The sequence below is a fragment of the Vicia villosa genome, linkage group LG7 (genome assembly GCF_029867415.1).
Source record: "Vicia villosa cultivar HV-30 ecotype Madison, WI linkage group LG7, Vvil1.0, whole genome shotgun sequence".
In the NCBI taxonomy this organism is placed as follows: domain Eukaryota; kingdom Viridiplantae; phylum Streptophyta; class Magnoliopsida; order Fabales; family Fabaceae; genus Vicia; species Vicia villosa.
The window spans coordinates 127818278-127890366 of record NC_081186.1 but is presented as its reverse complement, the minus strand read 5'-3'; the positions used below and the strand labels follow the sequence as shown (position 1 = coordinate 127890366).

Here is a 72089-nt window from a genome sequence, read left to right as displayed (position 1 = left end):
GAAATCTACTCAAAGCAGCAACTGACATAGACACTTGACACCATTAAAGCCAGGTAAGTTTTCAACTTATTTTATAATCAATTATTTTAAAAAAAAAGGACTTAAATAAGCTGACAAAAACAAAAGGTTGAGATTCCTAAACCATGGAAAGACAGCTTAGAATACAATCTCTTATTGGTAGCATGGCTGCACCACTTTGACAAGTGTTGTTCATTTCTCTAACCATTTTAATTTTCCTATATGGTTAATTTTCAAACCATGGTTAAATTTTAAACCATTTCACTTCTCTTACATTATATTCATATTTTTTTTAAACATTTCCTTTCCAATTTTCTTTCTTTCTTTCTCTCTTTTTTCTTCTCTATGTTTTGGTAAACAACTTTAGGTAAACAAGATTAGTACTATTTTTACTAGTATTTTTACAAACACTACAAATACAAACATGTTATGTTATGGTATCATAGAAAATCACCAAAAGAGGAAAGAAAGACACAAACTTTGATAACAAATTTTGAACAACATTTTTGTCTAGTTTTATCTTCAAAGTACACACATTGTGTTCTTTCTTGTGTTTTTTTAGCATTCAAATGAAGAGGTCTCCACCATCTTCAAGCTCTTCATCATCTTCAAGTTCTATTGGATTTGAGAATCCAATTCAATCAGAGAAAAAGAGGGGTGCTAGTAAGAGTACAAAGAAGAATCTGAATGTGAAGCCACAGAACTTGAAGCAAAAGAGGAACCAAACAACAAATGGTGGAAGTAGAAGAAGCTCCATTTATAGAGGAGTTACAAGGTTTGAAATTTAATCACTTTTTTTTTTTCAGAAACAAAATTTAATCACTTATTTGATGACCCTTTTGAATTTTGTTGATGGGTTTTTATTTTGCATGTGACTTATTTTGGTTTGATGAAATTAGACATAGGTGGACTGGTAGATTTGAAGCTCATCTTTGGGATAAGAGTTCTTGGAACAACATTCAGAACAAGAAGGGAAAACAAGGTTATTTTCCTATGTTTTTTTTCTTAGTATTTGGTTTTTTTTTGGATAATAATAATTTTTTTTTTAAATGTGAGTAATTTAAAAATATTATTAAATAAATAAAAAGATATTATTAAAAAATAAGGAAGATAAGTGAGAGAAAATCAATGAGATCTACTATTATGTTTTGTTTAATTATTTTAATTGTGATTTTCTGACTTTTGTTTTATTGTTTGCAATCTCTGTCATTGTAACGTTCATAATCACTTGCGGATGGTTTAGTTTATTTGGGTAAGTCATTTTTCTGAGCACTTTTGATCTTTCACAAGCACAATCCTAGTCAACATTTTCAATTTTATAAACTCTTAATAGTAATTAATTATTATTGATTATGATGTATGATTCACTTTACTTGGACCCAATTATGTTATTTTAATTTTAATTTTAATTAATATATATTTTTTAATTTTAATGTGTAGGTGCTTATGATACTGAAGAAGCAGCAGCTCGTACCTATGATCTTGCAGCACTTAAGTATTGGGGAAAGGATGCAACCTTGAATTTCCCGGTAAATTTATTTATTAGTATTTTTTTAATTGGTCAATGAAAAAATAAATAGAGTCCTAGAATTTTGTTTTGGAAAAGTAAAAGTCAAGGTCTAAAAAATTTCAAATTTTTAGATAATTTTCAAGGGCTAATTTGACTGATATTTAATTTTAATTTTGATATGATGAATTTGAATGTTACTAATTTGAGGAAGATTTTTGCAGATAGAAAGTTATGGCAAAGAGTTTGAGGAAATGGACAAAGCATCCAAAGAAGAGTATTTGGCTTCATTGCGGCGCCAAAGCAGTGGTTTTTCAAGAGGCATTTCTAAATACCGTGGGGTTGCTAGGTTAGATACTTTCATTCTAATTTACAAAAGTCTAAAAAAATTATAAATGAAACATAATTTATCAGATGAAACGTATCGATTATTGTGATGCTGATTACGATCGTTGCAGTGAAAATTAATCAGAATTTCTTTTTTTGCTATAAAAATGATGAATAATAGTGGCAGTATCGAAATTTCATGATGCTAATTTGTCACGATCGTGGTCGTTTTTGCGGCAACTCATAGATTTTTCAAACGTTTATATATTTGAGTAGGCATCACCACAATGGCCGGTGGGAAGCTCGCATTGGAAGAGTTTGTGGTAACAAGTATCTCTACTTGGGCACATACAGTAAGTTTCATTTTTATTTTTATTTTTAAATCAATTTAAATCCATTTCTATTTTATTTTTATGCAAACAACACTTAATAAACATGTCACGTGGCATGTGACAATCCATAAGTATGAAAAGTACAATTTATCCTCTGCAAAGTACTTATTTCCCATCTGTGTCCCATGATGAATACAGATAGAATTTGTTCTCAATTCTCATTGTTTTTCAAATCCATAAAATTGCCCCCACCTAATATAATTATATACACAACACAACAATAGGTTCACCCCTACATATTTTATTAGTAATAATAAATAATAAATTACAGCTTGTAAAACTGTGTTCTTGTAATTAATTAATGTTAATTAATGAATTGTGTTAAAGCTGAAATTTTAGGGTCCATGTGTGAGTTGTGTGGGTTGCATGAACTGTATTTGCAGTACTATTGTCTTCTAGTTGCAGCAATATACATCAATTTCTGCTCTCACTATTTACAGCTACCTATTAACGTTGTTTTCTTTGTTGTTTTTCCTTAAAAAAAAATCTAAAATTACTAATGTACTTTCTCATTTTTTTTCTAACAAATTTAATTATTTTTTATTCAAACACCCTTTATAAAAAAATAATTTACCCCCTCATAGATCTTGTCATAAATTGTCACATGTTATAGATGTATTTGAATTTGCTTGAAGATTAGATAGATATATATAAGATAAATGTATGTGTCAATGCCATAACTTTAAATTTAAATTTATTAGGGGGAGTTAAAGTTTTAAGTCTGTATCCTGTAATATATATGTCTCGTCCCGTCCTATTTTTTTTTGTCTTTAGCGAATATTAATATAAGTTTTTGTAATTTTAAATTTAAAAAATACTGTATTCATTCTCTTCCACTCTCATTTTGTGTGAGACAGAGCAAAATTTTAAGTCTGTGTTTTCATATTTTTTCTGACTTTTGTTGGACGGACTTAAAGGGATCCACTTATCGCCCTTAATTATATTTGAATATAAAAAAAACTAAAACAATATTGTGATTGTATTATTTAGTTATGTGTGTCATTCACAATTTGTTGGCCAAGTTCAATCTAACAATTGACTATAGATAAACATGTTGGAGAGGGTACAGCAGATCCTTGACTCATGCAGCATCCACAATCTCCTGCCAACATGTCTCTCAAAAGTTTGTTTTTTATATTTATTTACAAAATTTAGGCATCTAGTCTTAGTGTAGACAAATGCATATAACTAATTTTAACGTTTATTAGTGGAGTTTCAATTTAAGTGAGAGGGACTTTATATAAATTGACTAATCTAAAAAATTGTTGGCGTTTAGGAATTTGAAATCTTATAAAAAAATTATAGTTAAATATATTAATCATGTGAAAGGATAATAAAAAATGAAATTTTGTTTAATTATTATTATTATAGGTTTAAAAAGTTAACTAGATCCACAAGATACTAACAACTTTCCCAACCAAAAAATCCAGCAGGCACGTGAATACCAATCCAAATCCTGATTCTTCAAATATTGTTTTTAAACATTGTGAGATTTTATTATGTCATAAAGTTAACTTTATGCAAACTTTTTTTCTTTTATCAATTGATTAATGAAGAAGCAAGTTATGAGTTTTGCACATTACCCTGTCATAAGCCATTTATCCAAACATGGCTTAATATTCACAAAGCTGACATGTTGGTGACAGTATAATCAAGATCAGACTAAGATTTGTATTTTTTATATGCTCTGTTACACTGACACCTCTAAAAAATTGTGTCTGTGTTTGTGTTCGATGTTCAATTTATTCATTTTTTTAAATTATTAGTGATGTTAATGTATCAGTGTCAAAGTCATGTTTGTTATCTGTTTTTGTGTCTATGCTTTATAGATTACGCGTAATTTTTTATTTTTTTGCCATTTCAGTGTTTACTCTTTAATTTTTTTCAATTAAGAGTAACATTTTTGATAATGACTAATTTTATGAGACAAATTTGTGTTTGTTTTTGTAGAAACTCAAGAGGAAGCAGCAGTGGCATATGATATGGCAGCAATAGAGTATAGAGGAACAAATGCAGTGACAAATTTTGACATAAGCAACTACATTGACAAATTGAACAACAAGAAGAACAAAACTGCTGAAAAGACAGAACACACACAGCCACAAACAACAACCACAACAACAACAGAAATTGTTCCGAATAATTCCTCCGATTCCGAAGAAACATCACAAGAACAAACACCAATAGCCACACCGCCGCCACCACCACCAGAAGAAAATCCACAACAAACTGAATCTCTTCAACAAGTTCAACATCCGCAACAACAACAGCAGAATGTTGCTCCAATTGTTCAAGAACACACATTAGTCAATGTGATGGACATTTATCTCGACCAAGATCTACCATGGAGCTACATGTACAACGGTTTATTAGAGTTTCAAGACACAAACATGTCATTCAGCAACGACGAAGATTTAACCGATATATTCGACGGAACAGGCTTTGTGGAAGACATTGGTCTAATGTTCAACACAGAAGAGCCTTGTGTTGGTGAAAGTGACATCAACATCAGTAAAGTTTTGGAGGGAATTGATTTATTAAATGGAAATGCTGAAAACATGGTTGTGGATAATAATAATGACAATAACAACATTAACAAGGAGTCCTTAGAATCATCTTCTTCACCATCATCTTCAACAACTACAGTTTCTTTGTAACTAATCTATTTGAATTTGATGGCAACAATGTTGGTTGTTTAGAAATTGTTGAGATTGGTGGTGGATGGATGTGAAGATTGGGTGAATTGTGAAGTGGTTTTAGGTTTTTACTACTTGTCTTTCATTTTAGGCTTGGATTTTAGTGGACACCATAAAGGATTATAGACCAAAATTAAGTTTTTTTCTTCTTCTTTTGGTAAACTAGTTTGTTCTTTTGTTTTTCTCCATTGGATAAGGAGATGGAGTAATGGAACAATTAAACATATAGTATCTTGTTTTTGAGAAATAATGGGCTAAGAATAAATACATTTTGACATCTTTAATTGTATTTGTTTTTGAAGTCTTACTCTTGATGTATTTGTTTTTTTAGTCTTACAGATTCAAATCTTAAGGAGGTTTGTTTCAAGAATTTTAAAATGAGTTTTATGTATAAGTTACTCAAAAATAAAAATATAAAGATTTAATTTTTGGTTATTTTTTGATAAATGTTTAGCATATAATTTTAAAATTTTAAAATTATTGATGGTTAAACACCTTGCCTTTAAAAGTCAAAACCTATTTAGGTAAACATCAATAGATTCTATGAACTTTTGCTTTACGCTAGCTAGCCAATTCCTTCAAGATAATTCTGAATTGCCCCGTATAAAATTGCTCATGGAATAATCTTTCGAAACCAGTCCAATCACTAATAGAATGTGTAGGGAGACTAGTGAACCATGTAAAATCATTTTTTATGAGAGAACTGGGAAAATATCTCTTCCTCAAATTTTCGTTATTGTCAATATCTCCTACCTCAGTCAAATATCGAGTGATATGTTCGACTGCGGACTCACTAGTATCACCAACAAACTTAGTGAATTTAGGAACTTTTCAACTCCTTGGGAGTTCCATCTGTAACACGTACTCCGATAGTGGGGATATATAATTTGGCCTTTTGTTGGCCCACATTCACACCACTTCGCACCATTATCCTTTTGACCAAGGCTGCAAGATTATTTTTCCCTAATAGATCGTCTTGTCGTATCCGGTGGACCACTTGGTCGACATCATGATTTTGATTAACCACAATAACTGGTGGTCGTTCGACTTCCCTGGGCCTTGGTTATTCAACAGCGTGGGGCACAAATTGTTGGTCCTGATTAAATACGTTTTCCTAAAGGATTAATCCTTCATTTTAAGTCGGCCTAACCATTGGGATTTACAAGGTCAGTCGAACTTGCGCCCGAGGGGCGCCAAAAAAATAGCAATTCGAGTCATCTGAGTCGCCAACTGTTGATAACTTTAACCCGTGTTCTTAATCAAAGGATTAAGTATGGTACTCATTTGTCGGGTGAGTAAATTAACCATATTGTGGTTACTCTCATCCATTTGTTGTCTCAGCCCAATCATAGAATTGGTGGTAAGCGGTGACATTGCTTGGGAAGAGAACCACATGCCTTAGGGTTGGGTGTTTCGACCAAGATTATTTAAGGCTGATCCCGACCCATGTAATGGAGAATAAGTAGTCGTCGTATTGTCAATAAATATCGAAGCATTTGTATGCAAACCTACCATTACCGACATTGGCATACCATAAGGTTGCTCACGACCATTCAAGGACCTAAAATCATTAGCCACTATTGGCCTAGGAGTCAAAGGATGACTCTATGTTGTTGACGGGGAGAATATTTCCCACTTTATTCTGTAGCAACCTGCCTAAAAATTATAACTTAGAGAGTCGCCACCTATTCTGAAGGGCGAATAGGAAACCCTACGCAGTTGAGAGATCGGGGTAAGATACTATATTCAGGTCGAGGGAAGGTGTTAGGCACCCTCAACCCTTTCCTAAAGGCTAACATTGCAAAGATAAGGGTTATGGCAAGGTTTATAGCTAAGGAAGTGAATAGGGGAAAAATTGAGATTTTAGGGAGGGGGACTCGCCTTGGTTATCCAAGTGCCTACGTATCTCCTTATGGAGAATCAGAGTCAACGTAGTTCGGGGACAGGATTGTACGCCTTAGAATTGAATTGAATGTGGTTTGAAGTTGTTTTGAAATTGTTTTTGAAATGCGAATGTTCGAAGGTATTTTGAATTACCTTATCGTAGTTGTGAACATCGCAGTGTTGAAACACCGTAGTATCGTGGTTTAGTGTGTTTTGAGTGTTTTAGGATTTGGGCGTACAACCCTGGTTTTAATTTGTTACCATTAGTCGCGATAATCAATAGGTTTGATTACCATGGCTAACGGATTAAAGGGAGGATTGCTAACCACTATAATCGATAGATTCAATTATCGCGAATAGCAAATGCGCGTGTTTTAATTATCGTTACCCCTCATAATCGATAGATTCGATTACAAATAATAACGAATTTGGATGAAGAGAAAATGCTAATCATCGTAACCAATAAGATGGTTAAAACCATTTAGCAAAATAAATATTAGTATTTTAATTTATAGGATTTGATTAATTAAATTAATCGATTATTAATCATCGCGACCAATAAATTTAGTCGGAACGAATAATAATTTGAATCCTAATGTTTTGATACTTTAGCCCAAATGGGAGGGAGCAAACCCTAATATATTAATATATTTCTCTAGGGTTGTTGTGATTTATATAATTGTTTAAACCGATTAAATAAATTAAATCGGATTAGTCGGATGATCAAGAAAATAATCCTAAGCCTAAATCTAATTTAATTATATCAATCCTAATTTTATAAGTTAATTAAATTAAATATTAATATTAATCTAAATAAACAATAAAACAAATAAATAAATAGATGCATAGGAACCTGGCACCAATCTTATGTGGTTAGCCCTTGAATGCCCATGATAGAGGTGCGGATGCTGTACGTTAGATCAGGACTATGGGAAATCCTGTGGCTGACACTGAGGGTGCGTGATAGTCTTGTGCTGGCTGTGTGCACTGAATTTTGGATTGTGAACCTGCAAAATAAATCCACAAAATAATGTCTGGGCTATGAGTAGAACCCATGCCCTTTGAGTCAAACACGCCTTTGCTTACCACTAGGCCAAATCACGGATTTGTTAGTCATATGGAAACAATGATTCAAATAAGAAACAAACGCCATGATGGCTTAGTCAAAGAATAGTCTTCGTGGGCCCTTCGTTAATGGTGTTGCAGCCAATAAGAGCAGAGAGAGAAGTCTGAAACTTTGACCAGCCATTCACACTGTCCCACGCGTGGTTGGACGGAGAGAGAGAAAAAAGGACCTTGACTGGCCAATCAAAGTCCATGAAAATGCCACGCCTGCAGTCCATCTTCCCCGGCCAACCCATGCGACGGATTCCACCGTCTTCTCCGGCGGGATATCTTTCAGCCACCTGCAAAACGATCGAAATAGGGAGGAGAACCGCCCAGACTAGCTAATTCGGGGGCTGCGAGTTCAGCGGTGCCCTCCTTTTGCCCTGAAAATGCCTGCAAAACACTACACGAAGAAACAGAGAGGAATTTGCCCTAACAATGGCAGTCTGAGTTTCATGCGTTCAAGCTTACATGTAACTCGTTAGATCCACTCTAAATAACACCCTGAACACAATTATACGCTTGAAACAAGTTAATAAGACATGAATCAGTAGATACGAATTCAATAAAGTTCACCTCTCGTGGAGTCGGGTACCACGGTCTTCGGCGGCGCCAAGCCTCAGGGATGGTCGGGATAAGCTCCTGGGGGTCTCCGCAAGGGATTATGACCATTGGTTGTATTGGAGATTTCATGCAACTTCAAAAAACTCGTATGCCCTAGTTTGGTGTAATTTTGGAATGCAAACCCTAGTCTTCCCTCTCCAATTTTCGTCCCCCCTGTCTTGCAGCCTCCTCTTAGTATATATATGAGTCAAATTAGGGTTGGAAGCTTTAAAAAAAATCCATCATCCATTAACATGAAAATTGAAAAAGATCTTTTTTATCAAATCTTTCTAAGTTTAAACCCCATGCTATTTTATGCATATTTTCCACATTTGGATGCCCTTGGATTGATCTTGAAATTGATTATGGTTTGTAAAAATCAAATATATTATCTTTTAATATTTAATCATGATTTAATTTGATTTATTTTAAATTTAAATGAATAAATTTAAAGATAAATTAAATAAACCATAAAATAAATAAGAATTGATAAATGGGCCTCCCATGACCTTGTATTCATGTGAGAAGTTCAATCTTATAGGCCCAAAAACTCAAAGTTCAAAATCCAACAATTAGGGTTTCATTTATTTCTCCAAAAATCGACCAACTTGTACCAAGCATATATCTCTCAATTTTTTAGATATGAAAGTGTTTTGGTACATATGTGACACATTGAGATCCATTTGAGGCCTTGGAGATCCAAATTATTTTGCTGAAGAACAAACCCTAATTTATGATAATGCAGAGTGACTTGAGAAAGCCCTTGAACCTTGGATTATTGAAAATGAAAAGAGGAGGGCAAATTTTGGGGTATGACAGCTGCCCCTGTTCAATCTTCTTGAACCTGAAGAGGTAGAAGATGATTGGACACTGAAATGCCCTGAAATTTGCTTGCGTGTGGAAAGAGTTATGTGGGAGATGGGCTTATAGATGCCATCTATTTGCCTGGAAGGGTACTTGTCTAAAGCGTATGATTTTCAGACTTGGATTATTTGATCGCATCTAAGGAGAGAGGAAGTAATGTCTTACATAAGACTACCTGAAGAGGTTCCTGAATAGGGTATATCAAAAGTTGATGCGAAGAAGCTTAGGCTTTGAACAATGCTTAGGAAGGATGTCTTGGAGAAGACTAACTGAGGAGGTTTTTTTTTAAAGAACTAAGTGTGTCTTAGAAAAGATTGGAGAAACATTTTAAGAAGGCTACCTAGAAAGGCATGATATGCCTTAAATAAGACTCACCTAGAAAGGCTCCTAAAAAGATATGAAACGTCTTAAACAGGACTACTTAGACAGGTTATGGTACGTCTTAAACAAGACTAACCTAGAAAGGTTCTTGGGAATGATACGACACGCCTTAAATAAGACTATAAGGTTAACTTGGATATGTCTCAAACAAGACTGACCTATAGAGGCTCCTGGAGAGGATAAGGAGGGATTGGACATATGTTTGAAGAAGATTACCTAGAAAGGTATGATATGTCCTAAACAAGACTAACCTAGAAAAGTTGCTTTTGGAAATGGTGTAATACGTCTTACACAAGACTCACCTGGAAAGGCTCTTAGATAGGATACGGGATATCTTAAACAGGACTTACCTAGAGAGGTTCCTATAAAGGGGAGTGATACGTTTTAAACAAAACTATCTAGAAAGATTCCTATAAAGGGAACGATATGTTTTAAACAAAATTAATCTAGAAAGATTCCTATAAAGGGAACGATATGTTTTAAACAAAACTACCTATAAAGGTTCCTATAAAGGATATGGCATGTTTTAAACAAAACCACCTAGAAAGGTTCCTATAGAGGACGTAAGACGTTTTAAACAAAACTACCTAGAAAGATTCCTATAAAGGACATGAAACGTTTTAAACAAAACTACCTAGAAAGGTTCCTATAAAGGACATAAGATGTTTTAAACAAAACTACCTAGAAGAGGTTCCTATAAAGGACATGAAATGTTTTAAACAAAACTACCTAGAAAGGTTCCTATAAAGGACATGAAACGTTTTAAACAAAACTACCTAGAAAGGTTCCTATAAAGGACATGAGACGTTTTAAACAAAACTACCTAGAAAGGTTCCTATAAAGGACATGAAACGTTTTAAACAAAACTACCTAGAAAGGTTCCTATAAAGGACATGAAATGTTTTAAACAAAACTACCTAGAAAGGTTCCTATAAAGGACATAAGACGTTTTAAACAAAACTACCTAGAAAGGTTCCTATAAAGGACATGGAGCGTCTTAGACAAGACTACCTAGAAAGGATAGGATACATCTTAAACAAGATTGCCTAGAAAGGTTAGGATACGTCTTAAACAAGACTGCTTGGGAAGGTTGAGATAATTGTCTTGGACAAGACTACCTGGAGAGGTAAGAAATTCTTTGATTGCTTCTGGATTGTCTTTGAAGAAAGACTTGGAATGAGGTATTGGAATTGTATCTGTTAAGATCGAATCGTTGATACGATCGTATTTGCACTGTAATTGGATGATAACATCCTTTTGAATATGAAGTGACCTGAAAAGGCAGCGTTAGTTTTATGCAATGTCATAATGCATGTGTCATGTAATGAGATTCTCAAAATAAATGAGAATTATGCATGTATGCTTATCCCACACTGCGGGATGTAAATAGTACAGGCGTGGGAAGATCAATTATGTAACAATGCTCCTTGTATGATACTAGTGTGACTCCCCGATTATCAGAAATTTTGAGAGACGTGCCCCCCTTAATCTGAAGGAGGGACCTTTAGAGGGAACTCGAGTTTCACCATGTCTTGCCTGATATACATTGCCCCAGTGTTTGAATTCTTGAAGGAGGTGCCCTAGTTAATAGGATCCTTGCTTGTATGCCCCTGTTTTAGGAAAATCCTCTGAACGTGGTTTCCTCATTCAAGGGTCTTTATCAGGAATGATTGTCTTTGATTAGACCAATTTCAAGGTCTCCTTGATGCTAAGTGTTGATTTGAATGTGAAGCAGATGCTTTTCAAAATGAGTCATGCATTTCGGTCGCATCCTGACGGACAGTGATTTGCTGAGTACTCAGAATGAGATGATGTCTTCTATAAGACTACCTGAAGAGGTCCTTGGAAAGAATGGGAAATTGTCTTAAACAAGATTGCGCTTCAAACAAAGCTCAAAGGGATGTGTTTGTGCAGAGGGTCAAAAATATTCCTATAGAGGATAAAGACTGTTTTAAGGAATGTGGGGTTTTACACAAAACTTAGGAAAAAACATCTTGAAGAAGATCACCCTAGAAAGGATGGTGAACTGCCTTAGATAAGGCTCCGTACTTTAAAAAGTTTGACAAGGTTCTTGAAAGCATAAGAGAAGTTTGAATATGTCTTAAAAGACTAACTGAAAAAAAGTTAAGAGATGTCTTACAGAAGACCACCTAGAAAAGGTTCTTGGAAAGGAATATGTCTTAGAGAAGACTGTCTGAAAGGGTTTGAAAATAGAAAGGATAAGAAGGTGGGTCTTTAAAAGACTGTCTGAAAAAGGCTCCTAGAAAGGGTAAAAAGTATTTGAACATGTCTTAAAGAAGACTATATGGACAGATTGAGAAATATCCTATAAAGGTTCCTGAAAAGGATGTGAGAGTGGCATTGACACCATCTGTCACTGAGTGACCTTTGCAACGTGCCCCCAGGTAATGGGCTTGCCCCATGGGCTATTCAGCGTCTTTGAGCGATTTCATGGATCTTGATTAGATTTGCCCCATGTAAATGGGATAATGACGAGCTATGCCATGTGTACACATTAGCCATCCCAGTCATGAGTAAGGGATGTTTCTTCTTTTGACGAGTTTTTAAAGCTACTTCGTCAGTCAGTAGGATTTTTAGCCATTAGCCATGCCCCATGCAACTTCTCCCTGATGTTTAAACATCTGAAACTACATAGACAAGTGTACTTTGTAATGAAATTCATAAGATGCGAATGCATATGTTTGTCTTGAAAGTTTAGAAACATTTTTTTTGAATAAAACGAAGTTTTTTTTGTAAGAAAGTGATATCAACTCAAAAGTTATAGTAGACCTTAAGGAGTCGGGATCCCTTTGGTAACAGTATGCTTTCGAACTAACCATGCTTCAGTTAGGACTTTTAAGGGTTGTAACGTGGCCTGGTTCACGGTTTAAAGAAACAAAGGATAGAGGCTCAAAGTTTATTTGTACCCATCCCCATCTTCGTGATGTTCTCCAGTCCTATGCTCAGTTGACTATGCGTTTAGTCTCCAAAAGAATTTGGGAATTATGACGTTGACATTTATGATGGTTCAAAAACCAGAAGTTTATTTTGCAAAGGCAGTCATCCTCCTTTCTTGTAATATTTTCTTTTGTGAGGGTATGTAATGACCTCTTTTCGACTTTGTTATCCCTAACTTTGCCTGAACTGTTCGTTTTAAAACTACAGTCAGCGGGATGCCCCAATTTTGCCTAAGTCTCCTTAATAGGTTTTGACTTAGCAGGCCCTTGTATTGCTTTCTTTTTCTTTGCGGACATTGACTGCCGGACTTAATGATGACGGGGAACCATCGGTGATTTATGTTCAAAGGAACAACTTGGAATAATTAAGTTAACTGAGCAACTACCCCACCCCAGGTTATGTATTAAGGGTTTTATTTTATATGAAGGAAAACTCCTACTTCTTTTAGGCTCAAAGGGGTTGACGAGGGATTAACATCCTTATATCTCCGTTATTTAGGAATTGAAACAATGCCTATACATCGTCAACACGGTCTGTTCGAAAGCGTAGTGTATGAAATTGTGGTATCGTTTTCGTCATTCTCCCTCAAAAAGTGTACGACTTTAATCGAGAGTTGAATATCACAAAGAAGAAAACCGAGTAAAAACACAGTTTTAAATATAGTGAGAACACTAGGAATAAATCAAGACAAACGTAAGCAATGCATTAATGATTATTGTAAAGTACACAACATATGTTGTAAGACTAATGTTTAAACAAACGGAAAGAAATTGCGAGTGAAGACAAAACTAATGATCTAAGAAATCCTCCTTCTAGCCACCTATGGTATTAGACTTGCGAGGATCTTCGAACTCAATGAGCCCTTCTTCAATCAAATCTTGGATCTTGTGCTTCAATGGCCCACAATCTTCTGTATCATGACCAGGACTATCTGAATGATAAGCGCACCTAGCCTGATGCTTGTACCCAGGCACGGGGTTAGCTGGAGCTGAGTATGGAGGTAGCAGAGTTACCAGGTTCTGACTGAGCAGGCGTTGCAAGGCTCGAGACAATGGCATGTACAACGGAGTGAATGATCGTTTTGGCTTGGACCTCCAGGTGCGTTGGCCACCCTGTTGCTTTTGCTGATCCATTGATCTCTTCTGCTGAAATCTTGTTGGATAATATGGTCGGGATGTTAGGTTATCCTTCCCAATGGTCCCTTGTTCTGGAGATAGAAGAGGAATCTTCTCTTAATGTCATGAAAATGATGTGTATGCCATGCATGATATGTATGATATCCTTTTTTCTTTCTTTTTTTTTTTGAATAAAATATGATGCAAGAATGCCCCTGATGTATGATGAATGGAAAAAGAAATAATAAATAAAAAAAATAATGATCAACACATATATATACATATATCACATAATCACATAAGTTCATAGGTTCGACGTAGCGGCTCTTGGGAGCCAACCTTTTTATAGGGGGTTCTAGAAGGTCTCATGGGGTCGTTCGTAGCCTCCGAGACTTTTTGTCTCTTTGGGTTTTAGAACAACTCATTTTATCCATGAGGTTCGAATTTTTGGGGTAGGTTCTCGGAGAGATCAGCCAAGTATCCAGTCCTGCCCTCAACAAAGTCAAGCCTCGTTTTGGACATTTCCGAATACTCAACCCACTCCGAGTGGAGTTATCAATGAGACTCGTAGGCGATTCATGCTCCCCTATTGATCTCAAAGTTAACTCCCACACTTAGGGTTTTAACATTACATAATATGTCAGCAGTGCATATAAAAATATGACAATTAGGCAATTAAATATAAGTATATTAACATAAACAATTAAATATAAACATATTATAAACAATTAAATATTTTTAGATAAAAAACAAATAAAATTTTTTTTTTTTAAAAAATAAAATAATTACAAACCCTAAAAAGTTGTCAAACCTAAACCCTGCCAAAACCTAAAACCTATAGGAGCATAGTATTCACCATTTAAGTTATCCCCAGTAGAGTCGCCAGCTGTAGCAACCTGCCTAAAAATTATAACTTAGAGAGTCGCCACCCATTCTGAAGGGCGAATAGGAAACCCTACGCAGTTGAGAGATCGGGGTAAGATACTATATTCAGGTCGAGGGAAGGTGTTAGGCACCCTCAACCCTTTCCTAAAGGCTATCATTGCAAAGATAAGGGTTATGGCAAGGTTTATAGCTAAGGAAGTGAATAGGGGAAAAATTGAGATTTTAGGGAGGGGGACTCGCCTTGGTTATCCAAGTGCCTACGTATCTCCTTATGGAGAATCAGAGTCAACGTAGTTCGGGGACAGGATTGTACGCCTTAGAATTGAATTGAATGTGGTTTGAAGTTGTTTTGAAATTGTTTTTGAAATGCGAATGTTCGAAGGTATTTTGAATTACCTTATCGTAGTTGTGAACATCGCAGTGTTGAAACACCGTAGTATCGTGGTTTAGTGTGTTTTGAGTGTTTTAGGATTTGGGCGTACAACCCTGGTTTTAATTTGTTACCATTAGTCGCGATAATCAATAGGTTTGATTACCATGGCTAACGGATTAAAGGGAGGATTGCTAACCACTATAATCGATAGATTCAATTATCGCGAATAGCAAATGCGCGTGTTTTAATTATCGTTACCCCTCATAATCGATAGATTCGATTACAAATAATAACGAATTTGGATGAAGAGAAAATGCTAATCATCGTAACCAATAAGATGGTTAAAACCATTTAGCAAAATAAATATTAGTATTTTAATTTATAGGATTTGATTAATTAAATTAATCGATTATTAATCATCGCGACCAATAAATTTAGTCGGAACGAATAATAATTTGAATCCTAATGTTTTGATACTTTAGCCCAAATGGGAGGGAGCAAACCCTAATATATTAATATATTTCTCTAGGGTTGTTGTGATTTATATAATTGTTTAAACCGATTAAATAAATTAAATCGGATTAGTCGGATGATCAAGAAAATAATCCTAAGCCTAAATCTAATTTAATTATATCAATCCTAATTTTATAAGTTAATTAAATTAAATATTAATATTAATCTAAATAAACAATAAAACAAATAAATAAATAGATGCATAGGAACCTGGCACCAATCTTATGTGGTTAGCCCTTGAATGCCCATTATAGAGGTGCGGATGCTGTACGTTAGATCAGGAATATGGGAAATCCTGTGGCTGACACTGAGGGTGCGTGATAGTCTTGTGCTGGCTGTGTGCACTGAATTTTGGATTGTGAACCTGCAAAATAAATCCACAAAATAATGTCTGGGCTATGAGTAGAACCCATGCCCTTTGAGTCAAACACGCCTTTGCTTACCACTAGGCCAAATCACGGATTTGTTAGTCATATGGAAACAATGATTCAAATAAGAAACAAACGCCATGATGGCTTAGTCAAAGAATAGTCTTCGTGGGCCCTTCGTTAATGGTGTTGCAGCCAATAAGAGCAGAGAGAGAAGTCTGAAACTTTGACCAGCCATTCACACTGTCCCACGCGTGGTTGGACGGAGAGAGAGAAAAAAGGACCTTGACTGGCCAATCAGAGTCCATGAAAATGCCACGCCTGCAGTCCATCTTCCCCGGCCAACCCATGCGACGGATTCCACCGTCTTCTCCGGCGGGATATCTTTCAGCCACCTGCAAAACGATCGAAATAGGGAGGAGAACCGCCCAGACTAGCTAATTCGGGGGCTGCGAGTTCAGCGGTGCCCTCCTTTTGCCCTGAAAATGCCTGCAAAACGCTACACAAAGAAACAGAGAGGAATTTGCCCTAACAATGGCAGTCTGAGTTTCATGCGTTCAAGCTTACATGTAACTCGTTAGATCCACTCTAAATAACACCCTGAACACAATTATACGCTTGAAACAAGTTAATAAGACATGAATCAGTAGATACGAATTCAATAAAGTTCACCTCTCGTGGAGTCGGGTACCACGGTCTCCGGCGGCGCCAAGCCTCAGGGATGGTCGGGATAAGCTCCTGGGGGTCTCCGCAAGGGATTATGACCATTGGTTGTATTGGAGATTTCATGCAACTTCAAAAAACTCGTATGCCCTAGTTTGGTGTAATTTTGGAATGCAAACCCTAGTCTTCCCTCTCCAATTTTCGTCCCCCCTCTCTTGCAGCCTCCTCTTAGTATATATATGAGTCAAATTAGGGTTGGAAGCTTTAAAAAAAATCCATCATCCATTAACATGAAAATTGAAAAAGATCTTTTTTTATCAAATCTTTCTAAGTTTAAACCCCATGCTATTTTATGCATATTTTCCACATTTGGATGCCCTTGGATTGATCTTGAAATTGATTATGGTTTGTAAAAATCAAATATATTATCTTTTAATATTTAATCATGATTTAATTTGATTTATTTTAAATTTAAATGAATAAATTTAAAGATAAATTAAATAAACCATAAAATAAATAAGAATTGATAAATGGGCCTCCCATGACCTTGTATTCATGTGAGAAGTTCAATCTTATAGGCCCAAAAACTCAAAGTTCAAAATCCAACAATTAGGGTTTCATTTATTTCTCCAAAAATCGACCAACTTGTACCAAGCATATATCTCTCAATTTTTTAGATATGAAAGTGTTTTGGTACATATGTGACACATTGAGATCCATTTGAGGCCTTGGAGATCCAAATTATTTTGCTGAAGAACAAACCCTAATTTATGATAATGCAGAGTGACTTGAGAAAGCCCTTGAACCTTGGATTATTGAAAATGAAAAGAGGAGGGCAAATTTTGGGGTATGACATATTCATTCGACGGTGTGGCCGTCGTGCTTGCCGTGGAGGCAATTGCTTCACTCGAACTTGCAACGACCGTGCCTTCCCCGATTGTATTAGGTGGTTGTTCTCCATTGTTGTTTCTTGGATTCACTATTCTAATATATTTTCTCTTTTCCCTCCTAGGGTAATCTTTGGAAATCCCACGACTCCTTAATCTCATGCACTCTAAGACTCAGAAGTTTCACAAACAAAGAACTTATATGCAAATTTTAAAAGAAAACTGAAACTTTGACACAGTGGATCCCACTGGGCGTGCCAATTTGTTTACCATGAAATTTCGTAAACAAGTGCTAATCTTCCAAAAGGTTACTTGCAAGATTGACTAGATGATCCTAGGACATATGTGCACAAAGTTTCTAATGTTTGTATGGTTTTTGTGTGAAAAAGGTAAAAATTTCGACGTAGGCAAAATCTTTAATATAAAATGAAAAGATAAAAATGCAAATGCAGAAAATGTAAAGGTTTCGACGGAAAGGAAAATGCAGAAAATAACTTCATGTAAAAGACTTTGTATTAATAAAAGTTGGTGTTTGCATATATTGCACTCGATTAGACTCTTTTCTCACTTCGATCGGATACTTTGAGTATTTGCATTAATTTCAACACACGAAATCTAATAGTAAAATTTCCTATTTATGCTGAAATATAAATAACTGTAATGAACGTTCCTTTCTCCAGCAGTTGACACGTCTTCGCTTGCATGTGTTTCGCCTTTAACTTGCTTCCATGTGTCCTTCGAATACGGATAAGGCCAATAAAGCAGTTATTTAGCCTCGTTTCATATTTCAACTTCCTCAATTGAAATGTTCTTCAAATCAATCTAAAAATCACTAAGTTCACCAACACTACTGTGCGTTTAGAAATTTCGACATGTCCCCTTGAACATGTATGTCGAAATACCCTTCTAACATATTTGTCGAAGAAATACCAACACAATCAGCTACATTTCTCCAGGTGTTTTAAAATTCTTCTTGTCATGCTGAAGTTTGAGATATGTCGAAAAATCCAACTAACAGAAGGACATGTATATTTATTTTCTTTTGCAATACATATGTTTTTAACTAATTAAATCGATACTAATGATGATTTTTTACAAGAGGGTTCATGTTTGAAATCGATAAACCACTGCAGAAAGATATTGGAGTTGGAATAATCTAATGCTGATTGATTCGTTGATGTTATTTGTTATTTCGGTCTTGCCGATTTTTGGTATGTTGTGTACATGACCATAAACCACAACATGCATGCCGCATTTGCAAAGAAGTGGCATTCAGAGACGTCATCTTCCCAACTTCCTATACGAGATGACCATCACCTTGGGTGACGCCTCATGCCTACTGTATCTTTCCATAAGGGAAATTGCTGGGACATAGAAGGCTCGGTCGAGAGGAAGCCATGGAGATGATGGTCACCCATTTGGGGGTTGACCCAACTAAGACAACAAATGAGGTACCTGACCGCATAGGTGCTCATGCTAGATTTAGTTTTTTGCAAAAACTTTTATAAAAACCATCTGTAACTGGCTGAGGATACTGAAGGTGATGATCTTTAGGTTAACTACCATTGAACTGAGTTACTAATATTTTCATAATTGATTTGTTACACTTGTTATTAATATTGTATATGAATCAGTTTCAAGGATGGATCATCTCCCACTTCCCTCGTATCACTGGGTGGAAAGTTGTGCCTACTTATACTAAGGATTGACAATGTGCTGCCGCATTTACCCCATACAAGGGGAATCGTGCGACCGAGCCATTTAGAGTGCATATTGATTGTCATGTACTAGATTAAATTTCCTTCTGCCTATATAGGGTCACCGCAAGACGCGTCTAGACGTCATTTCTTGATACTCTGGATGGCTAGCACGTGAGTCATTTCTTAAATATCCTTATCTGTCTGAGCAAGTGATGCACCAGTTTGACTATTTACAAATTATTCCAAGACACCCCTCAGAGTTTGATCCTCCCATCTCCATCCGCATAGATCTTGATGCGATACTAAAGGATTTTGAGAGTCACTTGATATAATAGGAGTATCACATAGTGTAAGCTCCTTTATAGCGGGCTTATGTTGACTACAACATGACATGCTTTTATAGGGTGTCACACTCTATCATGACACCGGATGCTCCTGGAAGGCCACCTAGGTATGCTAATCAGGAGGTACTTAAGGCGAGGGATGACCATACCGAGGACGTGTCGACGCTCTATCAGCAGATTGTGGATATGGGTGGATTAGGAAGAGAGGCATAACTCTTTGAGGATGACAGTCCCTAGTTGGCCCTCGTGGAATGCATGATTGCCAAGGCACGAAATGCCTTGCAATACAGACAGAGGAGAAGGGGGGGGGGGATTACACATATGCAGTAGAATTTTGTTTGGTTGTATTATTTTGTATTTTTGAAACAACTTATTGTATGAGTTTTTTTCATAATTGAGCACTATGTTTGAATCAATTAATATATGTATTTTTCTTCTAATTCATGGTCTAAAATGACCTAAAATATGTGTCTAAAAAATATTAAATTTAGTGAATAAAAACAAAACAATTCAGTATACATCCAAATAACGTACATAGATGAAACTCCTAACCATATTTTATTCAAAAGGAAGTGGATATCAAAAAGACAAAAATTTGTGATTTTGAGTGCGCCCAAAGATGCATCTCCGATTGCATGAAGAACAATTTCAAATTTCAAAGGTGTGAGACGCACTTATAAGGATGGAAAGAGCATCCCCTAAACTAATATATTTAAGTGAAATAAAAAAAGTATAAAGTCTGTTTCGATTTATTAATGGTTGATTTGGTTTGAGAGAGACTGAACACTCTAATCTTAATTTTAATGGTTGTAATTAATTATTTGTGTATTTTGTAACGGCTAGTGCTGCGGTATCCTTAGTTTAGCTACAATAAAGTATCATTATTCATGTGTTTTGCTCTCCCATTATCTTACGTACTATTTACAATCTATTAGTGTTCATGCCTTTGAAGTGCATAACTGCATTGATATATACACCATTTTATGGTGACTGTTATGTGTAAATAACGATAACTCATTAATCACCTAGTGTACTGCATTAACTAGATACTTAAACACTATAAACCACATAGTCAAAAACAAGCCACACCTTGCAGAAATTCAATTTTTTAGTAGTGTATATTCTTTTTTGTTCATACATAGTAAAAAGGTTTATGATCCAATTTTTAAGAAATTTAACTGTGAAAACTGAATTCCCGCTATATGAAAAAATTGTTGGAACATACAAATCAAATTAAGGTATCTTTAATGGGAAAATGATGAATTGAAGAAGATGAAGATTAGAGAATGAAGAGAAATAATAGAGAGAGAGAGTAATTGAGGGTGAGATAGTGAATTGGCATTAACCACAAAATAGGAGTAGTGAGCTCCTTATATAGTACAAGTTACAAAACAATTGGAATGACTTAAAGCACCCAAAAACAAACAGAAAAACAGTTGGGCTTCAGTGTAACCGGTTACGGCAAACAGCGTAACCGGTTACGCAAACGCAACATCTACAGTGAATCTGTTTCACGGGTTCGTAACCGGTTACGGTAACAGGCGTAACCGGTTACGCCAACTGAAGTGCTAAAAACAGTAGTTTCAACACACCACCTCACTTCAGTTGGTCCAAGTCCACCATGCTCAGCTTCCTTCTCAGCCTCTTGAACACCTCATTTGTCACACCCTTGGTCAATAAGTCAGCTACTTGATCTTCGCTTCGACAATATCCCAATCGTAACTTTCCATCGCTCACTAACTCCCTCAAATAATGAAACCGCATCTCTATGTGCTTGCTTCTTCCATGTGCAATCGGATTCTTCGCAAGGTTGATCGCAGAGACATTATCAACAAGGAGAGTAATAGCCTCACCCTCACTACTATTAAGCTCCTTCAATAGATTCATAAGCCACATGGCTTGGCAAGCACACAACGATGCCGCAATATACTCGGCCTCACAAGATGAGAGTGCTACCACCGGTTCCTTTTTCGAACACCAAGAGATTGGGGTTCTACCTAGCATAAAGATGTATCCAGCCGTTGACTTTCTATCATCCTTATCACCACACCAATTGGAATCGGTGAAACCAAGTAAATCACACTTTCGGCTCGTATCCGATGCCGGAAAGAGAATTCCACAACCAAGAGTCCCTTTAATGTATCTAAGGATCCTCTTGACAGCTGCCATATGAGATACCTTTGGTCTCTCCATGAATCTACTCGCAATACCGACACTAAATGCCAAGTCCGGTCGCGTATTGCACAAGTACCGCAATGATCCAATCAATCTTCGATATTGAGTTGGATCAACATCTTGTTCATCCTCACTCTTGGACAGATGTAGCCTTGCTTCACGTGGTGTAATGGCAACATTACAATGTTCCATTTCACACCTCTTCAAGATCTCGAGTGCATACCTCCTTTGGTGCATGAGCAGTCCCGTTTTTGACCTTTGGAACTCTATGCCAAGGAAGTATTTCATGATTCCAAGGTCCGTCATCTCAAACTCACTCATGAGTTCCTTCTTGAACCTTGAAATACTCTCCTCACAGCTGCCGGTAATCAAGAGATCGTCCACATATAAGCAAAGAATTATCACTCTATCCTTAGCATTCGATCTCACATATACACCATGTTCGGACACACACCGCTTGAAATCAATGTCAACAAGGAAGCCATCTATGCGTTTGTTCCAAGCTCTTGGAGCTTGTTTCAAACCATACAAGGCTTTATGCAACTTGTAGTATCTCATCTCTTGATTCTTTACTTCAAAACCAGGGGGCTGTCCAACATAAACTTCCTCATCAAGTGGACCGTTCAAAAACGCAGATTTGACGTCCATTTGATAAACGCTCCAATTGTTGTTGTTTGCAATACCAACAACCAATCGGATGGTCTCAAGCCTAGCCACAGGAGCAAACACCTCCTCAAAGTCTATTCCTTCACGTTGCAAAAACCCTTTCGCTACTAATCGAGCCTTATACTTGATTATCTCGCCCTTCGGATTTGCTTTCACTTTAAAGACCCAACGAACACCAATTGACTTTTTACCATGAGGTAGATCAACTAACTCCCAAGTACCATTTTTCTCGATTGATTCCAGCTCCTCTTTCATTGCACAAATCCATTTTGGATCCCTTAGAGCCTCCTCCGTATTCACCGGTTCGGATTCGGCCATAAGCGTAAAATGAACGAAATCACCTTCATTATTAACTTCGTTATCTTGGAATCTCTCGCATTCTTGGAGTCTAGAAGGCAACACCCTTTGCCTTGTTGATCTTCTACGGTGTTCTTCAGTTTGAACATTATTCGGAGGCTGCGGAACTGTTTCGGGACTGACTGGATCATCAAAAAATACAGCAGCTGGAGTTCTGTTCTGCTCGTAACCGGTTACGCCTGTATGTACTGGCTGGCTGTAACCGGTTACGCTGTTCTCTGCAGAGTTCTTGCCCTGTTTTTCCTGTCCGTAACCGGTTACGCCAATTTGTACTGGCTGGCCGTAACCGGTTACGCTGAGACTGCTGCTGTTTTTTTCTTCAAAAATAACATCTCGACTAATTTGAATCTTCCGATTTCTCGCATCGAACAGTTTGTAACCGCCTGTAGAGTGATATCCAACGAATACCATTTCTTCTCCCTTGTCGTCCAACTTCTTTCTCAATTGTCCCGACACATGTTTATAAGCCACCGAACCGAATACACGCAAATGACTTAGATTCGGTTTGAATCCACACCAAGCCTCTTCCGGTGTAAGTTTCTCAAGCTTCTTTGTAGGACAACGATTCAATAAGTATGTGGCTGTAGAGACCGCTTCTCCCCATAGTTCCTTCGGTAGATTTTTACCGCTTAACATGCTTCGAACCATGTTCATAATCGAGCGATTTTTCCTCTCGGCAATACCATTTTGCTGCGGCGTATAGGGTGGTACAACCTCACGCACTATACCCTCATCATCACAATACTTCCCAGACGCAACCGAGGTATATTCACCTCCACCGTCCGTTTTGAGAACTTTCAACTTGCGACCGCATTGCCTCTCCGCCATGGACTTAAACCTCTTGAATACATCAAACACCTCATCCTTTCTCTTGATGACGTAAGTCCACAACTTTCTATTAAAATCGTCAATGAACGTGACAAAATATCGATTGCCACCAAACGTGTCCACTTGCATAGGTCCACAAACATCGGAATACACCACCTCAAGGTGTGCATTGGTCCTATGACCCGCATCCTTGCTAAAACTTCCTTTGTGTTGTTTTCCTTTCACACATTCCTCACACAACTCAGCTGGAACGTTAATGTGTGGCAGCCCGGTAACCATACCTTCTTGTTGCAACGCTTTGAGATCACGAAAATTCAAGTGACCGAGACGATAATGCCATAACCACTCCTCTCTACTTGCAGCTGTAGCTAAGCACCTATGCTCCAATACTTTCAGCTCAACTTTGAAAGTCCTATTGGTAGCCATGGGAGCCTTTAGGATCAACACTCCACTAGCATCAACAACCCGCAAGATCTTATCTTCCAACCGTATATTGTAACCTTTTTCGAGCGATTGACCAATACTCAAAAGATTACACTTAATACCTGGAATATATAGCACATCCTTGATCATAGAATGTCCACCATCCTTTTTCTCGATCAACACATCACCGACACCTTCGGCCATGAGAGTGGAATCGTCCGCAAACTTCACTTTGTTTTTCGCCACTTGATTGATTTGCACAAACCAATCTCTTCTTCCCGTCATATGCGTTGAACATCCGGAGTCTAGGTACCACTCCTCATTCCCTTGAGTTCCATCACGAACCGAAATCATCACATTTTGTTCCGAACTCAAAACTGTCGCATTTTCTGCACTGCTGTAGCTGCTGTCCCGTGACTTGCAGCTGCTGTCCAGCACCTCCGTCATGCCATCACACTCATCGGTAATCATCATTAAGAGTGTGGCTTCATCATCCACCTCTTGCCTAGCAACCTTGGCTTCATCCCCTTTAGTTTCAAGCTGTTTAGCACCACACTTTGCTTGAAAATGCCAAAGTTTCTTGCATTTCCAGCATTGTATTTTGCTCATGTCTCTTGGTTTTCCACCTCTCGCGTTGCTCCGATCACCATAACCGTTTGAGTTGCTTCTCTCACCCTTTTGTCCCTTCGAATGTTTAGGTTCACCATCGCCTTGCTTCCCTTTCGAAGGCCATTTCCCTTTCGAACCTTTACTCCTTTCATTGAAACGAACTTGCAAAGCTAACTCCGCCTTTGCCTTATCGCTTCCTCTCTCGTCCATTCTTTGTTCATGTGCTTCTAGAGAACTTTGAAGCTCATCCTAGGGAACTTTGAAGCTCATCCTTGCTCAGCGACGTAAGGTCCTTCGACTCTTCAATAGCAACCACAATGTTGTCGAATCTTGACATCAACGAACGTAAGATTTTTGACACAACATTCTGCTCTAAGATAGTTTCCCCACACGACTTGATTTGATTCACTAAGCGCGTAATGCGCGTCACATAATCGTTGATCGTTTCCTTCTCTTCCATTTGCGTTAACTCGAATTGCCTCTTGTGAGTTTGTAACCTCACAACCTTCGCCTTCGCAGCCCCAGCATATGCTTTCTCAAGAATTAACCAAGCTTGCTTCGCGGACTCGCAATCACCGACCTTTTCGAAGTTATCACCATCGACACAAGAGTGTATCAAGAAGAGAGCTTTGTAATCTTTCTTCTTCTCTTCCCTGAAAGTGGCTTGATGTGCAGCTGTAGGTTCAGCCCCAAGAGGTGTGACACCATTGTTGACGATATCGAGAACTTCTTGATATCCAAACAAGACCTTCATTTGTTTAGACCACTTGTCGTAATTCTTCGAATCAAGAATCGGTAAATTGGATGGGATTCGATCATTGGTACTCATTGTTGCAGCGGAATCGGATCAGAACCAATGCTCTTGATGCCAAATGTTGGAACATACAAATCAAATTAAGGTATCTTTAATGGGAAAATGATGAATTGAAGAAGATGAAGATTAGAGAATGAAGAGAAATAATAGAGAGAGAGAGAGAGTAATTGAGGGTGAGATAGTGAATTGGCATTAACCACAAAATAGGAGTAGTGAGCTCCTTATATAGTACAAGTTACAAAACAATTGGAATGACTTAAAGCACCCAAAAACAAACAGAAAAACAGTTGGGCTTCAGTGTAACCGGTTACGGCAAACAGCGTAACCGGTTACGCAAACGCAACATCTACAGTGAATCTGTTTCACGGGTTCGTAACCGATTACGGTAACAGGCGTAACCGGTTACGCCAACTGAAGTGCTAAAAACAGTAGTTTCAACAAAAATCACCAGATTTGTACAACCCATATACATGCTTCTGGATTATTTGTGTCTTCTTGATACACACAATTTAGGGGATTTTACTAGTGAATATGGTAAGGCCAACCAAGTTTCATGTAAATCAGGAGGCAGATTTTTGGTGTAAAACAACCTTAACAGATATATAGAAATAAAGAAAGTAATAACCACGATAATGTTTCGACAAAGACACAGTAAACTATCTAAGCATGAAACAAAAAATGGAAAGAGAAAACAAAGTTAAACAATGAAAATCAAACATTGAAAAATCCATCATTAAATTCACCACAAGTGCACTAAGACCGTAGGTATTAAGATCAAGTTGAACATACTAAAGATTACAATATAAAGTAAACAAAGGCCTACACTATTTAAACGTTATTAAGTTACAACATCTTTTGCCTAAACCAGACATTCTAAAGAGATTTTGAAAATTGACAACTACAATTCTGATGACAGACTAATAGATAAAAGGAATAAACTTGTACTTAACTTTGCTTGCATATTCGGTGTATCTCTGGCCAAAAGTCTCAACCATCAAAGCCTCCTCCATATCTGCCTTTTGCTTATAATACAACAAACAAATAGCTACAATGAATAGCAGACTCAGCGGTGCTCGAAGCGCAATGCAATATGTTACAAACAAAAGCGCTGTTGACGAGTATACTGGATGACGCAACCAGCGATAAGGTCCAAATTGCACAACAGAAGTTGGAACCACCACATTTTCTGAATACTTGGCAAGATATAATGTGGCATTATAATGAAACAGCAGAGTTGTAATAATCAAACCCCAGATTCCAAGATTGCTCCACCCGCCCGGTATGAGGCTAAGCTCTGGGCCTTCGAATGCTGCAAGCCAATGGCCAACCATGATTCCTGCACTGAACAAAAGGCGAGAAAACATTGGCAAGTTCACATCCCATTTCGGGTCATGACGCCGAGCATAATAATCTCCGTACAACCGCTTCCGGACACTGACATTGAAGAAAAAGAAGTAATGATATACAAAAAAGAAAACCAAAGGCCAGCCTTCAAGGTAGCCATTGAAATAAGCTGGTGGAACAAGGGTGAGCCATGTAAAAGCTGATGTAACAATCGCCAATTGCTCAAATATGTTTGCCTCACCGAGCATGTGTTTCTGAAAGCAATATAACCCATAAGCTGCAAGCACTACGGCCACCAACCATGGCCAATACATCCAAGTCCAGCTAAAATACATCCAGAAGAAAGGATTTAAGAGCGTATTAATAGTCCATTTTGTGGCTGTAGTTATGACAGACAGTATCGCCGTCAACTTTACTATATCAATTGGAGTCAACTGCAGAGCGGTAGCTTTTATCGAATCAAATGATAGGTTTTTGAAGTATGTTAGGACTGGATTACTAGAATCTGTGCTGACTTCATTGGAAATAGAGCATCTGGGTAGAGGTAGCAAATCAGCCCTTTTTCGTACTGGTTTAAGTAAGGAGGAAAAGGGTTTTCTGTAGGTGCAACTGCAATTCAATTGAAAATTCATGCACTTGGGTCTTGGGTGGAGTTGATTACTACTATTAACCGCATCAGCATGAAGTTGTTTACTGAAAGGTCTCAGAGAGACATTGTTGCTCACAATAGAGAAACCAAAAGGTACAACTTTGGAGTGTGAAAGAACTTTTGCCGCTTCCATCACTGCTTGAGATAAAATCACATAAAACTTTGCCACTGGCTGCAATTAAATCACGAAGCCAAAGATGCAGCAACAGAAATCAGGTTCATATCCTTCCACACATTGAGTTTACTTAAATCATAATCAATGGATCCAACCCACGGGAGAGGCAGTGGAATTGGACATGTATTACTTTTTCAGTTCCCACTTTTCCAGGTTAGTCAGCAACAACCTTGATAACATTAAAACCCAATATCATTCAACATCTAAGCAACATAATTTATAGGCACAAATAAAACAAACAGCAACAAAACAAATATCAGAACATAAAATGGCTGCTCAGTTTCAAGTTTCCACATCCTAAGATAAACAAGTTACTAACTGTTCTATATTAATTCATATAGCAATAACACTTCAAATGGAAGGCATGTTCAAAAGCATGTGTCGGATTGACATTAGTTATTACATTCAATCATTTCCCTTTTATTAAATTTTCTTGGTGTCTATGTATCAATGTTGTGTTCAATGTAGTTAATCTTGGATAGTGTTGCGTAGCACCGAACTCTTAAAATGCTATTATAGCGGAATAGCTGCTATTGCAAAGACTAAAAACGAACAAAATAAACACAAATACTTAAAGATAGACTAATACAAAAGTTTAAGAGATCATGTCATACTTGATAGTTAAAGAACCTAAAGTATAAAATAACAGAAGAACTAACAGTAGGAAGAAGAATAAAACAAAACAGAACTAAAAGTAGGAAGAAGAGTAGAACAATTATTTGTGAGCAAGAACATAACATTACTCTTCAAAGGATTCAGATTGCAATGTATACTCTTTGAAAAAAGACAACAGTTTAAAAATAACAGAATTTGAATAAATTTATCCCCAAAAAGTCTAATAGTGGACTGCAATAGAGATTTGGGGCCGCAACTAGCGGCCTCTACATCCGCTATTCTTGACAGCGGTTCGCAGACCAATAGCATCCTTTCGAATTCTACCACGGCTATGCTATTCCGCTTCCGCTATAGTGCTATAGCATGCAATTGACAACCTAGGTCATGTCCGGTATCTGTATCATAGTCTCATAGATTATGATTAAGAAAAGTACAAAACCAATTACCATAAACTCAATAGCCCTACAGTGTATGATATAAACTCAAAATGAAAATGTCACAAATTCTAAATCCTCCTTTTATACCGTTCAACAATAACAAAAAGACTCTCCACCAATTTATACTTCTTAATCAGTTGAAAAGCGTATATTACAGCATGTAAACAACTTAGACAAATAAACAAACACATGGTGTGCAGATATGAAACAAATGAAAAAGCTAGCTTCATGCGCAGTGAAAGAGTCGAAAATGGAACAAAATAAAAGATTAAAAATGAAATGAAGAAGATAGCATAGGATAGGAATAGTACCAGTTAACGAAAAACGAAAGTTAAGTTTCGAAACTAGGAGTAGTTTGAAGTTGAAAAGAGACAATTGTTGTTTCTGTGTAATGTAATGTTATGTTATCTCTGAAGTGGACCAACAACGCGACACCCTATGACGGATACTCACCGAAAATTGTTTGAAGCTCTTTTATCATGATTTTTTTTTTAATCAAGTCAAATTAGTAATTTATTTCTTATTTTTTTAACTATGAAGTAGTAATTCATGTTAGATGTTTATTTATGTTAGTAGTAATTTATTTCTTATTTTTTAATCAAGTCAAATAAGTTTTTTTTATTATGTTAGTTGTTTTATGTTTAAGAATGTCAATATTTTACACAACTATTTATTTTTTTTAAAATTTTATGTCTTGCTTGATTACTTAAAAAAGTAACTCATCATCAATTTATCAAAATTACATCAAAATAACTATTATAATCTCTAATATATCAAAATCACATCCAAATATATATATTTCCCAAATTTTCATAAATTTTTTTGGCATTATTATTGTTAAGTTCATTTGTTGTCAGAATGATATCTCAGATAGACATAAACACATGACTTAATATCGAGTATTTAAACTCTTCACTTAAGTCAAATATGTTAGAAGATAGTCAACCCTATTTACGATTGCCTTGACGTATGGGTAAGAAAGCATCAGTCACCTCCAAATGGGCCTATAGACTAACCCTTAAATGCTTAACTCATGACCCGAGTTCAAACATGTAAGTTTAAGAGTGTGCCTAAGAGGGGAGTGAATTAGGACTTTGAAAATTTATCGGTTTTTTAGAAATAAGTTGTTCTTATTTTTCCAGTTTGGTGCAAGAGTTTATAAATGTGTTACTTTCTTTTCTGGTTATGATTTGTGAAAGCGGTAAATACGGAAAAGTAAAGAACACGACGATGTATCCCGGTTCCCCTCACAATCCGAGAGTACTTCAGTCCCCTTTCAACATGAAAGAGATTTTACTATTGTTGGTGACTTGTACAAGACCCACACAAACACCAAAAACAATCCTCTTGGATTTTACACTAAGTCAACTAAGAGAACAATCCTCTCAAAGTGACTTTCTTGCTTCCAACAATCCTGGACAGCAAGATACAACCAACCAAGTAGAACAAGAAAAATACTCATTTCCTTGCTACTCTCTTGTTTCCAACAATCCTGAACAACAAGCACTTATAAAGAAAATCAAAATTTTTACAAGAGATTTTGAAGTTGTATACAATATATCAATCTCTTGATTGATCTTGACTTTAAAACAAACAAATCTCTCAATGGTATACAAATGTTCACAAAGTATGAGATAAAATTAAGCGCATAAAGTTTCACTAAAAAATTCTGATATAAAACACTTGTGAATTTTGAAAGATAAAAGATTTGAGTTTGTTTTAAATTGTAGATGAAAGAGGTGTGTTGAATCTGAAAATAATAGAGTTTTTATAGCCTCTATGCACCATTTCAAAAGAGCATAATTTATGAGAGAATGCACTGGTTTAAATTTGAAAGATGCAAATAATTCAGAAAACAAGTTGCAGAATTTTTGCCACTGGTTCGTGTGTAACCGGTTACGGCATAGAGGGTAACCGGTTACACGCTGTAGCGTTAGAAAAAGAATTTGAAATATGAATGTTGTAACCGGTTACAGCATATGTGCTACCCGATTACAGTTGATTCAGAGGCAAAAAAACTTTTATCAAATGACATATCCTGTAACCTTTTCATATAAAGCAATTTATAAACTTTATGATATGAATGAAAGATTATTTGTGAACACTTGTATGCATATTTAAGAGTTGAATGCTATACCTTGGACAAAATAAATATCCATGCTAAGATTCTTCAAGACTTGAATAATTTCTTTAAAACTTGATATGCTTAGATGTCTTGAGCCATTCCATTTTGCACTCATTTGTATGTTAGCTTGTCTTCATCAAAATACTTTGGAAGTTTGTCTTCACATATTCCCTCTTTTTGATGATGACAAACCTTTCTTTTAAATTTTGATACAATCTAATATTTCTATAATCTTGAATCTCCCCCTAAATCAAAGCTCCCCCTTGATTCATGAATGAGAATTCATTTGAATTTTGCTTTTTGCTTTGTTACAATTTTTAGAATATATATATATATATATATAAAACAAGTATTCTCCCCCTTTGTCATTAGAAAAAGGAATGGGGAAAGAAGATAACCATAAAATAATATGATGTATGAGTAAAAACTAGCACACACCAAAACACAAAATAATCACAAAAGATGATAATATCATAAGTCACACATATGTCTTATGTCTTATAACACCACAAAGTTTAAACATAGCATAAAATATAAATATGTTAGAGGAACTTAAATGAAAGTACTTTGAAATGGAAATAAATACATAATAGCATAAATAAACAAGACAACACATTTAGTCACTTTCCAACATGTTCTTCGCTTCTCTTCTTCTTCTTCTTCTTCTTTCTCTTCCTCTTCTTCCTCTTCCTCTTGAACGAAACTTCTCCGGGTTTATTTAAGAATGGTTCTCATCATTCACTTCAAATAATTGAATTCAAATTCTCTTACTTGATGATGACGATTCATGGTTCCTTCAACGGAGCAAATCTTGTTATAGTTACCTTCAAGAGAATATCCTTCAACTGATGCCGGTGTAGGATGATTAGCAACACGGAACTAAAACTTGCCATCTTGATCTAACACAATACCGGTATTCCTTAAAGCAGTTGTCTTATTAATTTCACCATCAGTCATATCTTCTTTGGGTTCCCTTTTTATAGCAAACTCATAGTGTTGGAGGATTTTGGTTATGAAACGAGCATAGGGTAAGCCACCTTTTAACTTGTGAAGATAATACATATGATACAGTATAGTATACACCCAATTAACATGAATCTTATTTTTCATAGCATAGAGGATTTGTAATGCAACATCACCAATCCGGGAATGGTTAGAAGATTTAGGCATAAGCACATAAGCAATAAGATAATGTAACATCCGGTCACTTACAGACATGTTGGAAGCATACATAATGAATCTGGACGAAGAGATATTTTTCTTACCAATAGCTTCCTCTTGAGATACCCGACATATAGAAAAATAGAACCCAAGAGCATTGTATTCTGGAAATTCTAGAGGATAACTGGAACGCAGAATCTGTCCCATATGAAAAACCCCTAAGATAGTTCCAAGAGATTCTAAATCCAAACAAATATCAGTATTTTTTACTCTAGAAGTCAGCACATCATCTTCTCCAGCTATTTCACCAGGAACAAGTTTAAAGTTCATATAAAACTCTCTAACCATGTCAGGATATATAAACCCATAATCAGCAATTAACTTATCTACCTTCTGAAATGCTAACATCTCGTGAAAATCAAAGCTATGTGAAGGAAAATAGGGTAGATTACCAAATTTTACCAGTAAAAGTGGTCGAGACCGAATGTTGATAGTGAACCGACGAGCTTTAGTTGAAGGTGCATGCAAAAAAAAATTCTGCTTGCTTAGAGCTTGTTTCACCAATCTTGTTTTTGCCCTTAATATTCCTTGAAGCCATGCATGAAAGATGAAGTTTTTTGAAGTTAGGGTTGTGAAAGGGATTTTCGGACTTCGGAGAGATGGAGATTTTTTGATATGGATGTTGAGACGAGGAGCTATTATAAAGAGTATTTGGGTGAGTGGGGTTTAATTTGTGGGTGAAGAAAATGAGAAAGTAAGATTTAATGGAAGAAGGAGAGAATTTGAAGAATGAAGATAGTGTTGGGAAGTGACCAAGAAAAAAATGATTTTAAAAGAAAAGCACTTAATATAGTAAGAAAAAATAGTAAAATATTCATAAAATAAAATAGAAAACATATTATTAACATAAAGCTTGAAAAGCACATATCCCAGGTGTAATCGGTTACCGCTTGGAGAGTAACCGGTTACACCCTCTCAGCCTGGCCAAAAGATTCAAACACGCAGGACTATAATCGATTTACCCTATATACCGTAATCGGTTACAGGCTGAAGGCAGAGAACAACAGCTCCGTTTTTCAACATATGAAGTGAAATTTGTGAAAACAGATCATGGACATGTTATGATATTATATAATGCAACATTACACTATAAATATAGGTTATAAAAATATTTTAGAGAAGGGTGTACCTTTGATTCGTTTAAAATTTTAATGAATGATATTTTGGAAAAATATCATACAGCACCTTCATCTAAAATCTATAAGTTGGTTCTTTTTGAGATACTTCATGATTGAACTCATCAAACATTCATCCTTGGCGACTATGATTTTGAAGCCTTTGTTATAAAGTTGACATCCGTTTAGAAGATTTCTTTAGTCTTTCAACATAAAGTATCTCTTCAATTTGGTGTGAAAGTGTTACCTTGAGATTTCGACTTCCTATTTTTGAGCATGTCATTATAATTGGGGAAAAGGAGGTTTGAAGTTTTAGTCGAAGAAGTTCGACTCAGTATAACGGGTCATCGACTGGAAGAGCCTTTGAAACACTTAGTGAAATAAAAGACTTAAGAGTTATTTCAGAAAATTGGGTATGAAGTCGAAAGCTCTTTAGGTTTAAAACAGACAGTTTTTGGCAGTTTCTCGTCAGGAACACGTGGAGTCTTCTCAAGGACAGGGCTGCATGGATGGGACCCTTGTCGACATGTGATTAGTCGACCGTTAGGAAAGTTTATTTTTAGAATTTCCATTTAAGAAAGTTAATATTAGTAGTTGAGGGGTCCGCATTTTTACATTACAAGAGACAAAACTCAATTTCTGCACACGAAATGAGAAACGAGTGTAATTTTCTAGGAATGTACATATGCGTGCCAGATGAATTATTATGCAATCATTTTAACATTCCAGTTTGTCTTTTAAATACATTTACTTCTTTCTTTTAATGCCTTTACTTCAGTCAAACTTTAAAATTATGTATTGTCTTCTTCATTTACATTCAAGTTTTCTTCATTTAATACGAGTCAAAGTTACACAAAACAAGAACATAGCAATAAGTTTTGGAATTTACTAGTTGATTCCACAAAGTAACCTTCAAAAAGAAACTAGCATTTGTTTACCAAATTTCTGGGTAAACAGAAAGTTAGTGCTCCATCAATGCCAAGAATTCTTCCTTTAAGGTATTCCTAGATGTTTAATAACCCTTGGTCTTTAGAACTAGATTTGAAAGTTAGTTTAAGTCTCCCATCAAAAGCTTAGAACCACCATTTATCATAACATTATAGAATTATAGTGGTCCATAAGCAAACATACAAAACAGGTTAAGTTTGATTTGGTACCTGATGTGCTTTGGGTCCATCTTAGTTAGTTCCTTTCTTATCCCACACATAATGTCCACTTGCCACACTAAAGTTTCTAATATAGCAAGCATTAGGTGTATGGCCAACAATACCACAATAAAAGCAAGTAGGTAAAAAATTGCTTCTATATCTAGGAGTATAAGATTTCTTCTTAACAAAACTTTTTATTTTATGATAATAATGAACCTTTTGTGCTTTATCCACTTTTTCCTTGTTGGATTGGTCACTTGCCTTAACAAAGATAGTTTTACTAGTACTTGGTTTGTTAAGCTTTGAATAACCAGGACCACTTTTATCATTAGAGAATCTTTGTTGTCTAAGGACATTTTCCAACCCAATTTGTCCTTTTTCATATCGCTCAAGAACTTTCTTTAATTGGACAATTTAAAAAGAAAGTGATTCACATTTATTACATGTAAAGTTTTGTTTTTCTTTATCAACATATTGTTGTTTTTCAACCTCGAAATCTGTTTGCATTGTATCCATTTTCTCTTCAAGAGATTTGATTTGTTTCTCTTGTGTTGATACTGTTCTATACAAGATTTTTCATTCATTAAGTAGTTCACTTATAGTACCTTGAAAATTATTATCAAGATAAGGAAGTTCATTACTAACCTCATCATCTTCATCATCAAAATGGTGTGAAGTCATCAATGCTAAATTTTTCACTTTCGTTACTATCTGAATCAGATGATGAACTCATCTCAATGTCTTCCCAAGCATCAAATACCTTTTTATTCTTAGACTCCTTTTTCCTTTGAAACCACCATTCTTGGAGAGTTTAGGACAATCTGGTTTTATATGACCTTGTTTACCACATTCATAACATGTGATATCTTGTGTTGAAGTGGAAGCCTCCCTTTTCCTGAAATGTTTCTTTCTTTTTACATAAGAAGCATATTTATCATTATTATCAAAGAACTTACCAAGTCTTTTCATGAGGTGCATGAAACTTTCATCTTCCTCCGGTGGATTATCAAACATAGAATCTACTTTAAGAGTGAAGCCTTTGGACTTTGTCTCTACACTTTCATGCTTTTCAAGTCTTCCAAGTTCCGTTTCGTATTCTTGAAGTTTTCCAAACAAGGTTGCAGAAGTCATTTTAGTTAGAGTCTTCTTCTCAACTATTGTTGTTACCATTGGTTTCCATTATCTGGTTAAGGATCTTAGCACTTTAAGATTTTGTTCCTCGGTAGTGAGTTTCTTTCCAAGTGCACTTAAATGATTTACTAAGTGAACAAATCCTTTTTGTTAATCAAGGATGGATTCTTCGGGTTGCATTCGGAATAACTCGTATTCTTGACTTAATGTATTTAATCAGGATCTTTTAACTTCAACGGTTCCTTCATGAGTTTCTACTAATGTATCCTATATTTCTTTAGCCGTTTTACATGCCGAAACACGAAAGAACTCATCCATGCTAAGTGCACCTTGAAGAAGAATGATAGTCTTTTTGTCAGCAAGAACTCTTTTCTTATCATCGTCATTCCATGATACTTTAGGTTTATCTGATCCAACGCCATCGACAACAGTTGTAGGAACAAAAGGACCATCTAGGACAGCATCCCTTACTTCTTCTCCTTGTTCTTCTAAGTGAGCCTTCATCCTAATTTTCCAAAAGTAGAAGTATTGTCCACAAAATAATGGAGGTTTGTTGTTGCTACCATCGTCTCTAAAAAATGGATTTTGATTTGCGGAAGCCATCTGGATCTTTTAGGAACAAGTTATCTATAACCTGCTCTGATACCAATTGTAAGTTTAAGAGTGGGCCTAAGAGAGTGAGTGAATTAGGACTTTGAAAATTTATCGGTTTTTTAGAAACAAGTTGTTCTTATTGTTAGAAAAAGAAATGTTCTAATCAATTTTCTTAGTTTTGATGATAACATTAAGTATGAATTTTGTATAAGACAATGTGGTACTCTAATCTTTTACGTTTTCCATTTCATGAAAAATATAAAAGAGTATGCACAAATCAGCGTCAGAAGCACTGACCCAGAAGTTCTGGATGGCTTTATAAGAACATGGTCTGGCAAGACATCAGAAGATGGTCCTGCAGAATCAGAACATGATCTGGAAAGCATCAGAAGATGGTAGTCAGAAGTGAAAGCTCTGAAGCTCTGATGGTATCACGCTCAAAGCACTTCAAGTCTGAAGACAGAAGTTGCATCTGCACCAAAGCTGGAGACTCTAAAATTCAAACGTCTATTCAACACATTCTGAGTCCAGAAGATAGTACAAGATGAAAATGCTATAACGTCAAATCTCTGATTGACAAAAAGAACGTTAGAAGCTACAAAAGGCAAAGTCAGTAAAAGCAGCAAAAGCATGGCTCGAGGTAGTTGACAAAAGTGTGAAACATTAAATGCAGCGTTGTACTATTCACGCAAAGCATTAAATGCTCCCAACGGTTATTTCCTCTCAAGCGCCTATATATAGAAGTTCCATTCAGAAGCAGCACACAACACTCTTGCGCAAAAATACATAAACACTGTCAAACTGAAATTCAAGAAGAACTTCATCTTCAACCTCACAACTTTGTAATATCTTAGTGAGTGTTAAGAACTAGAACTTAAGAGAAATATCACTTTGTGATTACAGCTTTATTAGAAGCAAATCAAACTCTTGTAAACATTTATTTTACATCGATTGTAAAAGGATTTCCTAGAGTGATCAAGTTATGATTTGTAGACTCTAGAAGACTTAGAGGGTATCTAAGTGGATAACCATTGTAATCAGTTGGATTTGTGGATTAAATCCTCAGTTGAGGTAAATCACCTTGTCAGGGGTGGATTGGAGTAGTTTAGTTAACAACGAACCAGGATAAAAATAATTGTGTTCTTTGTTTTTATCTACCATTTTGAGAAGTTACACTTATTCAATCCCCCCTTTCTAAGTGTTTTTCACTCCTTCAATTGGCATCAGAGCGCCGGTTCTAGGTGCAAGCACTTAACCGTGTTAGACAAAAGATTCAGGGAGAAAAACACAAAATCAAAATGGTTAAAACAACTTTATCTAATCCTCCTCCTGAGCAAAACAATAATGGTAACAATGGAAGCAGTAGCTTCAATGGTTACAATAGATCACCAGTCTTTGATAGTGAAAACTTTGAGTATTGGAATGATAGACTTGAAAGTTACTTTCTTTGTCAAGATGGTGACTTATGGGACTTAGTGTTGGATGGTTATACACATCCTGTAAACACTCGTGGAGTCAAGATTACAAGACAAACTATGAGTGATGACCAAAAGAAAGAATTCAAGAATCATCACAAGTCAATGACCATATTGTTAAATGCTATCTCTCATGCTGAGTATGAGAAGATAACAAACAAAGATACTGCTCATGGCATCTTTGAATCTCTGAAGATGACTCATAAAGGAAATGCTCAAGTCAAGGAGACAAAGGCTCTGGCTCTAATCCAGAAATATGAAGCATTCAGAATGGAAGATGATGAAAACGTTGAAGCAATGTTCTCCAGATTCCAAACTCTAACTGCTGGATTGAGAGTTCTTGACAGGGGATACACAAAGGCTGATCATGTAAAGAAGATAATCAGAAGTCTTCCGAGAAGATGGGGACCAATGGTTACAACATTTAAGATTGTCAAGAATCTGAATGAAGTATCTCTTGAGGAGCTAATTAGTTCCTTGAGAAGTCATGAGGTTGAGCTGGATGCAAATGAGCCTCAAAAGAAAGGTAAGTCTATTGCATTAAAATCTAATAATAAAAAATGCACTAACGCTTTTCAGGCTGAAGAAGAAGAATCTGACGAGTCAGAATCAGAAGAAGAAGAAGATGAACTATCTCTCTTATCCAGAAGAGTAAATCAACTCTGGAAGAGCAAGCAGAGAAGGTTCAAGAACTTCAAGAACTTCAAAAGGCCTAAAAAAGGAGAATCTTCTTAACACAGAAGATCTAGCAAGAAGAAGGTGACATGCTATGAATGTAAAGAGCCTGGACACTACAAGAGTGAATGTCCAAAGCTTCAGAGGGAAAAGCCCAAGAAAAGATTTGAAAAGAAGAAAGGTCTTATGGCTACATGGGATGACTCAGATTCTTCTGATCAAGAGTCAGAATCTGAAGATGAGCTGGCAAACATAGCACTCATGGCAACAGTTGAAGCTGGTGAAGAGTCTACTTCTGATTCAGACTCTAATGAGATCTCCTTCAAAGCTCAAAAGACAAACATGTCATGGTACCTGGACTCTAGGTGCTCACGACATATGACGGGAAGAAGGTCTATGTTCTAAGATCTGGAACTTAAATCTGCTGGAGAAGTAAAGTTTAGAGGGAACCAGAAGGGCAAAATCATTGACTCTTGAACCATTTGTATTGGTAACTCTCCCTCTATAACTAATGTTCTTTTAGTAGATGGATTAGCTCATAACTTATTGTCCATAAGTCAATTAAGTGACAATGGTTATGACATAATCTTTAATCAAAAGTCTTGTAAAGCTATTAGTCATAAGGATGGCTCAATCCTATTTACAGGCAATAGAATGAACAACATTTATAAGATTGATCTTTCAGATCTTAAGAATCAAAAGGTTACTTGCCTTATGTCTGTTAGCGAAGAGCAGTGAGTCTGGCACAGAAGATTGGGTCATGCTAGTTTGAGAAAGATCTCTCAGATTAACAAACTCAAATCTGGTCAGAGGACTCCCTAATGTGAAATATAAATCAGATGTTCTTTACGAAGCATGTCAGAAAGGGAAGTTTTCAAAACCTGCATTCAAGTCTAAAAATGTTGTCTCTTCCTCTAGACCGCTAGAACTTCTGCACATTGATCTTTTTGGCCCGGTCAAAACAACATCAATAAGAGGGAAGAAATATGGATTAGTCATTGTAGACGACTATAGCAGATGGACATGGGTAAAGTTCTTAAAACACAAGGATGAGTCACATTCTGTGTTCTTTGACTTCTGTACTCAGATTCAATCTAAGAAGGAATGCAAAATCATAAAAGTCAGAAGTGATCATGGTGGTGAATTTGAGAACAGATTCTTTGAAATTTATTTCAGAGAAAATGGGATTGCCTATGATTTCTCTTGTCCTAGAACTCCACAGCAAAATGGAGTTGTAGAACGAAAGAATAGGACTCTACAAGAAATGGCCAGAATCATGATCAATGAGGCTAATATGGCTAAGCATTTATGGGCAGAAGCAATTAACACAACATGTTATATTCAGAATAGAATCTCTATAAGACCTATTCTAAATAAGACTCCTTATGAATTGTGGAAGAACAGAAAGCCCAACATATCATATTTCCATCCATTTGGATGTGTATGCTATATTCTGAATACTAAAGATCATCTGCATAAGTTTGATTCTAAAGCTCAGAAGTGTTTTCTACTGGGATATTCTGAACGCTCAAAAGGCTACAGAGTATACAATACTGAAACTCTGGTAATTGAAGAATCAATCAATATCAGATTTGATGATAAGTTTGGTCTTGAAAAGCCAAAGCAGCTTGAGAATTTTGCAGATATAGATATCTCTAACTCAGATCATGAAGAACCTAAGAGTAAAGATGTATCAGAAGATCAAGTTGCAGCTTCTTTAGAGAATCTCAGAATATCTGAAGAGCCAACACTCAGAAGATCTTCTAGACTCAACTCTGCTCATCCAGAAGATGTGATTATTGGAAAGAAAGATGATCCCATCAGAACAAGATCATTCCTGAAGAACAATGCAGAATGTCAATTTGGTCTAGTATCTTTAATTGAGCCAACTTCTGTTGATCAAGCTCTGGAAGATGCTGACTGGATAATTGCCATGCAAGAAGAGTTAAATCAGTTTACAAGGAATGATGTTTGGGATCTGGTTCCAAGACCTAAAGGATTTAACATCATTGGAACAAAGTGGGTCTTCAGAAACAAGCTGAGTAAGAAAGGTGAAGTCATCAGAAACAAAGCCAGACTGGTTGCTCAGGGCTATAGTCAGCAAGAAGGTATTGACTATACAAAAACCTTTGCACTAGTGGCCAGGTTAGAATCTATTCGTTTATTAATTTCTTTTGCCACTCAGAATAACATCATTCTGTATCAGATGAATGTTAAGAGTGCCTTTTTAAATGGTTATATAGATGAAGAAGTTTATGTCTACCAACCTCCTAGTTTTGAAGACTCTAAGTCTCCAGAACACATTTTTAAATTAAAGAAATCATTATACAGAATGTAGCAAGCTCCCAGAGCTTGGTATGAAAGATTAAGTTCTTTCCTTCTGGATAATGGTTTCACAAGAGGAAAAATAGACACAACTCTCTTCTGTAAAACCTTTAAAAAGGATATTTTAATTTGCCAAATTTATGTTGATGATATTATATTTGGAACATCTAATGCTACACTTGGAAAGGAGTTTGCTAAGTCTATGCAGGCAGAATTTGAGATGAGCATGATGGGAGAACTAAAGTACTTCCTAGGCATTCAGATCAATCAAACTTCTGAAGGAACTTATGTTCATCAGGCTAAGTATGTCAAAGAGCTTATGAAGAAGTTTAATCTGTCTGAAAGCAAAGAAGCAAAGACTCAAATGCATCCAACGTGTGTATTAGGTAAGGATGAGGTAAGCAAGAAGGTAGATCAGAAGATCTACAGAGGTTTGATAGGATCTCTTCTATATCTTACTTCTTCTAGACCTGATATTTTATTCAGCGTATGCTTGTGTGCTAGATTCCAATCAGATCCTAGAGAATCTCACTTAACAGCTGTTAAGAGAATTCTTAGGTATCTGAAAGGTAATACTATTGTTGGTTTAGTCTACAGAAGATCTGAAGAATACAACTTAGTAGGATATTGTGATGTTGATTACACTGGAGATAGAGTTGAAAGGAAAAGTACTTCTAGAAGTTGTCAGTTTCTGGGTAGTCACCTGATCTCCTGGTATAGCAAGAAGCAAGCCACAATTGCCCTCTCTACTACAGAAGCAGAATATGTTGCTGCTACTGGATATAGTACACAGATGCTCTGGATGAAAAGTCAGCTAGAAGACTATCAGATATATGATAGTAACATTCCTATATTCTGTGATAATACTTCTGCTATTTTTTTTATCTAAGAATCCTATCTTACATTCTAAAGCTAAACATATTGAGATTAAACATCACTTCATTAGGGACTATGTTCAGAAGGGTGTTCTTTCTTTAAACTTTGTGGATACAGAACATCAGGGGGCTGATATCTTTACAAAACCCCTTGCTGAAGATAGGTTTAAGTTCATTCTAAAGAACATCAGTATGGATTTATGCCCAGAATGAAGGTGTTGAGAAGATCTGATATATGGATTAGATTTGAAATGCTTTTTTTTTCCTTATCAGATGTTCTGGTTATGTTTGATCATTTAGATACTCTGATTCTATTATTGGTAACGTTTCATATATCTAAGTATGATCCAGAACTTCTGTTAGATCAAAACAGCTGTCACCAGCTATTCCAGATGATGACCACGTGTTCATTTTAAAGGGACAAACATGCGTGCAGTTGATGAGACGCCGCCCTAGGTAATTGTGCAAATCTTTTCAAATTTCACGCTATCTCTTTTAACGTCTCTCAACATTAAATGTAAATGATTCAGTTTCTGTATTTATTGCATTCAGAATCTCATTGCATTTTATTTTTCAAATTCGTGCCTATTTAAACACATTTCATATTCAGTTTCCCTCTTTTCACACATTCATCATATTCGTTTTATGCATTTCTATCTCTTTTTCTCTCTCTTCAAAAACCCTAAAGTTAAGAAACCCCTAAATCTCAAGTTTTCTTCAATGGCTTCTTCATCAAATACTCAACGCAAGGTCTCGTCTTCTCAGCAACATCAACAAGAACAACAACAACAACAACAATAGTCTCCTTTGAAGACTTGTTTGATTCCATTTGAAGATTTAGAAGTTCTCTGTGAACTTATGGTTGATTTTGAAAATCTTCAAGCACACCAGTTCGACATCAAGACTAGTATGTTGGTTCAAGGATGGGAAAACTTCTTTGACCGTCTTATTGGACTGGTTTATCCTCTGTTGGTTAAGGAGTTTTTGACTCATGCTACTCTAACATCAAATGCCATCATCTATTTTGTGTTAGGGCAAGAAGTGGGTATTACTGAAAAATTGATAAGGAAGTTATTCAATCTCCAAGATTTGGGTGGAATAACAGGTTCCCTTCCTGGAAGAACTAATTGGGAAGTAGTTGATCCAGAGTTATTTACTAATGGAATAAGTTCACCTCATTCTACTAATCTAAAGCCTCCTTACAGAGTTTGGGCAAAGGTTATTCTGGGATCTCTCAATCACAGAAAATCTACTGTTTCTGCAACCTATATAAGTCAAGATCAGCAGTACCTTCTGTATTGCATTGGAAAGGGTATCAGAATCAACTTGCCTCAAGTTCTATTCAATCATCTGTGTACTCATGTGAAAGAATCAAGAAAGGCAGAATGTCTGAAGTATCCCAAGCTCAAGAAGAACACCATTCCTATGGGAAGATTAATATCAGACATTCTGACTTAGAGTGGTCTGATTGATGCTCTGAGAGCAGCTGGATCTACTCAAGATCTGACCATTGTTCATGGGAGTACTCTGACTGCTCATTCTCTGAGAAGAATGCAGTTGATTAAGAAGGTGATCTCCACTCCAAAGGTGATTCCTGATTTTCTGACCATAAGAACTCCAGTTGCTGACTTCCCTCTGGTGTTCAAAGAAGAACTGTTAGAATCTGTTCGACTTTATCTAGAATCTTGTGTAAGAGAACAGTCAGAAGTTGACCCTGCTTGGATTCGTGGAAGAACTCTTCCATCTTTGGATGAGTTAAAGAAAAAGGATAAGAAGAAGAAACAAAAGAAGCTGAAGAGAAAGGTTACTGATGAAGGTCATGCTCCAAAGAAATTTAAGAAGCAGAAGAAACGTTCAGGTATTGTAATCTCTGACTCTGTACCTGCTAATAGTTCTGAACATGTATCAACAGAGTCCCTCAAAATACCCAAAACTTCTGAACAGCTTCAGAAGCTCATAGAAGATATTGATAATGTAGACACCTCTAGTTTATATTCTACTTTTGACCTCCCACCTCAGAAAAGACCACAATCTTCTGAAATTCCATCTTCTTCAACCACCTCTAAAAGAAACCGTCCACTTCATTCTGAACCAACTCTGAATCCCCAACCTCTAAATGTCATCTTTCCAACTATTCCATCAGAAAATTTATTCTCCACTAATCAGCCAACCTCCTCCATTCCTAAACCAATTTCACCATTAAATGACCCTTCATCACCATCCACTCTTTCTGACCCTCTTGTTGCTATCATTGACTCTGAAAATGAAGCAGAATCTTCACCTCCTCCATTTTCTTCTATCCCTTTATTGCTTGATAGAACCCCTGAACCTTATTTTATTCTTAACCCATTTGATCCAATAACCGTCCTCAACCCTTCAATACCCTCTGTTGATATTCGTTTTGAATTATTGAAGTATAAGGTATGGACAGGGTTAGATGCTCTTAAGTTTGCTCATGACTCCAGGCTGGATCATGTAGCTGCTGGGAAACTTTGGACAGCTTTTGCTAAGGAAGTGTAGGCTGAATTTCTGGATCTTCAGAAGGATTGCTTAGCTGATGCTCCTGGTCCTGCTGGACTCTTCTTGGAGTACATTCCTGGAATCTACTACCATCCAATCACGGAATGGAAGCCTCTGGAAGAGAAGCTTTTCGTTGATGAGATGGAAGCAGATAATTCTTTGGCTCTGGTTATTTGGAAGCCACATCCATACAAGGTTCTGACTGGAGATTTTCACCTGCTATTCAACTGGGTCAGAGAGAATCCTTTGGAAGCTCACCCTGACATGGTGTATCCTTAAGTTGAGTATCCTCCAGAAGTTGAGATTCTTGTGTTTAGAGAGCAACCTGCTGAAGAAATTCCTGTTGAGGAAAATCATGAAGATGCTCAAATGGTTGAAGCTGATGCTGCTCATCCTATCCTAGTAAATAGCTTTGATGCTTCTTCTGCTGGCCCTTCTACTTCTGTTCTGATGAACACTCTGAAAGAACTCCAACAGAATCAGGCTACCTTGGCTAGTCGTCTGGACAAGCAAGATGGAACAAATGAGGAAATCAGAACTTGGATGCAAAAACAAGAAGAAACTTCCAAGAAGCAACTTGAAGACACTGCTGAGATTAAGAACCTTCTGGCTGCCTTAGCTTCTAAGTTTAGCCAGTCGTAGTCTGTGTCTTCTGTCTTAGTTGGTTTTCTTTATTTTTTGCATCTGTTTTGTTACATCTGCTTGTACTCTCTTCTTTTGATTAAATCAATATTATCTTTTTCTCTCTTCTTTTTATTGTGTCTTTCATCTGAATCTTTTATACTTTTTGATGTTATGACAAAAAGGGGGAGAAGCGTGCTAATTGAATTGATTTATAATATCAATTGTTGGGCTTAAGTCTCAACATTCCTAACATACATTGCAAGTTTTCTGTCTTTGATAGTTTTTGCAGGAATGTGATATTCTGGACAAGCTCAATATTGAGAGAAGCAAAAGGGGATAAGCAAGTTATAAAGAGAAGCAAATCTGAAGCAATCAAGCTCAATGTTCTGAAACATCTCGAGCTCTTCTATGTTCTGATTCAAGAAGCTATGAAGCTCTGATAGAAGCAAGCCTTCTTGATGTTCTAATAGAAGAGTGAAGATAGAGCTCTGATACAAGTGATCTCAAAGAGAAATTCAAAGCTCTGAAGCTCTCCAATGGAAGCTCTGAAGAGAAGCTCTGAATTATCTGAAAGTTCAAAGTTCAACGTGAAAGTCTCAACTGAAATGGAAAAATACTCAAGGAAGTCTTTTATTTATAAATTCTTCAAGTATTAATTTCAGGGGGGAGATTGTTAATCTCAGGGGGAGACATACTCACACACTCTGAATTATATGTTTAATGCTATATCTGTGTAATGTCTTTGTTCATCTGATATTCCGGATACAAATTCATATCAATTCTGTATGTTTTTGTCATCATCAAAAAGGGGGAGATTGTTAGAACAAGAAATGTTCTAATCAATATTCTTAGTTTTGATGATAACATTAAGTATGAATTTTGTATAAGACAATGTGGTACTCTAATCTCTTACGTTTTCCATTTCAGGAAAAGTATAAAAGAGTATGCACAAATCAGCGTTCAGAAGCACTGACCCAGAAGTTCTGGATGGCTTTATATGAACATGGTCTGGCAAGACATCAGAAGATGGTCCTGCAAAATCAGAACATGATCTGGAAAGCATCAGAAGATGGCAATCAGAAGTGAAAGCTCTGAAGCTCTGATGGTATCATGCTCAAAGCACTTCAAGTCTGAAGACAGAAGTTGCATCTGCACCAAAGCTGGAGACTCTGAAATTCAAACGTCTATTCAACACATCCTATGTCCAGAAGATAGTATAAGATGAAAAGGCTATAACGTCAAATCTCTGACTGACAAAAAGAACGTTAGAAGCTACAAAAGGCAAAGTCAGTAAAAGCAGCAAAAGTATGGCTCGAGGTAGTTAACAAAAGTGTGAAACATTAAATGCAGCATTGTACTATTCACGCAAAGCATTAAATGCTCCCAACGGTCATTTCCTCTCAAGCGCCTATATATAGAAGTTCCATTCAGAAGCAGCGCACAACACTCTTGTGCAAAAATACAGAAACGCTGTCAAACAAAAATTCAAGAAGAACTTCATCTTCAACCTCACAACTTTGTTGTATCTTAGTGAGTGTTAAGAACTAGAACTTAAGAGAAATATCACTCTGTGATTACAACTTTATTAGAAGCAAATCAAACTCTTGTAAACATTTATTTTACATTGATTGTAAAAGGATTTCCTAGAGTGATCAAGTTGTGATCTGTAGACTTTAGAAGACTTTGAGGGTATCTAAGTGGATAACCATTGTAATCAGTTGGATTAGTGGATTAAATCCTCAGTTGAGGTAAATCACCTTGTCAGGGGAGGACTGGGGTAGTTTAGTTAACAACGAACCAGGATAAAAATAATTGTGTTCTTTGTTTTTATCTACCATTTTGAGAAGTTACACTTATTCAATCCCCCCTTTCTAAGTGTTTTTCACTCCTTCACTTATTTTTCCGATTTGGTGCAAGAGTTTATAAATGTGTTACTTTCTTTTCTGGTCATGGTTTGTGAAAGCGGTAAATGCGGAAAAGTGAAGAACACAACGATGTATCCTGGTTCCCTTCATAATTCGAGAGTACTCCAGTCCCTTTTCAACATGAAAGAGATTTTACTATTGTTTGTGACTTGTACAAGACCCACACAAACACCAATAACAATCTTCTTGGACCAAGAACAATCCTCTTGGATTTTACACTAAGTCCATTAAGAGAAAAATCATCTCAAAGTGACTTTATTGCTTCCAAAAATCCTGGACAATAAGATACATCCAACCAAGTAGAACAAGAAAAACACTCATTTCCTTGCTACTCTCTTATTTCCAACAATCCTGGACAACAAGCACTATAAAGTAAATCTGAATTTTTACAAGATTTTTTGAAGTTGTATACAATATATCAATATCTTGATTGATCTTCTCTTTCAAACAAACAAACCCCTCAATGGTATACAAGTGTTCATAAAGTATGAGATGAAACTTAGAATAATTTTCAATGAAAGTTAAGTGCAGAAAGTTTCACTAAAAAATTCTGATATAAAACACTTGTGAATTTTGAAAGATAAAAGATTTGAGTTTGTTTTAAATTGTAAATGAAAGAGGTGTGTTGAATCTGAAAATAATAGAGTTTTTATAGCCTCTATGCACCATTTCAAAAGAGCATAATTTATGAGAGAATGCACTGGTTTAAATTTGAAAGATGCAAATAATTCAGAAAACAAGTTGCATAATTTTTGTCACTGGTTCGTGTGTAATCGGTTACGGCATAGAGGGTAATCGGTTACATGTTGTAACATTAGTAAAAGTATTTGAAATATGAACATTGTAACCGGTTACAACATATGGGCTACCGGTTACAGTTGACTCAGAGGCAAACAAACTTTTATCAAATGACATATTTTGTAACCTTTTCATATAAAGCAATTTATAAACATTATGATATGAATGAAAGATTATTTGTGAACACTTGTATGCATATTTAAGAGTTGAATGCTATACCTTGGACAAAATAAATATTCATGCTAAGATTCTTCAAGACTTGAATAATTTCTTTAAAACTTGATATGCTTAGATGTCTTGAGCCATTCCATTTTGCACTCATTTGTATGTTAGCTTGTGTTCACAAAACACACTAATAATTATAAACTTTAATATGGTCTTCCTAACACAAGGATATGACTGGTTGTTGCCTCCATCTCCCTTACATTATGGGAGAAGACGTTGACAATTTTCATCCGTAATCATCGACCATATTATCAGCCGAAGCCTAGGTTGAAGTAGGCACCCCTGCAACTATAAATAGTGAGGCTCGGCATGAGCCCAAAGGAGCAAATTATAACCTCAAAAAGTAAGGGTTATGACCATAACACATCTATGACAAAACTTTTTATCACTTGCTTATACACTAGTAAAGTCTTTTTCATCACAAACTACTAACAAATACCATGTCATTTAACTTAGCAAGAACATTTAGCATCAACCGTGAGACCGTGTAAGAATAGTTTCTTAATCGAATAGCCATTGATCCAAATGAGGAAATGACACGATCAACACCACCTAAAAAGAAAGGGATATTGGCCCTCGAAACAATTTGGGTGAATTATGACGCCATATTGTGGCCCTGCATGCATAAGTAAAAGGAATCCAACAAGAGTGGATTGTTGAGGACAATGATTTAGAGGATCTCTTGCTTCTATGTGAAGAGATTTTAGATGTTCTGGTCTTTGAAAACATCAACCCCCTCCTCTTTTCAGAATGATACATATGAGCACTTGACTTAAATTAACACATATGGCTAAAGTTGTTAAAATGGGTTACCGCGTATGAATCGGTCTACCAAGCTTGGTAAAACATACGGCTCAAGCCTTAAAATTAGAGCCCAGATTTGGTAAGGGCTTTTTTAGCCCGGTCTTGAAAAGCTCGTTACTCATCAGGGTAAGCATGTATGGGTTGTGGGGACCCGTTTGGCGTGCTTTACAATTTTTTTTTTATAAATTATACTAATATTTATGTTATTTCACTTGAAAACCACGTAATGAGTTGATACATTTTACTAAATTTATTTATTTTATGTTTCATTTAAGAATTTTATCGCATTTTATTAATTTGTGTTATGTTAGATATTTGTGTATTATTTTGAATAATTTCAAACTTGTATTGTATTTATTTGCATGTTATATTATTTTTTTCAAAATAATATAGTACTTAAATATGTATTATATTTATAATAATATACTTTATATAATAAAATATTAAATATTATAAGTTTTTTTTATCAAAAATAATAAATAAATGATCCGTTTAGGATCAGGTAGGCCGCAACTCATCTATGTGGGTAATATATTTTGAGCCCGTGTTATAATAGGTTTTTTTGGCCTGACCATATAAAGCCTGAGACTCGCTAGAGCTGGTCCATTTAGCATTGGTTATCCCATTTTGACAGCTTTATGTATGGTAATCATCGGGGAGACAAAACAACTCAAGTATAAGCTCGTTTTAAGCACCATAAAAAAGAAAAACTTCAATGTTATATGAACGCACCTCGGTACCCCATCACCGGGTACTCTTATTTCTCCAGATAATTGGTACATCAATTTTGTGAGAGTGAACATAATAAAAAGTAACACAACCATATTCAGCATTCGTCAGGGTAGCCCCAAAACCATAAAGTACTGTCTCGCCTTCTTTTAATGAAGTCATTATTAGGATTTGTAATCCTACCTAAAAAATGTTTATGAGCTTTCCAAAATGGTTGAAGGTTGTACACTTCAATGATTCTTTTGCACATAATTTGAATGTCATCAGACAATAAGTTATGAAGGGGACAAAATGTTACATAAAGGACGAAGAGAGTAGTGTGTAGAAAAATAAAATTGAGAAAAGTAAGAGAAACATAAATGTTACATAAAGGTCTTAAAAATGTTTTGTGTGTGTGTGTGTGTGTTTGAGTGTCTAAGTTTCTTAGTATCTTGGGATTAACTCTCATACTTTCACAAGACTATGGTCACTAAGATAGACACGACCAAACGGGCTTTCGTACTTCCTCTTTTTCATAACTCTGAAACTTCAAGTTTCCTTTCTAGATACTCTAATCTTATAAGCACTTCATTGGAACTTTGAATCTTTTACTTGATAAGGCTTTAGATAATTCAAGTTAATCACCATCATTCGAGAGTTGGAAAGATATCACCATCGACTTCAACAAGTATTAGCATTGTCATCATCAAAACACCAAGGCGTTCAACATCAAGATTATTAGCTTCATACTTGCAACACACTCTTCGACTTCCCATCCTCAATGACCTTAAATAAACCAAGCTCGCTCAAATCAAGATCAACGTACAAGAAGTAAACATGTTCCTTAACCTTTTCAACAGTCAGATTAGTAAAAAGACTCTCGGTCAGATAATCCAATAAAGACGTGTTCAGGTCAAAACCATTATATTAAATTATTATGGTTATATATAATTTATCTTTGTATGACCAATTGCTTTCTCTTTTTTTTTATAAGTTTTTAATGTTTTTGGAGAAGATATCTCGGTTTTCCTTAGACAAAGATCTGTCTAAGGAAAACTGAGATATCTTCTCCAAAAATCACAAAATCTCCACTCGTGACTTCAAATTTGACTAACGCATCCGCACACAGATTTGCTTCTCTAAAGATGTGATTCACCTTCAACTCTTCAAGTGTCTCCATAGTCCTCTGAATTTCTTTCACCAGAAAAAAATAATCCATATCCGTTGCTTTGTTTGAATCAAGTATATCAAAGACGAAAGTAAAATTCACATTCAAATTCACTTTCGAAAAGCCCAAATCTTTAGTGAACGAAAGACCTCCAAAATTTTTCCACTGCTCCGCTCTAGCGATAGTGAAATTTCCAATATATTTGTAGAAACCCCCTTTTAACCAACTCATAAAAATGATGTTTTTTTTTTTCTTTCATAAAAATGAAATTAAAATGATATTAGTGTTTTTAGAATTAAAAAAGAAAAAAAGAAAGACTAATTCATTATTTGGGTAAAAGACCTAAGATAGGAGTATCTCCAATAGAATAGAAGTCGTCGACATAGCGTATGGATTACGTGGCTTCGATACTGCCGACACCCACACAAACACTGCGTTAAATCAAAGTTTTCCCAATTATTATTCTTCCTCATTCCAATTCCAAACCAACTCATTCTTCTTCCTTTCCATCGCTTCCCGAGACTCCTCCGATTTCGATCACAAATGGCTACCAAACTCGGAGGCATCTCCGACTCCCCCGGTTCTCAAAACTCAGCCGAAATTGAATCCCTTGCTCGATTCGCCGTCAATCAACACAACACCAAACAGGTTCTCTCTCAGATTTCATGCTTTATTATATTTTTATGCGTGGGGTGGGGTTATATTTTCATGTAAACTGAAACTGTTGAATGGTTTTGAAGAATTCTCTTCTGGAGTTTACAAGGGTGGTGAAAGCACGGGAACAGGTTGTTTCTGGTAAACTGCACCACCTTACAATTGAGGCTGTTGATGGGGGTGAGAAAAAGATCTATGAAGCCCAAGTATGGGTTAAACCATGGCTCAACTTTAAAGAACTTCAAGACTTCAAGCATGCTGGTGGTGATTAGAAGATGCATGTCCGTTTCTGTAAGGAATTGTATACCCTTACTGTAATAGTCATAACCGGAGTATTATGATACTTTACTACTTTCATATTCTCATGTTAAATAAGTGGATTGTGTGTACTTTCATTCTCTGAAGTTTAAATAAGTGGATTATGTGGATGTGTTAGTTTAATTGTACTATGATATCTATGGGACGGATAATATGATATCGTGTTTGTTTTGTTGGATGAATATGATATTCACATCTGTCTCATATTCGTGTGGATATCCGTAAATGGGTAATATGTGGTTTAAAGGTATCCGCGGCATGAAATGGACATGAGATGTCAAATGGAAAGTCTTTCTGAATTTGTGTTGGTTTTATAATACTGAGTTGAGTGTAGATGATAATTGACTGCTCCAAGTATAGGGGAGTGAGAAATAAGTGCATTAAATGTCTTTCTCAACGATGGGACGTTCGTGTGAATTTTAAACAAGTGGCCCTAGTCTAAAAGGTTAAGGCGTTGCGTTTTTTTCTAAGATGCTTCAATACACTTGAGTGTCGTGGTATTCCTGAGGTGTGATCCGACTGTTGTTTTTTGTCTTTCCATATTTTTTTTCATTTAGGTCGTTGCTTGCTTGGTTCACCTTTTTCTATATAAAGGTCGATTGATTTTCTAAATAGACCTTTACTCTTTTTACTAATAGAAGCATACTTGGTCCTTGAGAAACCATCATTTCTTCTTCTAGCTTCTAGTTCTTCTAGCTTATAGAAATCTATAATTATGGTGTTTCTTTGTCCCATTAAAGTGGTGTGCCTTTCGTGTTGTCCTTAACCTTTCGTTTCCCTTGTTTGTCTTTACCTCGTTGATAGACCTTTGTTTCAAGTACTATTTTCAACCTTTGACTCATATTTTATAGTTTTCATTTCTTTTTCTTTTGCAATGGCTTGTATGAATGACTGTAACACCCCAAATCTAGAATTTGTTGCTTTTGTATTTATTTATAATTATTATATAATTTATGTGTTGTAGGTGTTAGAATATAAGTGAGAGTTAGAAATTATTTAGAATTATTAAATAATAGTTTTTATGTGATTTATTAATAAAATAAGAAGAAATAAAACAAATTGAATCTGTAGAGATTCTAGGGGCATGATGGTAATGGAATGAGGATAAGTGAGGGTATTTGAGGAAAAGCGTAGAAAGGGAATAAGGAGGAAAGTGAGGTCAGTTTACAACATACATGAAATAGATAGGAAAAGGTGAAGGAGGCTAGGGCATAGAAGAACAAGAGGTATTCATCCATAGAGTTTGAAGAAAAGCAATTCTAGGAGAATTCTAAGTTAAGGATGGGTAATGGTTGTCAAATATGAATGATATGGGGAAAGGGTAGATGTAGGGTTTTGATTCTTGTTGATTGTTGATTATAATGATTATTGATGCAATTGATGAAAACTCATTGATCTTGATGTTGCATGATTACGTTGAGTTGTGTTGTTAATGATAATATTTGTCGTATCTCATTTGTTGGATCATGTGTTCATGAATCATGTGTTGAATATATGAATTGATGATTGTATGATGTATCTATTATGTTAGGACTTCTTAATAGGTGATTTAGGCTGTTATAAATGTTATATAATTGTAGTATTTCGAATTCTGAGACTGGAACTATTTACGGAATCGAATTCGGAGGTTCGGAAGGCCTCTAACTGCAAAAATTGCATTTTTCTAGTTTGTTGTCCTGGAGGAGATCGCTAAGCGAGTAGTAGCGAAATAATTATGGTTTTCTTCTGTAATGAGTTCTCTAAGCGAGTTGTAGCGAATAGTAGCGAAAATTTGCTGAGCGAGTAGTAGCGAACATGTAGCGAGTGATGGTAGGACGGACGTAACTTTTGACCTTTACTCTTATTACTAATAGAAGCATACTTGGTCCTTGAGAAACCATCATTTCTTCTTCTAGCTTTTAGTTCTTCTAGCTTATAGAAATCTATAATTATGGTGTCTCTTTGTCCCATTAAAGTGGTGTGCCTTTTGTGTTGTCTTTAACCTTTCGTTTCTCTTGTTTGTCTTTACCTCGTTGATAGACCTTTGTTTCTGAAGGATAGAAAAACACTTAGAAAAGGGGGGTTTGAATAAGTGTAGCTTTAAAAACTTGACAGATAAAAATAAATTGCACAGTTATTTTTATCCTGGTTCGTTGTTAACTAAACTACTCCAGTCCACCCCCGCAGAGATGATTTACCTCAACTGAGGATTTAATCCACTAATCGCACGGATTACAATGGTTTTCCACTTAGTCAGCAACTAAGTCTTCCAGAGTCTTCTGATCACACACTGATCACTCCAGGAACAACTGCTTAGATACCCTCTAAGACTTTTCTAGAGTCTACTGATCCACACGATCACTCTAGTTACAATCTGCTTAGTTCACTCCTAAGACTTCCTAGAGTATTCTGATCCACACGATCACTCTAGTTCCTTACAACTTAATGTAATCAATTCTAAGAGTTTACAAATGCTTCTTAAAAGCGATAATCACAAACTGTGATATTTCTCTTAATCGTTTAAGCTTAATCTCACTAATATATTACAACAGCAATGTAGTGAGCTTTGATGAAGATGAAGATTCTGAGTTTTGATTTGAACAGAGTTTCAGCAAGTTAATGTGCGTTGTTTTCGTTCAGGATCGTTAACCTTGCTTCTCATCAGAACTTCATATTTATAGGCGTTGGAGAAGATGACCGTTGAATGCATTTAATGCTTTGCGTGTTCCGTACAGCATCGCATTTAATGTTATACGCTTTTGTCAACTACCTCGAGCCTTGTTCACGCTGTGTCTACTGACGTAGCCTTTAGTAGCTTTTAACGTTCCTTTTGTCAGTCAGCGTAGCCTGCCACTTGTACTTCCTTCTGATCTGATGTTTGTGAATACAACGTTTGAATATCATCAGAGTCAAACAGCTTGGTGCATAGCATCTTCTGATCTTCTGACCTTGAAGTGCTTCTGAGCGTGATACCATCAGAACTTCAGTGCTTCTGTTCTCTTGTTCTTCTGATGCTTCCATAGACCCATGTTCTGATTCTGCTTCGACCATCTTCTGATGTCTTGCCAGACCATGTTCTGATGTTGCATACTGAACCATTTGAGACAAAGCTTCTGAGCGCTGAATTATGCGTACTCTTTATATATTTCCTGAAAAGGAAATTGCATTGGATTAGAGTACCATATAATCTAAAGCAAAATTCATATTATTGTTATCATCAAAACTAAGATAATTGATCAGAACAAATCTTGTTCTAACAATCTCCCCCTTTTTGATGATGACAAAAACATATATAAATGATATGAATTTGCGATCAGAAAGAACAGACGGCAAAAGACAAATTACACAGCTATAGCATAAGCATATGAATATGTCTCCCCCTGAGATTAACAATCTCCCCCTGAGATAAATAATCTCCCCCTGAAATAAATACTCGAAGAACTTTAATAAAAGACTTCCCTGATTATTTCGGTAGAGACGATCATATAAGCTTCTGTCTTTAGAGAATTCATAGCTTCTGACTTCTGCTTCCATAGGACAGCTTCAGAACTAGAATTTCCTTAGATCCCTAGAACACTCACAGCTTCTGATTCCTGCTTCCATCTAGGACAGCTTCAGAACTTGAATTTCTTTGATCTTCTGAACATTCACAGCTTCTGATTTCTGCTTCCATTTAGGACAGCTTCAGAACTTGAGTTTTCTGGATCTTTAGAACATTCGCAGCTTCTGATTTCTGCTTCCCTCGGATAGCTTCAGAGCTTTGAATTTCTACCAACATCACTTCATGCTAGATTTGTATCAGAACATTGTTGAATGTACCAGAGCATCATCAGAGCATCTCTACATCCTGAAATGTTACAGAACAAAAACTAAACGACAAAAGTCAGCATGAACGAGTTAGAACATAAAATGTATATTCGAACACATTATATGTATCAGAGCCATAACATTATATGTATCAGAGCAAATAGAATTTTGTCAGAACAAAATAGACAAATATGGATCAAATTCTATTATCAGTGCTTCTGATTCATTCTTCTTTCTTGCTTCTGATTTCTGAAGCTTGACAGCACTCAGCTTGCTTCAGTTTCCATGGTCTTGCTTCTTGTGTTTGCTTTGAAGATTTTCTTCACTTCTTTATACCTGCAAAACACTTTAAACCATGTAGAACTTGCAGTTCTTGTTAGTAAATGTGTGGGAGTTGCAGTTCTTGTTAGTAAATGTGTGGGAGCTTTACCCAGCAACTGATAGATTAATCAAATCATTTATCATTTATCTTTCTCCCCCTTTTTGTCATATCATCAAAAAGCAAAAAAGATTCAGAGACAAACAAAACGAAACACACGGAGGAAGAAGTTGATTTCATTGAAGTTCAAACAGCAGGTACAGAAGTACATGAAGATAAGAAAGATCAGATGCACAAAGACAGATGCAACGAAAAGAAAGAAGCAACACAGACTCAGTCTAAGATGGCCCTAGTCTTGACAAGATCTTGGTCAACATCTCTTGAACCATATTGTTGTGTCCTTCTTGCCTCACCATGAAAGCACTATACTCAGCATTGAGTGAGCTTTGCTCATCCTGTCTTTTCTGAATTTCTTCCAGAGTCCTTGCAAGACGAGAAGATTCATCAGAAGAAGCTTCACCACTTTCAACCACAGGAATAGCAACTTGATCTGTAGCTTCCATGGATAGATCATTTGCAGGGATTTCCTCAACAGGAACAGGTTTAGCAACATGATCTTCAGCATCTGCTTCTTGCATAGAAGCATCTCCATATTCTGCAGCAGGAATTTTCGAGTCTCCATTCTCAAGTGCCTGAAGAATGGCAGCTAGATTCCTTGGAGCAGACGGACCTTCAACTTCTGGTGGGTCAACAACTTCTGGAATGACCAAGTTTGGATCTTTCTCAGACGGGTTTTCCCTCAGATAGTCAAAGAGAGTCTTGAAATCTCCGAGCAAAACAGGATAGTCAGGAATAAAGATAACCATATCCCTGCATGGATTTGCTTCCATTTCAGCAGCCAATCTTAATTGTTCCATCTCATCCAAGAAGGGCTTCTCTTCCAACAGATGTCTTCCTTTGAGACTAGCAAACCAGAAGTCTTCATAATTCCTCAGAATTCCACGAGGCCGTGGGGCAGCAGCTACACAGGCTTCCTGAAGTTCTAAAAACAGAGCATCTGATTCTCTGCGAAAGATCCTCCAGAAATTTCGCATAGCAACATCATTCAATCCAGAACTTTCAGCAATTCTGAGAGTATCAAAGGTACTTCTGAGATTCCTCTTTATGTTTTCAAAAACTACACCGATAGGATATACAGGACGGAATTTAATTTGGGTTTTTGAAAAGGCGGGGTTGGAAGTGAAGTACGGATGAGGTTCTCTATCCATCCTATAAGAAGATTCTGCTTCAGTATCAGAATCTAACACTACCACTTCAGCTTCAGGACGAGGCTTGGGAGTGTAGTTGCAATCACGGAGCAGCTGCTCATGTGATGCAGAGGTTGGAAAAGGAGAATCACAAGGATTGTTTTGAGAGGTGGAGGGAGTATGTTCAAGAGTGGCATTGAGAGAAGGTTGAGATGGAAAGAGAGTTTGAAGGGGTGGTATATCCAGAACAGGATTTATGGTAGGTGGAGAGGAAGGAATGGTTAAAGGAGAAGATGGAGGTGTAAGAACATGGACAAAAACTGGTGATTCTGATGTGGCTTTTTCTGGTTCAGGTGTAGGGACAACCTCTATTGGTGCAGCTTCTGAACAAACAGCAGGAACAGAATTAGGTTCAGAAATGCATATACCTTTGGAACCTCTCAGAAAAGCTTTGGCCACATCCTCAGTCTTCTTCTGCTTCTTACTCTTCGGCTCTTCAAAGATCTTTGTTTTGCCGCTAGCGATTTCTTTCCTTCTGACATATGCCAGAACTTCTGGTTGATTCTCAGCCTCTTGAGAGATATTTTCTTCATCAGATTCTTGAAGAATCATCTTTCTTTTTCCGATTTTCTTCTTCTCAACAACTTCAACAATCTCAGCATTGTTATTAGACTTCTTCTTCTTTTTCTCAGCTTCCTTCTTTTTCTTCTCAAAGTCAGCAGAGACAGCCTTAGCAACCTTTGCAATGACTTCTTCTGGGACCATTTCTTTATTGGTGGTAGCAGCAGGATGATCAAACTTTCTTTTGGTCCTTTCTTCCTTCTTACGATTCACTTTAATAGGAGCACCTTTGTCTTGATCTTTAAGACTCTTATCCTCTTTTTGTGACTTCAAATACTTAGTTCTGACTTCAGGTACCTCACTATTGAAGAAGGTTTCAAAGTCAGCTAGTACTGGTTTTCTTCTGATTCTTGTTCCAGCTAGAGGTTTAGGAACTTTGAGGATAGTGTCAATAATTTTCATCTTCTTCAAAGAGAAAGCATTCAGACAGGCTCCAGAGGTGACAGCAAGGTTTTTGATAATACCTTCAGACTCCAGACTCTCAACAATCTTGGAATGCACCAGAAGGTTTGTAATAATTCTACCAAAAGGAATGATTGTTCCACCATTTTCTTTTCTGAAAGCGTTTCTGGAATCCTTTACTGCTTTCCACATATGGTTGAAGATAATGTAAATCACATCAACCTTCTTCTGAGTGGCAATGCAATACAGAATATACCTTTGATCATTATTGATGAAATCCGGGGCATGTGTTGATTTCCTATGGTAGAAACACCCAAGAAGGATCTTTGTCCAGATTCTGTAGACATCTTTCAAATCCTTGACGTATTTTGTTTTCTTGACATTTAGATAGAGAGTGGACAGAACCTCTCCCAAATCTGCTCTTTGATCAGACTCATAAACCCCTTCAGGATTTTTCAGATCAAACATCATTCTTAGGATGTTTTCAGTAATAACAACAAACTTTCCATGGACGAAAGAAAGTATAGATTTTGGAGCAACCACAGCATGTGCCCAGAACTCCTTGACAAGATCCGGATAAACTGGACCAACGAACTCAGCAAACAACGAGGTCCATCCTTGAAAAATGATGTCATCTTTAAGGTGAAATTGGTTTTCTTCAATGTTGTCAAAGTCAACCATGAGTTCACACAGAACTTCCAATTCATCTTTAGGAATGGAGCATGCAACAACAGGAGTGAGTTGCAAAGTTTCTTCTTGGAGATGATGAGGAACAGATGACTCAGCATTTTGGGATGAGAAGGCAGCCATGGATGCAGAATGAACAAAAACGAACAAGAAAGGCGTACTGGGTTTTCGATTAGGGTTTTTAGAAAACGGCTAAGAACTTTTCAAACGAGAGAATGCAAGGAGAGAGAGAGACAAGGGAGCGAAAAAGATGTAAGATATGATTTGAAAAGAATATATAGAGACGGATTTGAAAAGGAAAATAATAAGAAATATAAATTGAACAGTTCCAGAATCAAAGGAAATCAATTTTATTAAATGATGAGTGACGTGAGGAGAGAGAACGTGGTAAATGAAATGATTTAAAATAGTTACCTAGGTCGGCGTCTTTTCAACTGCACGCTTTGTACAAACCGTACAGACATGTGTTCACCATCAGATAATGGATGACAGCTGTAAATTTCAGAATAGACTTTACGCCTTCAGATTCTGATCACTGCTTCTGATCTGATCAAGTTTCTCTTCTGGAAACACTCCTTCTGAAGTGTGCTGATATAAATCTGAATGATCTTCTGATCCCTTACTTCTGATATACACAGCTTCTGGAGGTTCACTTCTTTGATCTGTAGCTTCTGATAATACAAAACTGTATCTGCAGAAATTCTTAAGCTCTTTGATTCATCAGAAACAGGTTTATCATCAAACCAGATGTTTATTGATTCGTTCACAATCAATGTTTCAATTTTGTATATTCTGTAGCATTTAGAGCATTTAGAATACTCAAGAACGAAACATCATTGCTTGAGAAACAAACAAGACAAATGATTTCAAGACTGATAAACTATCTTTTCTGATCTCCTTCAGACAAAGATTCTTCAACAGATTTAAGTACCAGAACTTGGAAGACAGTCTTTCTTCCCTTCAAGTGTTGAGACCAACTTGAGTCCAAGAGACATGTCATGTTGACTTTTATCTTCTTTGTCACCAAGAGACTCTGCAAAAGAAATAGTCTTTTTCTTTGGTACCCACATTTTCTTGGGTCCTTTCTTGTTAGTTCTCCTCAAGTTCTGATTGAACTTAGGTTTGACATTGTAAGCAATAGGAGGAACAGCATGATAATTCTTAATGTGAGTTTCATGATATTTCCTAGGTTGTGTCACATGCTTTTTGGTGTGTGTTATGTGAAAGCTTTGAGCATGTGAAGTGTGCCTAATATCATGGGAGTGGCCATACTTGAACTGATCATACAATGGCTTGTATGTGAGTTTCATTTCATCAACAGGTTCAAGTTTGTATGGGGTTTCACCCTCAAAACCAATGCCAACTCTTTTGTTTCCAGACACAGCATATATCATAGAAGCTAGCTGACTTCTGCCAATACTTCTAGATAAGAACTTCCTGAAACTTAAATCATATTCTTTCAGAATATGGTTTAAACTAGGAGTGGATTTTTCTGAATCAGAAGGAGATCCAACATTATTGGATAATTTTAAAAGTTTTTCTTTTAATTCAGAATTCTCCAACTCAAGCTTCTTTGTTTCAAATTCAAATAGCTTTTTCAGCTTTTTGTATTTGAGACTAATCTGAGACTTGAGTTCCAGAAGTTCAGTTAGACCGGAAACTAACTCATCTCTAGTAAGTTCAGAAAATACCTCTTCAGAATCTGATTCTGATGTAGATTCTGATCCGTCATCTTCTGTCGCCATCAGCGCACAGTTGGCCTGCTCATCTTCAGAGTCTGAATCATCTTCTGACTCATCCCAGGTTGCCATAAGACCTTTCTTCTTATGAAACTTCTTCTTGGGATTTTCCTTCTGAAGATTTGGACATTCATTCTTGAAGTGTCCAGGCTCATTGCATTCATAGCACATGACTTTCTTCTTGTCAAATCTTCTGTCATCAGAAGATTCTCCACGTTCAAATTTCTTTGAACTTCTGAAGCCTCTGAACTTCCTTTGCTTGGTCTTCCAGAGTTGATTTAGCCTTCTGGAGATCAAAGACAGTTCATCTTCTTCTTCAGATTCTGATTCTTCAGGATCTTCTTCTCTAGCCTGAAAAGCGTTAGTGCATTTCTTGATATTGGATTTTAATGCAATAGACTTACCTTTCTTTTGAGGCTCATTTGCGTCCAGCTCTATTTCATGACTCCTCAAGGCACTGATAAGCTCTTCCAGAGAAACTTCATTCAGATTCTTTGCAATCTTGAATGCAGTCACCATAGGACCCCATCTTCTGGGTAAGCTTCTGATGATCTTCTTTACGTGATCAGCCTTGGTGTATCCCTTGTCAAGAACTCTCAATCCAGCAGTAAGAGTTTGAAATCTTGAAAACATCTTTTCAATGTCTTCATCATCCTCCATCTTGAAGGCTTCATACTTCTGGATTAAAGCTAGAGCTTTAGTCTCCTTGACTTGAGCATTTCCTTCATGAGTCATTTTCAAGGACTCATATATGTCATAGGCCGTTTCCCTGTTAGATATCTTCTCATACTCAGCATGAGAGATAGCATTCAGCAAAACAATTCTGCATTTATGATGATTCCTGAAAAGCTTTTTCTGATCATCATTCATTTCTTGCCTTGTCAGCTTTACGCCACTGGCATTTACTGGATGTTTGTAACCATCCATCAGAAGATCCCATAGATCACCATCTAGACCAAGGAAGTAACTTTCCAGTTTATCTTTCCAGTATTCAAAGTTTTCACCATCAAATACCGGCGGTCTAGTATAACCATTGTTACCGTTGTATTGCTCAGCAGAGCCAGATGTAGATGCAGGTGTAGGTGTAGACTTTTCACTTTCATCAACCATCTTTTACTGAAGCGTTTTTCTCTTCCTGAATCTTTTCTAAACACGGTTAAGTGCTTGCACCTTAGAACCGGCGCTCTGATCCCAATTGAAGGATAGAAAAACACTTAGAAAGGGGGGGTTTGAATAAGTGTAGCTTTAAAAACTTGACAGATAAAAATAAATTGCACAGTTATTTTTATCCTGGTTCGTTGTTAACTAAACTACTCCAGTCCACCCCCGCAGAGATGATTTACCTCAACTGAGGATTTAATCCACTAATCGCACGGATTACAATGGTTTTCCACTTAGTCAGCAACTAAGTCTTCCAGAGTCTTCTGATCACACACTGATCACTCCAGGAACAACTGCTTAGATACCCTCTAAGACTTTTCTAGAGTCTACTGATCCACACGATCACTCTAGTTACAATCTGCTTAGTTCACTCCTAAGACTTCCTAGAGTATTCTGATCCACACGATCACTCTAGTTCCTTACAACTTAATGTAATCAATTCTAAGAGTTTACAAATGCTTCTTAAAAGCGATAATCACAAACTGTGATATTTCTCTTAATCGTTTAAGCTTAATCTCACTAATATATTACAACAGCAATGTAGTGAGCTTTGATGAAGATGAAGATTCTGAGTTTTGATTTGAACAGAGTTTCAGCAAGTTAATGTGCGTTGTTTTCGTTCAGGATCGTTAACCTTGCTTCTCATCAGAACTTCATATTTATAGGCGTTGGAGAAGATGACCGTTGAATGCATTTAATGCTTTGCGTGTTCCGTACAGCATCGCATTTAATGTTATACGCTTTTGTCAACTACCTCGAGCCTTGTTCACGCTGTGTCTACTGACGTAGCCTTTAGTAGCTTTTAACGTTCCTTTTGTCAGTCAGCGTAGCCTGCCACTTGTACTTCCTTCTGATCTGATGTTTGTGAATACAACGTTTGAATATCATCAGAGTCAAACAGCTTGGTGCATAGCATCTTCTGATCTTCTGACCTTGAAGTGCTTCTGAGCGTGATACCATCAGAACTTCAGTGCTTCTGTTCTCTTGTTCTTCTGATGCTTCCATAGACTCATGTTCTGATTCTGCTTCGACCATCTTCTGATGTCTTGCCAGACCATGTTCTGATGTTGCATACTGAACCATTTGAGACAAAGCTTCTAAGCGCTGAATTATGCGTACTCTTTATATATTTCCTGAAAAGGAAATTGCATTGGATTAGAGTACCATATAATCTAAAGCAAAATTCATATTATTGTTATCATCAAAACTAAGATAATTGATCAGAACAAATCTTGTTCTAACAGTTTCAAGTACTATTTTCAACCTTTGACTCCTATTTTATAGTTTTCATTTCTTTTTCTTTTGCAATGGCTTGTATGAATGACTGTAACACCCCAAATCTAGAATTTGTTGCTTTTGTATTTATTTATAATTATTATATAATTTATGTGTTGTAGGTGTTAGAATATAAGTGAGAGTTAGAAATTATTTAGAATTATTAAATAATAGTTTTTATGTGATTTATTAATAAAATAAGAAGAAATAAAACAAATTGAATCTGTAGAGATTCTAGGGGCATGATGGTAATGGAATGAGGGTATTTGAGGAAAAGCGTAGAAAGGGTCCAATGTTACTAAATAAAAAGGGAATAAGGAGGAAAGTGATGTCAGTTTACAACATACATGAAATAGATAGGAAAAGGTGAAGGAGGCTAGGGCATAGAAGAACAAGAGGTATTCATCCATAGGGTTTGAAGAAAAGCAATTCTAGGAGAATTCTAAGTTAAGGATGGGTAATGGTTGTCAAATATGAATGATATGGGGAAAGGGTAGATGTAGGGTTTTGATTCTTGTTGATTGTTGTTGATTATAATGATTATTGATGCAATTGATGAAAACTCATTGATCTTGATGTTGCATGATTACGTTGAGTTGTGTTGTTAATGATAATATTTGTCGTATCTCATTTGTTGGATCATGTGTTCATGAATCATGTGTTGAATATATGAATTGATGATTGTATGATGTATCTATTATGTTAGGACTTCTTAATAGGTGATTTAGGCTGTTATAAATGTTATATAATTGTAGTATTTCGAATTCTGAGACTGGAACTATTTACGAAATCGAATTCAGAGGTTCGGAAGGCCTCTAACTGCAAAAATTGCATTTTTCTAGTTTGTTGTCCTGAAGGAGATCGCTAAGCGAGTAGTTGCGAAATAATTCTGGTTTTCTTCTGTAATAAGTTCTCTAAGCGAGTTGTAGCGAATAGTAGCGAAAATTTGTTGAGCGAGTAGTAGCGAACATGTAGCGAGTGATGGCAGGACGGACGTAACTTTTGACCCGTAAGTCCAAATTTAGCGCCATTCAAAGTGTTGGGAAGCTAACTCATAGAGTTATAACATGAAAGAGGTGGATGGATTGTTTTCTGTATTATTCATGTGTCTACTATGTTTTTGAAGTTGATTTTTTATACGTTCTGCAAATGAATCATTGTATCATTGTGGTAATGTTATGTTATTATTCCTTGTTATCATGATGTAGTTTGATGTGGATGTTATGTTGTTGATGTTGATGTTGATTATGTTATGGAACTTTATGAACTCAATTATTTTGTATGCTTCGTTTCCTATGGTGATGGTTTGAGTGCAATTATTATGTTGATGATGTTGTTGTTGCATGATGAAAGTCCATGCATCCATGTTGTTGAACTTATATTATGAATTATGTTATGGCCTCGTTTTCTATGGTGATGGTTCGAGTATAAGTAGCTAAATCCTTTTCCAGGGTTTGGTGAAGTGTTACCTATGGTGATGGTAGTGATTTGGTGTACTCCGGTTCCAAGAGGGCATCGATCCTATGGTGGGGGTCATGGATTGAAATGGACCTAAGTGTTCATGTTATGGTACCACATTTATTTTGCCGAGAGTTGTTGTATTAACATCCTATATGGCATTATATGAATTTCATTGATGAAATATGATGTGATAGTACTTGTGATTTGTTATGTGATCATGTGTGAGCTATTTATAATGAATGAAGGTGTGAGTGTATGTTGTATTGATATTGTTGAACTATAGACTATAATTGTTGGAGTTTACTCTTCTCTTATGTTATTTATTATTGATTATGATTACTCACCCCTTTCGTTTGAATGTTGCTTCTACCTGGGTAACGTGCAGATACCCAGGAGTAGCTTGCATATGTAAGGAAGATAGCTCGTTGGAGTATTAAGTAGTTTATTGTTAGTCCAGTGGTTCCTTGCCGTTATCATGTAACATCGGGTTGGGATAAACGCTTGATTTGATTTTTGTATTATTTTTGTCGAAGTTACTAACATCTTGATTTCGTTGAGACTTTTAAGTTGTGTTGAGCTAATTATCATACTTTTTATTATGCTATTAAGTTGAAATTCATGAGACTACATATCTTGAGCCCCAATGCTTTTGGTGTATGTTTGTTAGTGTTTTTGCTGCAATGATACCGTAATTATTTGGTGAGCATGCGAGGTAAGTATTGAATGTCTTATTATACAAGCACTTGACCCAAATTAGATATGTTGGATGTCGTGTGACACCTCAAGTGCAAATTAGATGTTTTGGATGCCGTGTAACATCCCAGGTATAAAATGTGAAATTTTAATTAGTTTTCTATGGTAACCCGTGTTATGGAGCAGGTTATGTGTTTTTATGACGTGTGACACCCTTGTGTAATGTTTTAATGAAATACATTTGTTAATTTCACGTGGGGTTCAGGAGGGTGTTACAATGACCACCTTACTAATTCACGAAGTAGGAGAAGAGATCCCAAATGATATCAATATTACTTCTCGACGCATATTCGCCCTGATTTGGGTCCTATGGTTATTTTTTTATAGCTTTGAATCGAATGATGCTTCTCATAAATTCATCTTCGCGGAAAACTTTTGTAATTAGTCTTCTAGCCCTTTTTTATAAAAGTGTTGGGAAACCCGTTGATGGTTTTCAAACTGAAAAATGCGGTTTCTTCCTCTTGGGGCATCACTAGCGACTTCCTCCCTCATGTTGGTCCTTTATCATCTGCATAGATCGTTGCCCAAGATGAGCTTATACTTCACCACTTTTTGATCATATAGAAATATGCATGGCCAGGATCTTAGTGAGGCCGAGATCAAACTTGAAATTGAACTTCAAAATCTAACAAAAGTGTTTGGTTGGCGCTTCCCGCTGCCTGAAGGTCGGGCATGTCTCCCCTATCCAGAACCAGCTGATTTGAATCAATATCATTGGGTGGGCCGCGATTCCCTATGGACTATCTATATTTTTTACACAACGGCCAAAGTGGAAAATGATCTCATAGATGAAAGTTCGTCTCTTAACTTAACGTTCGTCCCAGTAGACTCTGACAAGAGGATTTATGGTTATTTTAACGGGTGTTTCATCCCTTTTTACGAATGAGCTTAGAGACAGTTTGAATAGCCGTTATAATTCTAAGTTAGAGTTTAAAGTTGTTTGGTTGTGGAAAAGTAAATGACAGAAAATAAATGGAGACTTTGGTGTTAACATTGAGAAAACTTTGTAGGGATAGATTTCGTCATATATACTCATGCATAACTTATTGGTCAATAATATGCTCTTCTTCTCAACTATTAATATTAGATATGTTGCTCTCATTGTATCTCATTTTCGACACAACGGCATGAGATCAATTGTATTATCTAATAGGCGGTTTTTTGCACTATTAAATACAACAACATTAAGTTGTTTACTAAAAAAAACAACATTGAGTTCCAACACTGATATAAATATATTGGTTACCAGTTATCTATATTTTGCAAAATTAAACATAATCTTAAATTTAGGCATTAACATCCAAGTGACTTCAGATATAAGAGGGAGTGAATTTTGAGTTTTAAAAGAATTTTAAAAACATTTTAGAAAGATTTTACAATTTAAGAGCGAAATTTTAAATTAGGAAAAATCAAAATTAACATAGGAGAGAAGACTCAAATTTATAGAGATTCACTTAATAAGACATAAGACTCAAATTTATAGAGATTCACTCAATAAGAGATAATTCTGACCCCAAAATTTGATCTTGTAAATTTAAATGAACCGAGTATGATTTATTGTGAAAATAATTTGTAAATAATTATAGGAAGATTTAATTTAATATTATAAAAATTTCTAAGTTATTATAAAGGGATAAATATTGTCCAATAGTTTATCCGAATTTTAAAATTCATATTCTAATGCTTTTTTTTAATAGCGAGATAATATTAATAAGATAACTAAGGGTTCTCAAAATCTGAGTAAACATCCAAACAGGGAAATCTACGACAAAACGAAGGAAATTACAAACCAATTAGAGTAACGAAAGAAATAACAAATGATCTTTGTTAAATTCATAAAAGCTACAAATGAGTTAAGTAATTTCTCCAATTAAAACCCACTTTCAAATCAAAGATGTAATACTTCAAATCGTATTATCCACAATGCAAACTTCATTCCGAAAGATACACATTGTTTACATGCCCAAACAATACATACAATATTATTCTATGGGTTTGTCCAAAGATTCAAAGATTTAATACTTCAAATCGTATTATCCACAATGCAAACTTCATTCCGAAAGATACACATTGTTTACATGCCCAAACAATACATACAATATTATTCTATGGGTTTGTCCAAAGATTGAAATCTAGATTCTAATAGAAAACATACGAAGATTGAAATTTGAATTCCAAATATACAAAAATAGAAATCTAAACTTTTTTTTGTTGCAAAAATGGGGTGCATCTCTTATAAAGCGAAGTGAATAATAGGTGCATCCAACTTTCAATTTTCATAGGGTGTGCTTATCACAAGTTTCATTTTCAATTACTCTCAAATAGGGATTTCTACTAATATCTAAAATTTGCTTATCTTTAAGTGATTTGTTTTTTTTTTTTTTTGCCTATTCATCACAAGTTTTGATTTGATAAAATGATTGCCACGTTGGAATCAATATCTTTTGAATATTGATATAGCAACTTTGCAGTAAAGAAAGACTTGTTATTCTGTACCTGTTAAAAAAGCCAGAAGGTATTCTGCAATTTAGCATGTCACAGCAAACGCATGCGCATTTTGATTTTAAAAAATATCCAATTCGTTGTCATTACTCAATATCCAAAACGGATGATTGTTATTGATTATTGCCATTACTCACAAAAACAATACTCTCCACACTGCACCCACAAAAATAGTATTCCCAGGGCACAAATAAGTATTTTCATTGCAAAATTTGCAGAAGAAAAAGAGCATGATCCCACCAAAATAAAAATAAGGCTCTCAACTCTGCCAGCAGAGTGGACATTTGCCCCTAAATCTCACTGAAGTTTAAGAAAACTAATCACCCTAAGACACTTACAAACTTCGATAGTCTATCACGGTCACCTCGTCATCAGGAGCATCCAAATCTTGATAACTGCACCATCATTGGCAAAACAAGTAAATAACAAAAAGTTAATTGCACAACAAATGAGAATTTGACAAGGTCAATTAATTGGACAAGGTCAATTAATTGCAGGCACGTGCTTTTGTTTCTTATCTTCGAGGCTATAAAATATCAAAGGAATAAAAAGAATTTTCCATTTAAGCAAACAATGCATAAAGGAACAATCAAAATGTGAGATTATATGGACAAATAAGCTGAGCTGAGATTGAAGTAACTGATTGGAGATTTTAATCATGTGTGCACCAAAAAAGAGGAGATAAAAAACAACGACAATTTAGAGGACTTTGAGTGGGAAGGGGGATGATTGGAGATACCACACAAATATCTAAGCAAAAGGTCATTGCACAGAGCACTTTACCTTCGCATCTTCCGAGGATCTGGTCTAAATGCCGGATTTACAGCAATTATTGGTGCCGGTCCACCCATATGAGGGCCAGACAGCATCGTCATTCCGGAGGCATCATATGAAGATGGTCCTCCTTGCTCTCTTAGCATCTGCATTGCAACTTCTGGTGGAGCAGGAACAAAGGGTCCTAATGGCCTGTAGAGTTATAGATTATATAATAACTTATGAAATCTAAGTAAATAAACAAATGGGAATCAGATTGTGAAAAGGAGGGCAATGGAAGAGGCAACCTACCCAGCACCAGGTACAGGCATCAATACTGGTGGAGGAGGCATATCTGAGGCAAAAGGAGGTACACCATGCCCTGCATAAGTGTCGTACATTGTTTCATTCTGGTCTCCCATCTCAAGTGCTTTAGACTGCCTTTCGCGGGATGGGGAATCGGGTCTATCTCCATTTATTCTGTCATTTCGTTCATGGTCTCGATGATTACCACGATCATCTCTCAATCGGCCCTCCAGACCTAACCTTTGCTTTATTAAAGGCTTGTCCTACAAATTGAAAAAAAAAATCATAAATTTATAAAGGTTGATATACAGCATAACATTATAGGTAAAGGAAATTTTTTAAAAGAGATCACTGTTTGGCAAGCTGTTCAGAAATCATCCACAATGGTTGTGTGTCAAATTAAGGATAAACTACTACCAAATCTCGAACACCAAAAGGTTCTCATACATACGGCGAGCATTAAGAATAAGAATTTTATCAAATCATGCATCTATGGGTATAGTAGTCCGGTTGAGTGTCAAATTAAGGATAAACTACTACCAAATCTCGAGCACCAAAAGGTTTTCATACATACAGCGGGCATTAAGAATAAGAATTTTATCAAATCATGCATCTATGGGTATAGTAGTCCACCTGAGATTGCTGCATGACAGGCTTTCCACCAGGAGCATCTGGATCACTACAACAGTAGTAAAGCCACTATAAGTGATATTTTCGCCAATAATACTCGCAATATTGATCACAAACCATAGGATGTTTTAGTTAGTACTTACTTCATGTAATTTTGAGTATAGAGATCCTCGCACAATTTTGAAGTTTGTTCAACAGCAAGCTCTGGGTGTTTCAGCTTCAGATGTTTGTACACAAATTCAGCAGCATGAAAAAGCTTTGTGCAGCCCTTAGCTCCACAACCATACTTCCATCCATACTTTTCATCCCTGATTTTTCTAACATATGGATCCAACACTTCAACTGCTGCAGCATCTATTTTCTCCTTAGCAGCCATTACTTCCAATGGATCCTGACCATTCAACCTTCCCTGCCAAAATGAGTCAAGTTTTTTTTCCCATTCAGACCCCGACTTGCCTGTTTCTTCATGCCCTGTTCTTTCTGGCCTCACATGCCTTAAGCCCTTAGCCTCATTAGTCTCAATCATGCCATAGTAATCTACACCATGAATCCGCCACAGATATGTAACAAGTGTGTCCAAAAGCTCAACACCCTCTAAACCCTTAACAGATGTTAGGCCTCGTATAATTACTACTGGACCCACAGATCCACTGTGAGACTTATCACCATTTTTATTATGATCACTGCTGCATAAAATATTATCTCCAATACCCTTTTCTGCATCAAGCTTGCGAACAAGGGCCTGAGACAGTTGAACATCTGTTTGTATTCGTCTAGGTTCAGAACTGATAGGATGAGTCTTTGGAGCAGCTGTGAAATCACTTTGTTTAATAAAACCCCTTCCATGTCTTCTCCGTTTGCCATCTGCTTCCTCCTCTGAATTTGGTTCGCTAGCTTGCGCTGATTTGTTGGACGAAGAGGCACTTAAACCTGGATTTCTGCATTGATTGTAACACAAAATATGCATAAGCAAGAAAAGGAAGGTCAGAGTGAAAGATGCACATACAAGAGTAAGTAAAAAAGAGGACAAGAACTTACAGATCAAAAGTTCCACTCTGCAAATCAAGCAAAAAATCTTTTGCCAGCTGTCGAGCACTTTCATTCCTCCTAAAATATATAAATTAACAAAAATTAGAATCCACCTGTCTATCTTATAAGCACCCCCGACAAAAATAAAACAGACCCATTAACATGACAATATGTTCTGTTTTTATTCGAACAGTAAGACTGATATGAAATACCTGTCAATGACTTTAAGCAAATTTGTTGGATGGTATTTATCTTTCAACCTATATAAAAAGGTAAAACAAGAAATGGAAAAGGACATCAGATTGTGTGAACTTCAAAAAATATGGTAATTCGTACTTTCATAGTAAACATTTAAAGATTGAAAACTAAATTTTTTAGAGCATACCACTCCTCATCCTTATGAGCATTGAAATAAGCTCTTTTTTGGGTGGAAATGTACTCTGATCTATATTCTTGATACCTAGAAAATCAATCAAAAGTCATTTTTCAAAGAAGATCTGAAAATTTCTTACATAATTTGAATTCTCAAATATAACGCAAAAGATTATTTTCCAGAACTTACCTACGTTCTGCTTCAGCTGGTAGTATATCATCCTCAAGCTCCTGAATGAATTGCTTGTAGGACATCAACCCTTCTCTAAAACAGGTCATAATGTTAAAATGCCAAAAAGATCAATTATTAGACAGAATAAAATAAAGATAACTAAGAATCATAAAAAAAGCAATAATATTAACAGTTTCCAATAAGTGTTACTTTCATTAGTTACTGAGGAAACTCAATTGTAGATGCACTTAATATTAAAGTATCACAAGTAGATAATTAGCGTTGAATGGATAAAACAACTGTTCTATAAGAAGCAGAAAAACTGACTAGAAATTAGAAACAAAAGCACATCAACAACAATGCAATGCCAAGAAATTTCGAATCAAGGTGGCTTGATAAATCTAATTTATGAATCTGCTAGCAGCCATATAAGCAAATGTGGCAATCCAATCAACAATTTATCTATGAAAGACAACAATTTTAAGGTAATATTGAATCATTAAACGTTACAACTAAGAAATACAATTAGAAAGCGGACCTTTGTGCACCACTACTTCGAAAGTTTGCGTAACCACGATTGGATTCCATATCTGTAAAATGTAAGTGCAAAAAATCATAATATAAATAATAAGTCATCTTAATCCAAAAAAGAAATCTTCATGTGAAAAAAACCAAGTATCATGTTCCTAAATCTGGGAAATACTTGAACAAGTATGTGATTTCTTTTCGCTTTAAGTTCCAAGGTTACATATTTTGATCAAGGTAGAACAAAATTGAAATTAGAAATGCATGGAGCATAAAAATGAAAAGGTCATTATCAGTCTTTGGAACAAATTACAATTTACAATGAAAAGGGAAAAAATGGGTTAACTGTAGAGGAATAAAACAAGTTTATCAACCATTAAGAGAAGAAAAGGTGTTTTAATGAATTGATTTAGTTGTAAATGTAATAGGCCGTTTAGTCAAATGTCGCCCATGGCGAATTACTGTGGCTGATTATTTGGCAAACGCCGGGGAAATTTGTGAAAAATGGCAGCACCATGGCATTTTATGGCAGCTCAAAATGGCAGAATTCTGGCTTTCCACCATGGAAATCATATATCTTTTGCATAGTTTGACGGGAGGTATCGATAAAACATAACAACATACACATTGATTTCTTATGGAAGATATTGAAGGGAGTTCATGTACTTGTATTTGAGTCAACAAGGAAATGTCTGATTCTGATGGGGTAAAAGAAGTGAATCCACAAATGATTCCTTGTATCTAACTGTACACCAAGTGTTAATCTTGATCTTTTTTTTTTACTTTATGGGTTTTCTTACGTAACCAATCTAGGATTCAATACCTCAATGCATGTGTTTTATAGATGATATAGTTCCAGTGAAAGATGCAAGAGAAATAATCAAACAAATATTCTGAACATATTGCTGACAGGCCCACTTGAGTATGGCTTGGTTACATTGTAAAGCCGCGTTATGCTTACTAGAGAACCAAATGCAACAGTTAAATTTAGTTCAAATAAAACAATAATTATAAGACTAGATTTAATGCTTTGTTATGCATAAAAACGGTATGACGAAAAAATGAAGAACCCAAGTAATTAGATTCTATTAGCATACCAGGGACCCCATTTTGAAATCCTGCTGCAGAACGGTGTCCAAACCTACCATAAGACCTGTCATCAGCATAACCACCTCTTCCACCCCTATCATAACCACCGTAATGATCATACCCAGACCTTCTGTAAACAGGTGATGAAAACACTA

The 72089-nt window shown here is 36.1% G+C and overlaps 3 protein-coding genes and 1 pseudogene across 3 annotated transcripts in view; 2 read left to right on the top strand and 2 right to left on the bottom strand.

Moving 5' to 3' along the window:
* The first annotated feature begins 122 nt into the window (after positions 1-122).
* LOC131618536 (AP2-like ethylene-responsive transcription factor At1g79700) lies at positions 123-5210 on the top strand (annotated as a pseudogene).
* Positions 5211-26162: 20952 nt separating this feature from the next.
* On the bottom strand, positions 26163-29124 carry LOC131618534 (uncharacterized). The gene is made up of 2 exons (XM_058889740.1): positions 28989-29124; positions 26163-27794 (listed from the first exon to the last, which is right to left on the bottom strand). The coding sequence occupies exon 2, from the start codon at positions 27581-27583 to the stop codon at positions 26375-26377; it is 1209 nt and encodes a 402-aa protein (XP_058745723.1). The 5' UTR covers positions 27584-27794; positions 28989-29124; the 3' UTR covers positions 26163-26374.
* Positions 29125-50517: 21393 nt separating this feature from the next.
* Positions 50518-51309, top strand: LOC131616789 (cysteine proteinase inhibitor-like). The gene is made up of 2 exons (XM_058888237.1): positions 50518-50781; positions 50874-51309. Exons 1-2 carry the CDS (start codon positions 50677-50679, stop codon positions 51057-51059), a joined length of 291 nt encoding a protein of 96 aa, XP_058744220.1. The 5' UTR covers positions 50518-50676; the 3' UTR covers positions 51060-51309.
* Positions 51310-66948: 15639 nt separating this feature from the next.
* Positions 66949-72089, bottom strand: part of LOC131616788 (serrate RNA effector molecule-like) — a 6611-nt gene continuing 1470 nt past the window's right edge. The window contains exons 2-12 of the mRNA XM_058888236.1: positions 71943-72064; positions 70859-70910; positions 70339-70413; positions 70162-70236; positions 69989-70036; positions 69786-69854; positions 68891-69685; positions 68751-68796; positions 68124-68380; positions 67842-68024; positions 66949-67453 (exon numbers count right to left, since the gene is read on the bottom strand). Of these exons, the coding sequence (XP_058744219.1) occupies positions 67393-67453; positions 67842-68024; positions 68124-68380; positions 68751-68796; positions 68891-69685; positions 69786-69854; positions 69989-70036; positions 70162-70236; positions 70339-70413; positions 70859-70910; positions 71943-72064 (1783 nt within the window). The 3' untranslated portion in view covers positions 66949-67392. The remainder of the gene's footprint in view (positions 67454-67841; positions 68025-68123; positions 68381-68750; positions 68797-68890; positions 69686-69785; positions 69855-69988; positions 70037-70161; positions 70237-70338; positions 70414-70858; positions 70911-71942; positions 72065-72089) is intronic.

Bases quoted from the DNA above. Each gene is read 5' to 3' on its own strand.
- LOC131618534 (XM_058889740.1), bottom strand. From the start codon at position 27,583: ATGGAAGCGGCAAAAGTTCTTTCACACTCCAAAGTTGTACCTTTTGGT.
- LOC131616789 (XM_058888237.1), top strand. From the start codon at position 50,677: ATGGCTACCAAACTCGGAGGCATCTCCGACTCCCCCGGTTCTCAAAAC. The intron at 50,782-50,873 runs GTTCTCTCTCAG...ATGGTTTTGAAG, and splicing joins ATCAACACAACACCAAACAG to AATTCTCTTCTGGAGTTTAC.